General features: G+C 50.2%; 5 protein-coding genes across 7 annotated transcripts; all 5 read right to left on the bottom strand.

Moving 5' to 3' along the window:
• Positions 1–284: 284 nt before the first annotated feature.
• Krt84 (keratin 84) lies at positions 285–8,407 on the bottom strand. 3 transcript variants are annotated; one of them, XM_040752788.1, is made up of 10 exons: positions 8,205–8,407; positions 7,859–8,054; positions 6,540–6,748; positions 5,926–5,986; positions 4,600–4,695; positions 3,629–3,793; positions 3,384–3,509; positions 2,737–2,957; positions 2,299–2,330; positions 285–1,250 (listed from the first exon to the last, which is right to left on the bottom strand). In XM_040752788.1, the coding sequence occupies exons 1-10, from the start codon at positions 8,405–8,407 to the stop codon at positions 913–915; spliced, it is 1,647 nt and encodes a 548-aa protein (XP_040608722.1). In that variant the 3' UTR covers positions 285–912. The 3 variants fall into 3 exon arrangements, with proteins under 3 accessions (XP_040608722.1, XP_040608721.1, XP_040608720.1); XM_040752787.1 differs by having other exon boundaries at positions 7,859–8,088; positions 8,206–8,407; XM_040752786.1 differs by having other exon boundaries at positions 7,859–8,407.
• Positions 8,408–16,506: 8,099 nt separating this feature from the next.
• On the bottom strand, positions 16,507–25,964 carry Krt82 (keratin 82). The gene is made up of 9 exons (XM_040752785.1): positions 25,560–25,964; positions 23,522–23,730; positions 21,305–21,365; positions 20,459–20,554; positions 19,973–20,137; positions 18,188–18,313; positions 17,434–17,654; positions 17,223–17,254; positions 16,507–16,742 (listed from the first exon to the last, which is right to left on the bottom strand). Exons 1-9 carry the CDS (start codon positions 25,962–25,964, stop codon positions 16,507–16,509), a joined length of 1,551 nt encoding a protein of 516 aa, XP_040608719.1.
• Positions 25,965–28,265: 2,301 nt separating this feature from the next.
• Positions 28,266–37,982, bottom strand: LOC101833730 (keratin, type II cytoskeletal cochleal-like). The gene is made up of 9 exons (XM_005067273.3): positions 37,503–37,982; positions 35,603–35,811; positions 34,388–34,448; positions 33,536–33,631; positions 32,260–32,424; positions 31,305–31,430; positions 30,334–30,554; positions 29,761–29,795; positions 28,266–28,597 (listed from the first exon to the last, which is right to left on the bottom strand). Exons 1-9 carry the CDS (start codon positions 37,980–37,982, stop codon positions 28,374–28,376), a joined length of 1,617 nt encoding a protein of 538 aa, XP_005067330.1. The 3' UTR covers positions 28,266–28,373.
• Positions 37,983–39,726: 1,744 nt separating this feature from the next.
• LOC101833988 (keratin, type II cytoskeletal 75) lies at positions 39,727–49,033 on the bottom strand. The gene is made up of 9 exons (XM_005067274.4): positions 48,435–49,033; positions 47,724–47,938; positions 46,793–46,853; positions 46,218–46,313; positions 45,339–45,503; positions 43,653–43,778; positions 43,303–43,523; positions 41,560–41,594; positions 39,727–40,391 (listed from the first exon to the last, which is right to left on the bottom strand). Exons 1-9 carry the CDS (start codon positions 48,933–48,935, stop codon positions 40,153–40,155), a joined length of 1,659 nt encoding a protein of 552 aa, XP_005067331.1. The 5' UTR covers positions 48,936–49,033; the 3' UTR covers positions 39,727–40,152.
• An 11,997-nt stretch (positions 49,034–61,030) lies between these two features.
• Positions 61,031–61,719, bottom strand: LOC121142649 (keratin, type II cytoskeletal 6A-like). Its single transcript, XM_040752783.1, has 3 exons — positions 61,616–61,719; positions 61,371–61,405; positions 61,031–61,268 (listed from the first exon to the last, which is right to left on the bottom strand). The coding sequence occupies exons 1-3, from the start codon at positions 61,717–61,719 to the stop codon at positions 61,036–61,038; spliced, it is 372 nt and encodes a 123-aa protein (XP_040608717.1). The 3' UTR covers positions 61,031–61,035.
• Between the last annotated feature and the right edge of the window lie 6,411 nt (positions 61,720–68,130).

Here is a 68,130-nt window from a genome sequence, read left to right as displayed (position 1 = left end):
TCAGAGCCCTGGCTCCTTGTCACCTCTTCCTTACAGAACTGTGAGGCCCTCCCCAGAAAGGCTTGTACCCTTTCTTTTCATGGGTCCAGGACACCAGCCCCTGCTCTGGTCACACTCTCATTAAGGTGAACTAGTGGGGTCTAGTAGGCCACCTCCTTAGAGTGATCAGGATGGACAGGCAGAGTCCTTGTGAAGTTAGCTTGGCAAGTTTATTGAAAACCCAGGAACACGAAGAGTAATACAAACAGACACCCACCCACCCCTCCACCACCCCTCCTGGGGTTTGCGGACACAGGCCTGCTGCAGCAACAGGGCACAGAGTTGGGCCTCATGTCATTACAGGACAAGGCACACACAGCTGAAAAGGCCACCTCTCCATGTGCAGTCCACCTACTCGGCAGACTCATCTATCACAGATAAACCAACAACCATGAGAGAGACGGCGAGGGTTGGGCACTGGCAGGAGAACCATCACAGGGACCTAGGAATCCCTGTGGTCGCCGAGGACTGTGTCCTTTGGGGGCAGGAGAGGGAGAAAGAAACCTCTTCTGCCAGGGAAAGGGAGGGGGAGGAGCAAGGATGCCTGCAGGCCCCAGGGGTCTGTGCTCACACTGCTCAGGATGGTCCCCTTCTCCCCAGGTACAGTGCGGTCTGTAGCAAATGCTGACTGAAGGCTGAGGGCCATCCCCAGGGGAAACTGGGACTTAGGGAGAAGCGAGTGCCCCTGGGGCTGTGGATGGATGGTGTGTCTACACAATGGAATGTCCTTCAAGAGGACATAGGCCAGGGCTGTGTGCTGGCAGGAAGAGTGACTGGAGGTTCCTCAGGACCAGAGTCTGTGCACCTCAGGGGACAGAAGCAAGGAATGCTTGGCTGGTTCTTCTCCAGCGATGGCCATCACGGGGTAGGTGCTCAGTACCTGGTCCTGTGAGAGGTGGTGGTGGATGAGAAGCGGACACTGGAGCTGCGGTTGCCACGGCCACCACTGTAGCTGCTGACGCCGCCCTCAGTGGGAAGTGGGCAGGGGATGCTAGGGGCGCAGGCACCCCCCACCAGCACTGCGCCTCCTCTGGCCCCAGAGCTCAGCAGGTCCCCACCAGCCCTTAGGCCTGAGGAAGTCAGAACCCCTCCAGTGGTACGGATGCTGCTGCTGCTGGAGAAGGTGACCCCTCCGCCGTTGCGGGAAAGGCTGGATCCCGAGGCCAGGGACTCCGGGCCACACAGCACACCTCCCCGAGAACTGCTCACAGCTGTGGAGAAGAGAGGAAAGGAATGTTGACTCCAGGACTCACTAGTCGCTTGCCGGAGTGGCTCACAGACTGAGACTGTGTGAAAAGCAGCCATCTAGGTGAAGTGGGAGGGCTCTGTCTGGACCCCTGGGCATTTGCCCATACCCATAGATCGGCTCCCATTTACGTCTACAAACTACCATTTGTCTGTGCCCCATGCCAGGTAGATTTGAGAGGCCAAGGGAGATGTGCCATCCAGGGAGCAGTGACCGTCACAGAACCACAGGGCGGTTTCTCTGATTATATTGTACTTTTTGCTTGTTCCCATGTATCTATCAGATAAGACATTCTGCCAGCACCATTTCCTGGCCAGCCATCTCTGCCTCACTGATGACTCTGCTGTGTAGCCCTGCTGGGCTTTACTGGACGTGGCCAATCCCTCAGGGCTTAAATCCTTCCTTAAAGCGGCCCTGCCTGTAAGCTTGACATCTCTGTTTTTGCACCAGTGTCCGTGCTGCCTCGGTGACCTCTGGGCTTGACTTTCTGCAGAAGAGCTTTGCCGTCTCTTTGCCTTTCAGCAGATCAGGGCTCTTCTCTGGGAGTACAGCTGGTGTGCTCTGCCCACCCTCACCGGGCAGTGTCCTTCCGGGATTAGCATGGTACTGGCTAATACTCCCCTTCCCAAGAAGACTGGAGTTCTACAGAGCAGGGGCGCAGTGACAGCACGGTAGCACACTTGCTTGGGGCAACAGCCCATACTCTAGAAGCAGCAGGAAGCTGCTTAGCATTGTCCCATCCCTGCAATGCAGATATGAGTCACCTCTTTGCCTTTCCACTCCTTCCAAGTCTCTGTGATAGTGGCCTGTATGGCCACTGAAAGCCAAAAGTCTCTTTCCAGGAACCTTCTCCCACTTCGAAGGCTCCATAAACCACTGTCTACTCTTTGTTTCCGAGCCTCTGCTGAGGACACGCTCCCAGTCCAGGCCTGCTCCCCTGACTGTCTTGGCCAGACCAGCTAATCTCAGAAGCTTCCTTAAGAAATGGTCTGAAAAAAAGGCTATATACTTACATATGTTTACTGGCCCAACACCTTCACAGATCCTGGAGAGAGAAAGAAACAAACATTTTTGCTTGCTTTATGGACCTGCTTGCTGTCAGAGGGTTTCTTGTCTGGGTAGACCAGCATCCCCAACTGTTAAGCACTTTTTGAAGTATACCATGTTTCTAGAGATTGCCTCTAAATTGTTGACCTAAACTATTTGATGACCTATTATCATTTTAACCAATGAATCAGCCAGGCAAAATGCCTATGACCTGGTGCAGCTCACTTGTAAACAGAGTTGATGGCACAGCACCTCCTAAGCCTGTGCCAAGGGCAACCGACTAATATTTTTGGAAAATGTATTGTTCTCTCTAGAGACTGCTCATTCCAGGTTTCTTCATCTGGCTCCCTCCCTTGTTTTGATAGCCTTTCTGGATGTCTGACCTCATTTCTTCCTGTTCTCACCGGATTTCCTCGCCCTCCAGCAGCTGCCTGTAGGTGGCGATCTCGATGTCCAGGCCCAGCTTGGCGTTCATGAGCTCCTGGTACTCCCGCAGCTGCCGCGCCATGTCCTGCTTGGCCTGCTGCAGGGCACCCTCCAGATCTGCCAGCTTGCACTTGGCATCATTGAGGGCCGCTTCACCCTGCTGCTCTGCCTCAGCCACGGCGGCCTCCAGCTTGGCACACTGCAGGGAAGGGAGTTTGCACGTGTGCTTTGCTAGAGACACAGGGTTCCCCCAGTGGGGTTGGCAACACTGCCCTTACTGACAGGGGTGAAACCTAGTGCCGGGCCTAGATGGGAGCTCTGGGTGGCTGCTTTCCCAGGGATGGTGGTTGTGGTGGGGTATTGCTTTTTCCCACTCTCTACCCCTACTGGGTTTCCATTGCCTTGAGGCAGATCTAAGGATTCCAGAGTCTTCTATTGTTTATGGCCCTCCTACCCAGGCCTTCCTCCTGGCCCATATTTCTCTTCTCCCGGAAGTTTTTCTGGACAGCCCTCTGGTTTGTGTCCAGGTCCTGGTGGGTCCTTTACCTCACCAGACTTGGGGCTTCTCAAAGCCAGGCACCCGGCCTCTCCTCCCTCTGAGGTTTTCTCTCCTTTTCTTTCCCACCTGGGCCTTGGAATGCTCGATCTCTGTTTTCAGCCTCTGGATCAGCCGGGTCAGCTCGTTGATCTCATCCCGTGTGTTTCGTAGATTGTCACAGTGTTGGCCAGCCGTCACCTGCATCTCCTCATACTGGTGACAGAATGCAGTGTTTTGACCATATGCAGTCTGAGTTGAAGACCTCAGACCAAAGTCATCACCCCAGGGCACCTGTTCCCCTCTCCCAGTCTCCTGTTGCCTTGGTCTAGTACCTTGGTCTGGTACCAGGCCTCGACATCAGCACGGCTGCGCCTTGCCACCTCCTCATACTGGGTCTTGACTTCAGCTATGATCCCATCCAGGTTCAGGTCCCTGCTGTTGTCCATCTTCACAATGACAGATGTCTCTGAGATGTGTGACTGCAGCAACTGGATTTCCTGTAATGGAGAAACAACAAGGCAGAGGGACTCAGGGGTCCACCAGCAGCTGGGACTCTGTCACAGGGTTCCCTGTGAGTCAGACACAGGGGCATTGCTTCTTGCTTTATGACATTGCTAGACCCCTCTCCCATCCAGTCTGGAGCTCAGAAGAAAAGCATGAGTCTGACTTTAGAGCCCTTGCTGCATGCTTAGTGCATACCTCCAGTTGCTTACTCTGGCTTAGGTGACTGTCAAAACCATGTACCTCAGGTGACTGGTGATAGCTATGTAAGTTCACGCTGGTCTACCCACAAAGTGACTGGGCTGGTCATGGTCCATTGAGAGGTAACAATACTTTAAAACATAGTAGAGCCTAGAGATTCCTAGATCTGGATGCTTCAGAGAATCAGGGTCTCCAACCTGGTGAGACCATCCCCTACAGCCCTGACTGACCGCTCTTCAGCCTACACAGGCTGTTTGGAAGCAAATGACATCAGTTTGGCTAGTTAAATCAGATACACTTCTTTTCTTCTGGCAAATCGTTAGCCAGGCATTCCAGAACTCAGCCTGTAGCTTGGCCAATGTAGGTTTGGATCTCACATGATGGGAGTTCACTGTCAGGCCTAACATGGCTGTGGAGATGCTCTGTGAAGTCCCTGGCCTTCCTCACCCCCAGACACACTGGCAGAGAGCACACAGGTCTGAGTGGGGGTGGAACTAGATGTATGAAACCAGCACCTGGAAACCCAAAGGCCTGACTCAGCCCCCAGGGCGTGCAGGCTGAGCAGTGTCATCCTTAAAGGCCTAGAGAAGAAGAGCCTCACCTCCAGGTACAGAGCCTTCAGGAATTCAACCTCCTGGGCCAAGGCATCCACATTAGCTTCCAGATCCGATTTATTCAGGAAAGCTGTGTCAACATCCTGCATAAAAAGGAGGGATGAATCCCGAGTATACACACGGACTTTGGACTCCCATCCAACAATGTGAGGTGCAGTCTTGGGGGAGGGTCTAGGCCCTGCCCTATATGAAATGACAGACTATGGACACCCCCATGGAGGGCCTCACCCTCCCTGGGGAAATGAGGGGATAATGGGGGGGTTGGGGGAGGGCATGGGAGGAGGGGAGGAAAAGGGAGAGGGACCTGGAACTGACTTGTGAAGCAACCTTGTTTCTTATCTAAACTTAAACTGAAAAATAAAAAAAAATTGCACTTGGGACTTAGCAGCCAAGGCACTTAGTTACCAAGGTCTAGTGTATGAAAACTGATGCTCCTGGGGGAGAAAAAAGAATTGACACCTGGATTAGACAAGATGAGCGATGGAAACTTGTGATGGTAGAGAGCTAGAATGTCATATATCCAGAGTCAAAATTATCTCACAAAGCCTATGAAATCCAGATTTCTCACAGCTCTGGCCTCTTAAGCCCAACTTCATTAGAAAATATATCATGTTATTATTTGATTTTATTCTATAATGTGATTGTCCATTTAATTCCTCAGGTTGGAATCTGGTATAATGTCAAAATAATAAACCAAATGAAATCACTAAAAAAAAAAAAAGGAGGGATGAGCTCACTGCCTATGGCGCTCACCATTCCTACCTAGGGGTTGGGAGATGGGCAGGAGGAGTCATCAGCTCCCACTGTGATTGCCCTTCTTCCCATTGCAATGTGGAAACACATGGGCTGGACCTTATCCCACGCTTATTTAAAAGCAAAGAAGGGGGCCATAGGCATGACTCAGGAGGTGGGAGATTGCCTTGGAGACTGAAGACCTGAGTTCAATCCTTGGGTCCCATATGATGGAAGGAGAGAACTGACTCTCAAGTTGTTCACACATGCACCATGGTATACATGCGCCCATCCTGTGACACCAAATACCAAATATTCTTACAGGTAAAAGTAAAGAAACCCTTGGTACTTCAAGAAACTCAAGAGTTCATCTTTTTCAAACTCACAGCACCCAAACTTGAATAATCTGTGGTCCAATCAGAACTTTGAAGGGAACCGGACATGATCTTTTGAGTTCTGCTGTTTGCGTGAGCATTCAGTCATCACAGGGCTGCCTGGGAAGTTTCTGGGCCTGAGGCTGGGGTTCTGGGGAACACGGCGCCTCCACATAGACCTTCCCTTGGCTATCTGCTGCGTCTTACCTTCTTCAGAGCTACAAACTCATTCTCAGCGATAGCTCGGCATCCCACCTCCTCCTCATACCTGGGAGCATGGAGATGAAGAGGGTAAGCACTCACTCATGATGCTCCCAAGCCCTCACTAATCCCTCAACAGGATCCTGGTTTATTGAGGCCCATGGTTCTCCATTGCTACTCACAGATTAGCCTACCTTAGCCTCCTCTTTTTCTAACCTAGTGGCGCTCCTAACCCTTCATTTTTTCTCAACTTGGATTTAGGGTTTGAAAATCTGGACCATTCCTACACTTCTCTGTGGGAAACATCTCAGGGGCATTACAAATAAGCACAGAGGAAGTAGGGCCTGACACAATGCTGAGTGTGGGAACTCCTTTTAAAACTTAAGACTTCTCTCCTAGAGCCAATTTATTCATCCCTGTGGGCAGTGCTAAGGACAAGCCCCTCCCCATCCCAAAATTTCTTTTTCCCCACAGCGAGCTTCCTTATCCCACTTCTCACTTCACTGTCCCCCACGCATCTGGAGCTGGGTTTCACAGCCAATAACAATCCTATCTCATCTGCATTGGCCTGCTGCTTCTGGAAATACAGGGCCCAGGTGTGGGCAGCCCAATATACTCACTTCTTCTTGAAGCCCTCAAGGACATCCTGCATATGGTTTCTCTCAGCCTGCAGCCGAGCCTGGTCACCGACTAGTACATCCAGCTGCCTCCTCAGGCTGGTGATATAGTTATCAAAGAGAGGGTCCAGGTTGCTCCGAGCACATTTCTGATCTTGGAGGAAGCTCCACTTAGTCTCAAGGAGTTTATTCTGTTGCTCCAGGAACCTTACCTACATCCAAGAAGCAAAACAACACATAAAGGGCTTGGCAGTGCACCGTGTAGGCCAGTTTTTCAGATGGCCAGTGGAGGCTCTATCATGTTTTATGGCTGTTCTTTCTGCGGGCTTTCATTGTGCCTCTAACTCATCAGAAGGGGGAGCAGGTCTGTGACCCTCTCTGCACACCCAGCTAGACTTTGCCACTAACAAAGACGTTTCAGTATCATTTCTCCCCTCCACACCTAAGCAAATGTCAGCCAGTCATGAAGAAGTTTGAAGGATGCGGCTTCTGCTGGTCTTGCCTGTATCTGAGAGTAGATATGGGCTATTCCCAGCAGAGTACACAGGACAGTGACAGCACATTGGGGGTCATTGTGGCACTAGGAGGTGGCTACCTGGGACTGTACACCATCAACAGCATCTACAATATTCTATCAGCCAAGCTCCTTGGCTCCACAACAAAAATGAGCTTAGGGGTTCTTTTCCCTCTCCAGAGACCAAACCTCATCTCTGTGCAGACATGGCCAACCCGGACTTTTGGAAAATTTACACTATTATTTCTCTATGTCAGCTTTGGTGGCATTCTGTATTTCTCTCAATCTTAACCAGATCTTGGTAGCCTATGTTGGTTTGTCTTTTACATGAAAATCACTCCACTCCATTCTCCACTCTCCTGAGACTGAATGGATGAGACCATTTGCCCCAGGAACTATGATAATCTCCTTTGGAACACTGTGAACTTAAAGAATGAAATATTTTAAGCATGAGCCAATTGAACACATGGCTGAAGCCTCAACCTGTGTAGGGGACATTTCTAAGTAACCAAGAAATATGGCTTGGTTTGCCCATATGCCCATAGATTTGGCTGGATCACCTTTCTTTTCTCCAGAAACTGTGACCAGCGTCTTAGTCTGTCTCACCTTACAGCAGTTCCTCTGGTTTGTCTACTCTCCATGCAGAACAACTTACAACCTATCCATCCCTCAATGCCTTTGTCATATGCCTTAAGTACTTGGGTCAAAACCAGTGGCTCAGACCCAGGCCAGCTCCTTTTGAAGGGGAAGAGCATCCCAGCACCACTTAACTCTCAGTGCCTATCCCAAGGGGCAGTCAGTGAGGTACCTTGTCAATGAAGGAGGCAAACTTGTTGTTGAGGGTCTTGATCTGTTCCTTCTCATCTTTCTTCACCCTCTGGGCATTGGGGTCGATCTCCAGGTTAAGAGGAGTCAGCAGGCTCTGGTTAACAGTCACAGCTGTGATAGAGGGGGCTGATGGACCTCCAATTCCTCCAATTCTGTAGCCAAAGCCAGGGCCGCCGAAACCATAGCCAAGGCCACTGCCAGCTCCAAACCCTAGGCCAACACCACTAATGGCCCTAAATCCCAGACCAACTCCACACCCGTCACCAGAGCCAAAGGCCATTCCATTGCCAGCTCCAAAGCCAACTCCATAGCGGATAGGACGAGAGCATCCAACCGCTATCCGAGGTGAGGGTGATCCAAAGTTGACACTCCGACTACCAAAGCCACCCAAGCCACGGAAGCCAGACCCACTCTTGCAGGAGACAGAGCTGGCCCGGAAGCGGTTCAGATTCTGAGGGGTCATTGCTGAGCAAGAACTGAAACTGCCCACCCGATGACCAGAGCTGACTCGGTAGGAGCGGCAAGACATGGTGGCTTTGTGGGGACAGCTGAGGAGCAGTATGAAGTGGGTGAGATGGAGCTGGGAGTCTCTGTGAGACTAGTGGATCCTCTCATCCTTTTATGTGTGTGTGGACATGAGGATTGGCCTCATAAAAACAAAAAAGCCATCTAAAGGCGTTTATGAGCTTGGGTAGTTAGCAGAAACTCTTGTCTCTAACGTCCTTCACAGTGAACTAATTCAGGCAACACCTATTCTCATCAGGATGCGGGCTGGAGCAGGCAACCAATAAACATTAAAAACATATAAACACATAAACATTAAAGTCTCATTTTCGCTATAAGTTCACCACAATTGCCATTATGGGGACATTAATTTGCTTTGCTCATAAATCCAAAGGCTCCCCCCCCCACTCTAAGTGTGGCTAACCACCAGAGAGTTAGAATGCTAACAGTTCCAGCCAGAGGCTGTAGAGGAATGTGGATATCCACAGTTAATTCTCTCAAGGCCGGAGGGGGTGTGCACAGGGGACAGGGTATGCACAGCTCCAAGGAAGAAATCCTGCAGAGAGAAACAGCTCGATGCATCTCTGCAGATAGAGTCAATACTCAGAAGGCCCTTTGCTGGGTCCTGTCCACCCTTCATGGTCTGGCTGTTTACAAGGGCTGATGTGGACACATTTCTGATTCGAGACTGTCAAAGGACATTTATTCTCCAGTCTCTACTCCTCATGACTTGGGGCCTCTACCTTCAAGCTCCAGGCATACCCTGGATCTGAGTTACCCCAGATCCTCACAGGTTCCTCAAACCTGTTCATAATTCTTAGGCTGAGTTACAGAATCAAAGCAGTAAAGACCTGAATACAAAATGAAAAGTCCTAAGCCAGTGGAGATGATCGCAGTTAGCAATATTACAGGTATTCAGGGCTCCAAGTGGCTGGTTCCCTTTTACTTTCTAGTGCCTAATGCATGACCTAGTTTTATGCTTGGGGAAACATGTGCTTGCTTGAATGCTTGGTTAATATTTGTTATAGATATATATTGATATATGCATGACACACAGTTAGATCAGTGCTTTTTCTATGAGAAACCTACTCAGGTGAGCATTATTTTTTTCTGTCAGCTGTCTGTCTAAAAAGGGAGAAGGAAAATAAACAGCAGGAGAGCACGTCCAGTAAAGATAACCAGAGACCTCTGTGGCTGACCTCCATGCTCTCCTCAGCTCTCAGTCCTCCTGACCAATCAGCAGTGTTTGACACAATCCACACACCTTCATCTTCCAAATACGGCCTTCTTTTCATTCCAGACACTGTATTCTCCCAATTCCTTTTGAATCTTCTTAGCCAGTCATGTCTCCGAGCTCTACATACCCAGTGTCTGTGGGCCAGCCCTCTGACTGTTTATCATTTTTGCCTATCATCATTCCTTGGTAACTTTAAACGCAGGGATTTAAAGACCCTGCCTGCCAGTGAGCACCAATGCATAGTTGTACCCGAGACTTCCCTTGCACTCTATTCTATTTTTAATATGTACCTGTGTGTGTATCTCTGTGTGGAAGGTATGTGCATGAGAGTTCAGGTACCCCCAAACCAGAAGATGACGTTGTACCCCTTGGAGCTGGAGTGACAGTGTGTTTTGAGCTCCGTGTAGGTGCTAAGAGTGGAACTTGGGCCCTCTGGAAGAACAGTCATACTCTTAACCACTGCACCATCTCTCCAGATCCCCAAGCATAAGATCCGACAGGCACCTCAGGCAATGCGTCTTCCCCTAATTCTTCCTACTTCATATTTCTCATTTGCCAGTCTCACTGTCTGTGTGACAGCTCATGCGGTAGTCTTGGAATCATTCTTTTCTCTGGGTTTCAGTGTTTCACTCCATCCACCACAATACACCCACCATCACCGCATCTGAACCCCACATGCTTCTTGTAGTATTCCCTGCTGCTGGGCCAGCTGGAGCCCATTGCTTGCTCCTCATTGGGTCTACTGACTCATGCTCCTGGGACGACTCTGACTTTTGTCCCTGTTCCTTCAGGCCATTCTCAACACCATGGTCAAGGGGTCCTTCAGAGACCTGTTAAACCATGCCATATCTTTGCGGAGGCCCTTCAGAGCCAATGGCTCTCTGCAGTGACTCTGCATTCCCTTTGCTGACTGCACTTCCCTCCACCGCTCCATTGCTCACTCTGCCCCAGCCCCTCCTTCCTGTCTACCACTCAGGAGGGACTCTCCTGCTGCATTTATTGCTTGCTGTTTTGTTTGTTTGTTTGTTTGTTTGTTTGTTTGTGTTTTTAAGACATTCGTTCATTCAACAGAACCCAACCCTAACCATACCCTCCCAGCATCCAGTTCAGAAACTCATGAATGCATTTCAAGGGTTAAAAGCAGAGAGACAAAGCAGAGAAAGGAGAGAGGGGTGTTTGGGCATTTGGTTGTTGTGCAGGTATTTTTAGGAACAGGAGCCTCAGGGTGTCAGCATAGACAGATGTGGCCCTGGAGACCGTGGGGTCACAGAAATACAAGAACTCTCAGGATGGAGCCACATCTTTCTCCTGCTTTGATTCTTGGAGAAAGAGATCTGTATGACTCTAAGGCCAGGCAAAAAGTCACAGGGGAATAGGGAAGGGACAGGAGAACCCCACTGGAGGTGGGCAGCGGAGGAGTCAGAGGGCAGCAGGAAGGACACCAGAGAGGGAGGAAGGCTTGAGTCAGATGATGGAGTTGGGTGGACTGGGTTAATCCCACTTTTACCTCTCTGTAGCCGTGTGGCCTTGCACAGTGTGTTCTGGGCAGGTAGGTATGGTAATAGAAGTGTTTGTGTGCAGAGAACTTAAACAATAACACTATCAATTAACGACCCCTCCATGCTTCAACGCTATCACACTCTGGCCATCCTAAATAGCAGCAGTAGTCGAACATCACCCTGTTTGCCAGTGACCTTCAGGGGCCTCATAAGCCTGTTTGAGTTCAATTTCCTCATACCTGTCCTTGATGTCAGCCCTCTGGCCCAATCCTCCCTCCACTTCTGAGCAGGCCCCCTTCCTGGTTCTGTACTGTACCCCGCAGGCCGATGGCAAGATGCTCATTGCCCCATTAGGCATTCCTGGGCTGTGTCCGTCTGGGCTTTCCTTGCACCCTGAGCAGGAAAGGTGGGAGGGAGTGGCTGACGCCAGTCAAGTGTAACCCTGTCACCATCAGCACTTTATAGCTCTGAGACATTATTTCGCCAGATGATGCACCTGAGCAGTGTTCTCAGGGGGTGGTGGGTGGAGGCAGGAGGAGGAGGAGTCGCCCTGACAACTCTCGACTGGAAGTTTTGCTGCTGCGACAGTTTCTTTTGTCAGGAAGCCTGGGTGTAATCCCAGAGACCTGCCTCTCCTCAGTGGTGTGACTGAGTCTGGATTGCTGGGTCATCATGATACTATCTGTGGCATGGGAGGAGAGGGGAACCCCCGCCTAGCTAGCCAAGCAAGGTCCAGGAACCCTGGGTAGGCCTGACTGGGTCTGTGGGTGTGTGTGGGAAGGGCAGCAGGGGAAAGCCCAGATGCTGAGGAGACTTTGCTGAACTCCACCTTCTTCAAAGTGTTTCCTTTTCGCCTGGGCATGTGTTTGCGCTGCCGCCAGGCTCTGGCCAGGAGGTTCTCATGTTGAGACCTGTTCCTGCCCGGAAAGCAAGTTCTGAAGGCTCCTTCTCCCCCAAAAGTGGCTGGGTGGCTTGGAGGTGGAAGCCCATTGCCGAGCACCTTCTTGTCTGTGCCCTCTCAGACTGAGGGCCTGGAGGTCTCCCTAGAGGAGGTAAAGTGTCCCTCTTTTATTGGGCAACATCCCCTACCCACTAGAGGGATACATTTTTCAGGTTGTGTACAAATTCCTTGCCTACTCAGCATAACCTGCCCAGAGTGAAAATGTTGCCCCTGGCAGGTGTGGCGCTCAGATGGCTTCCACACAGCTGCACTGTTTTCAGTGTGTGCCGACAACCGTGGTACTGGCATGGCACCTGCTCTCAGTTCTGGTGACCCAGCTTCCCTTCCTCTGCTCAGTGTCCTCTTCTCCTCTCCTCTCCTCTCCTCTCCTCTCCTCTCCTCTCCTCTCCTCTCCTCTCCTCTCCTCTCCTCTCCTCTCCTCTCCTTTCTTCTCTTCTCACCCCCACTCTGTACTGGGGTTGAACATAAGGCCTTGTGCATATTAGGCAAATGCTCTACCACTGAGCTATAGTCCCACTCCCCATTCCATACTAAGTTACCCAGGCTGGCCTAGAACTATTTGTACTCCATGCAGGCCTTGACTTTGTAATCCTTCTGACCCAGCCTCCAGAGTCACAGTGACATTTTAGAAGCCACTGTCCCAGTCAAAGCTCCCGGGTTTCCTTCTGAATCCCTGGTAGCCCTAGCTGGGTCAGCAGTGAGTGAGCCTGGGGCCACAGAGGTGATGGCATGAGGACGGGCCACTGAGGCAGGAGTCGAGGATTCTGGGAACAAGATCATGGAGCAGGAAGCATTTGACAGCCAGGGCAGGGAGAGGAACACAGGCTTGTGAGACACTCAGGAAGGCAGACACAGGAATGTAGAACTCACTTCCAGGTCCTCCCACCCTCCACACGGCTCTGCAGATTGTCCCCACCTGTCTTTATTGGGACTTTGAATAAGGAACTAGGACTAGAGATTCCTGCCACCCAGCAGGACTGGCAATTCCTCTTGTTTCCCAGCACCCAGTGGGGCTGCACAGACAGGAGGCGGTTCCAAGCAGAGAGGAAGAACCCTGGGTCACCACCAGGGGGCACTTGTTACCTGCCTTGAGTCACCGCCCATACTGTGGAAGGGAGACCCGGCTGCTGTGAGACAACATGAAGTGTAGAATCGCTGGACTCTGGAGCAGCTACTCTGAGCCACCGAGATGCCACCAGGCCTGAGCCGGGGTGTCCACAGCTGGTGAGGGTCATACAGGCTGGGGACCTCAGTTTCCCAGCAAACACTCTTAGGAGCCCCATTGGCCTGGAACCAAAGTCTCAAAGGGGCTGGTTGCTGACTCCAGACCACCACACTCCTGTTTCCAGAGCCCTGGCTTCCTAGTCAGCAGAGAGCTTGGCAGGCACAAGGACTGGGGCAGAGATGGAGGCTGTCTCAGTAAGTGAAGGGAGAGCCCCAAACCCCAGCTGCCAAGCCTCCCACTAGGGGCTTCTCTCCCCTCACAGGCCTGCAGGCCTTCGAGGGCTGGGCTTGCCTGCCACCTGCTCCTCTTCCTGGGGAGCTTTGGGTACTGTTGACTAAAGAGAGACCGTCAGTTCTGTCTGTCATGCCCCCCACCATCCCAGCTCAGCCACCCCAGCTATAATCAGTGCTCCAGGTCTGTGCTCCCACGAAGCTGCCCTTAAGAGCACCAGAGGTCATCGCACAGCACCACATGCCTGCTTATTTATCGGGACTTGGTAAAATTCCTATCTATTCACAGATTTTGCAGCTGTCATTGCTACTATGGAATACTTCCATCACACCAGAGAAAGCCTGTTAGCTGTTTCCCTGGGTCCTAGTCTCCTCTCTGGCTGGTCCTGAGCAGCTACCCTTCACCTTTTATCACCATAGATCTCCGTATTTCGTTGTCCTCAGAGGAGTCAAGTCACATGATTATCAGCCTTTTGTGCCCAGTTTCTGTCCCTTTGCATGTGCCATGATTTGCCCATGTTGTAGCATGCATTAGCACCCCATTCCTTTTCAAGAATAAAGCAATATTACACTGTTTGGCTGTGTCATACTGTTGGTGCAGTTTTGCTTTTCTGTGGATGGATGTTTGAGTTGCTTCCAAATGTTGGTTTTTATGAACTTTGTAGCAGTGTGTGTGTGTGTGTGTGTGTGTGTGTGAGTGAGTGTGTGCATGCATGCGTGCACATGAGTGTGTGTGGACACAGGTTTTCACTTCTCTTGAGTATGTACCTAGGACTGGACTGGCTAGGTAACTCTATGTGTGACATTTTCAGAAACCAACAGCTGTGGTTGTGTTTTGGTTTTCTGCTGTGGATGTGCCGTTTAGCATCTTGTGAGCAGCCCTTAGTATTGGTACTAATAGGGAGTGCTGTCTTCTTCACCTCTGCACTGTCAGTACCTGGTAGCCTGACTCAGGAAGGTTCTTAACGTCTGTTGTTGGCTGGGTGTGGTGGCACACACCTTTAATGCCAGCCTCAGGAGACAGAGGCAGAAGAATCTCTCTGAGTTTGAGGACAGCCTGACATACATAGCAAGTTCCAGGACATCCAGGACCACATAGGGAGACCCTCTCTCTAAAACCAAAACCAAAATCAAAATCTATTAACTGAATGAAAAGTGAATGAAGGCTTCTTCTAGACATGCTGCCCAGAGTCTGCAACTCTTGGCTTCTCATCACATCTGGTCCTGCTGTCCCCATAAGCCTCTCTACCTGGCTCTCAGCTCAGTCATTGGCTTGTCTTGAGCATTATTTAGGGCTCCATAATTTGGTCCAGAGTTCTCGGGGACGGACAGGGCCTCTTTACCATCTCAGTAACATACACGGTCCTCTAGCCCTGTGCATGACTGGGAAGGAGGAGGCTCACTCTGACTCCAGCAGGGGATGCCACAAGGGACAGAAAGCTCTTGGGGGTGAACTCTGGGATCAACACGGCCAGCAGGGAAGGGTGCTAGTGCCTCATGGAGCATGGAACTGCTAGTGTACAGTCTGGTCTCCAGGTCCTGGGCTTCTCTAAGCCGGGAGAGGTTGGGGAAGTGTTTTGATCCCTCCCCAGTCCAGCTGTCCCTCATTTACAATGTTTTCCCCAGGTGGGAACCACCAAGGGAATGGTGTAGAGGGAAAAGAGCCAAGGGCTTGGGTGATGCTGAGTCTTGGCGTGATGGGGGTCGCCTCTAGATTGTGTGTAGTGGTTCATGGAATGGGAAGGCCTATGTGCAATGCATGTGCTGCTCATAACATGGAGAGGCTTTAGGTATGAATTGTATGGTGTCATATACATTCCACGGGCCACTTGCATGTCATGTGTACAGGGTTTTCCCATGAGTGCAACTCCTTCATTTCTATCCCTAAACTGTCCTTGAAGGCTGCTCATGAGTCCCCTTTGCCTTACTTATCATAACCCATACACTGAGAAGGGTGAGACATTTTGATTCCTAGTGTAAGCAGAGTCAGTTTATTGGAAACAGCTCAGAGGTTCCTCAAAGAGTGAACTCTAGGTGGGCAGGTTTTGTAGGTCAGCCTAGCATCTTCTCTACCTCTTAGACCCTAAACAAGCTGCTTCTTGACTGGGGCAGCCACACTCCACTGTATGGGTGAACCACGTTCCTATTTGACCCAAGGTCCAAAGCTAGAGGGACTAAATAGGAGGGAGCAGGAAGCAGTGACTATGGACAGAGGGGGACAGAGCTGGGGCTCAGGTGCACTAACGAAGGCCAGCTCTTCACTGTCTGTCTGAGCAGCAGCTCGGCCATGGGCTATCACCTTTGTTTTGAGCATGTCTCTCCATCAGCTGCCATATTTTTCAGCTATACATAGTTTTCAGTCTGAGTCCAGTGATCCTCGGTACTAGGAAGACACCAGCAATGCCCAGTGACCCAGGAGCTCTAATTCTGGACTTTGGTTTTGGAATGCAGAATGAGATTTAGGGAATCTCCTTTTATTATTTTTTATATAGTAGTGCATGCTTCAGGTGGGTCCTGTAAGTTCAGCTTTCTTAGGTCTTTGAGAGCCAGAGGGGGTGGAGGTAGGAAGGCTTGGGTAGGGGGTGCACAGGGTGGGGCTGACTGAATGAGGAAAGTGGCATGGAGTCTTCTACAAAGTAGAACTCTACTGTGCCCAACTGGAAGTCTAGCCTGGGAGAAAAGTGGTTAGACTATTGACTGCCCTTCTCTTGACTGTACTAGAGTTGACTGTTGCTACTCCAGGTGACAGGAGCACTGCATACTCTCTCTCTGTACCCCACCCACTCTGGGTCCAGCTTGGGGTCTGCATCCAGATACGTGAAGGGCGACTTAGAAGATTAGATTGGGGGTGAGAGTAGTTCAGCTCTCAGGAGGACCCTAGGGCAATGTGAAGTTGGGAAGGGAGAGATTTGGGATATCCTAGTCTTGAGCCTTGTGGAGATGCTATCCATGGTTCTGAGGCGGTGTTAACACTAACGACTGCATGAGTTGCCACCTGCCCCCATCTTCACGCTGGAGCTCCTCCCGCTTCCACAGCCCATGAGCCCTTGGGGCTCACAGGGGATGTAGAGTTCACCGGTGCCCACCACGCTGCAGCCCCCGCTGTTCCTGAGGACACCCGTAGTCCCCGTGCAGTATTCGGTCCTCAGCAGGGGCGTGCCTACTACACACGGCTCGTAGAGAACAGCACCTTTGGAGCTGCTGACCGCTGTGGGCAGAGGAAGACGTGTTCAGGTCCCCACCATGCCAGCTGGAACTCTGAATCTCCCAGCACTGCTACCTGACTCCAAGGACAGCCATTTCGGCAGCTGACTTCCCTATCTCCCTTATCCAGTGCCATCCAGTGCTTAGAAGCTTCCCCTATATTCACCCCCTCTTTCCTGGAGCCTTTGGAGCCAGGCCTGATGCCCGATTCCCCCTCTCAGATTCTCCTCGTCCCTTGCACCTCTCTCCTGACCCTGCTGCTAACCCTCCAGCAAAGCATCCTCTTTGTGTAGGTGGAGACCTGGGTGTGGCCCCTGGACAGTCCTGCTGGATTTTTCTCCACCTGCACAGGATACACAGCAGGCAAGCTCTTCCCGTTGGGGCGAGAGATGTTCCAGAGGGCTGGGTGGGATGTGATGGGCTTCTACCTCACTTAATCAAATACTAAGACCCAGAGTTCACGATATATGACTCAGCTACTTACAGATATTCACAGGCCCGATGCCTTCACACAACCTAGACAGAGAAGGGAAAAGAAATCAGGCATGCGCCTTGAAGAGATTCCCTCACTGTGTTGAGTAAATGCGATGGCAGACCGAGCTTTGTTTCCCTGGACGGTGGGACGGCAACAGCAGCCACCGCCCTGGGGAGTCAGGATGACAGCCACCCCGTTTCCCATCCTCCATTCAGCTCACCTGTGCTCCTCGCCCTCCAGCAGGCGCCTGTAGGTGGCGATCTCGATGTCCAGCCCCAGCTTTGAGTTCATCACCTCCTGGTACTCCTTGAGCAGGCAGGCCATGTCCTGCTTGGCCTTCTGTAGGGCTTCCTCCAGCCCTGCCAGCTTGCACTTGGCATCACTGAGAGCTGCCTCACCCTGCTGCTCTGCCTGGGTGATGGCCCCCTCGAGTTTGCAGCGCTGCGGAGAGGGCACAGGAAGGTGTCACTGGGCCTAGACCAGCAGAGGAACACATGGCTGTTCCTGCAGGCCCTAAGATGGTACACCTGGCTCATTCCGGGAAAAGGGCTCTCCCTCTGGGGAGAGCTGAGGTTATCTACTTAGACATGTTTAGTAACTGCAGCTGGGGGTGGGTAGGGGCAGGGTTGTGGCTAGTAGATTTTAGTGCCTGTCTGTTTCTCACTAGCCTAGGAGAATTGAGTCGGTCTAATTTTATGAACAACTTAGTCATGTTCGAGGTTAGGATCCCAGGGTTAGAGCCTGGGTTTGAAGTCTACTACCATACTACTTCTTCTCTCGAAGCAGGCCACCTGAATTTGTGGGGCTGCCCATGCTGTTGGTAGGCAGCTTATAGAGAAGGGCTTACTTCTTATGAAACAAGGTGGCCTGGGCTTGTGTCTCTTCAACCCTGCTCACCAACAAGGTTTGCCCTGGCCTGCATGGCCCAGCAGGACCTCTGGAGGGTTCTCCCGCCTCTCAGGGGGTTGGTTCACCTGGCCTTTGACTGTCTCAATGTCTTGCTGCAGTCGCTGGATCAGCTTATTCATTTCCAGGATCTCGTTCTTCCGGTTGCGTAAATTGTCACAGTGGTCCCCAGCAGTCAACCTCAGCTCCTCATACTGCTGGGACAGAGGGTGAGACCCAGACCCTCATCATGGCTTCTCTTCCTCACTGTCCCCAGCTTCTCCCCAGGGCTTCCTCACTGCCCCCAGCTTCTCCCCAGGGCTTCCTCACTGCCCCCAGCTTCTCCCCAGGGCTTCCTCACTGCCCCCAGCTTCTCCCCAGGGCTTCCTCACTGCCCCAGCTTCTCCCCAGGGCTTCCTCACTGCCCTTGGCTTCTCTCCAGGGCTTCCTCACTGCCCCCAGCTTCTCCCCAGGGCTTCCTCACTGCCTCCAGCTTCTCCCCAGGGCTTCCCAGCTCCATGCTCACACCCATCCTGCTTTCCATTCCTTCTCTACCTCTCACAACGTCAGGGGCTTTGCGTGGCTGCTCCTTTCCTATGTCATGCAGCCCAGAGTCTCTGTCCCCTAAGCTTCCAGATCCCTTCTTTAGCATCTGGTCCCTTTTTCTCTGCCCAGAGCCTGAGCTCTCCTGAGGGCTCTTTCCATCTTCCATGTCCCTCTGGACAGTAGAATTGTATGTTCAGTCTGGGGTTGACCAGTCAAAAAAATGTGCTATCTTGTTTTGGCTAACAACAAGCACAAAAAACCCAGAAATCAGATTCAAAGTGAAAAACATTTTTTTAAGTTAGCCACCCTTCCCCTGCTCTCTGCTTATGGGTGTCACATGTCCTTTGAGAGAAGGTCAAATGCCCGTGCTCCTTCTTTTCTAGATGCTGTGTCCTGCCCCCTCATCAGCTATGGAAACCTGCTGCTTATCCTTAGAAATGGCCGTGTTCCCATGGAGCTGGGTGTGGCTGGACCCATGTCTTTCCCAACAGGACCTTAGACACCTATAGACAGGGACAGCCTGGTGTCACCTCCTCCTTCCCCCACTACCGTATTTAAAGCCACATTCTACAGCCCCCCTCCATGTGTCACTCTCCCTATCCACTCAGGGCTATGCTGTGTGTCACCACCTGACACACACTCTGGCACTCTGTCCTTTTTATTGTCTGCCCTTGGCTCTGCCCCTGAGGAGGAAAATGACAGAAAGGCAGGTCTGATGGCTGTCCCAGCCCCTGTTGCAGCCGTAGCTTGGTGCTCTGTGCTTAGCACATGAGATATGCTCAATGAGCAGCCGCTGAACGTGGGAGACAGTACGTGAACACACACACACTGCATTACAGACAAGGCATCGAGGGTGAGATGACAGGATTGTTAAATCCAGCTACCCAAGAGCTCTCCTTGCCCTCCCAGCAAGCCCCTAATTACTAAGTCTGGGACACCTTTAATCACCGTTTCTGCTCCATCACCAGTAACACCCAGGCCAGCGGCCTCCGCCTACACTGTGAAGCTTAGAACCCTCTTTGCCATCAACACCAATTATGCTGATTGCATGCTGCTTAGAGGGTCACTCTTGTGAGTGTATGGATAAACAGAGTTGGGGACCCTGGTGACAGGGCTGGCCTGTCTGTGGCATCACTCTGCTCTGTAGAGACCTAACCTGGCAGAGACAGAGCTTGGGTTTATGGGATGGCTCAGACTTGCTAAGTCTTTGGCTACTCTTGGGCACAGAGCACTGGGACCCTCTCTTCTGCTTCTCCTTGCTCCCTACTTTTGTCCCCTCTGATGTCTCTCCCCAGCCCCAGCCCTGCCCCTCTGTATCCCAGCCTTACCCGGCTCTGGTACCAGGCCTCTGCCTCTGCCTTGCTGCGGCTGGCAATGTCGTCGTACTGGGCCTTGATCTCAGCTATGATGCCGTCCACGTTCAGGTCCCTGCTGTTGTCCATCTTCACAATGACTGAGGTCTCAGAGATCTGGGACTGCAGCAGGCTGATCTCCTGAGGAGGGAGGCCAGGCGCAAGTGAGCACTGAGGGTCCAGCCTTAAGAGGAGCCTTCTCGGGTCTCCTGAGACCTGTTCCTGCTTTTCCTGGCCCACAGTTCCCAGTTTGCTTCTTGTCTTGTCCCTTGTCCCTGTGGTGACCCAGAATTCTTCTAGGGGAGAGCTGACAACCACCAATGGAGATAATATGACTTTGGGGAGTTTCGATCCCTGAATGCATGAGACGTACTTTTAGCACTTGCCTTGGTGTTCCTGCCCACCCTGTCCCTCTGTAACTGGCCTGATAGGCCACCCAGAAAACCGAGAGACCAAAAGTACCTCCTCAAACAGGGCTTTCAGGAACTCAATCTCATGTTCGAGAGCCTCCAAGTTGGTTTCCAGGTCAGCCTTCACTAGGAAGGCTGTGTCTACATCCTGTAACACAGTGACAAATCCATGACCTGGAGCAGCCATCACCAGCCATGCCCATCACCAGCCAGGCAAGCTGATGGCATCGGCAGCCATGGTCTCAGGGCCCTTCTCCAAGGCCAGATGGAGGCAAAGGGAGTTGGGGCCAAGGTAGGAAGGAGCAAAGGCCTGGGCCTGACCCCCAGGGAGGATATGTGTAGACCAGGTCAATCCCTGCTTCTATGCAGTGTAGGGCTGAATGGGTGTCAGGCTGGCTTTCTTCCCAGGATCAACAGGGCCAACACAAGAGATCAGGAGAGGATCTGATTTGGGAAGTGGGCTTGGGAGGGATGTGGCAGGAGCAGGGCTCGAGGCTCCCCAGGGCTCGAGGCTCCCCAGGGCTCCTGTGCAGAGGCGTCTGGAGCCCTTGAGTGCCCAGCTGAAGAAACCCGGCAGTTGTCTCTCTACCGGGTTAGGATCGGTGTTTGTCTTGTTTCTGACTCGGCATTAGCCACATGGGAGACAGTTGCTTGGGCAGGTGGATTCACTGCCACTCCAGCTCTGACCGTGTGAACTCAGGAGGATGTGTGGACACCAGACCAATCCCTGTTCCTACACACGTTTGAACTGAATGAGTGTCAGACTTTCTTGTTTTCTGGGGTCAACAGGGCCAACACAAGGGATCAAGGAGAGGAAGTTATTTCTGGCAGAGGGATTGGGACATGGATGGGTGCCAGTCTGGGGCTGGTATCGAGGACCCACTGTGTGCCATCTCACCTTCTTCAAGGTGACAAACTCATTCTCAGCACAGGGGCGCAGGGACAGTTCCTCTTCATACCTATAGGAAAGTGGAGCATTGCTTTGGTTAAGGTATAGAGTTTGGAAGAAGCCTCTTAGGGTGTGGGGGCTCTGGCTGTATCATTAGGCCCATGCTTCAACCTTCTCTCTAGACCCTTATAGCTCCTGTCCCCTCTGGGGACACACTCGTCACCAGAGTATCTCAAAGTGACCAGTTAGCCTACCCTGCCCACTGCCTGGGATTCTCAAGGTGTCTTCATTCTCTTGCTGTGGAGGAAGCTCCCTCATGGAACCATTTCCTCTGGAAATGGGAGAAAGGTCATGTCGCTGGCATGCCACCTTTCCCAAGCTGTTCTGAAATGGCTGTTGTTCTAGGGAGATTCCCAGTTGACCCTGTGCCTCTTCCTTGCCTGCAGGGTAAGACTGGCCCCCACTGAAGCCCAGTGGTAGAGGTAGCAATTACCTACTCAACAGAGCACAGAAACAACCTAGGTACACCCCTCCCACTTCCTGGGGGCTCCTCATCCCACACACTCTACCCATGGCAGGGGGGAGGCGAGTTGGGGTTGGTATGGCTAGAATGACTGTTTGATGGACAGTACCAATCCATGGAAACGTCCCTGTGCTCTGAAGCCCATCTCTCTTTGTTCCAGCGAGCTCTGGAGCTACTGCCCAAGTTCAAGTCCCCACTCTGTCTCACACTAGGCATAACCAAACAGGGCGGGTGATGGCTTCTGTGGGCCTCATTGTTTACCGGGTATCTCCAGGAGAACAGGGGCAGCCCAGGCCTGCCTCAAAGGGTTCTTGTGAGTTAGTGACACCTGTAATGTCTCATGACGAAGCACTGGCTAGGACGAGTGTTGCATACAAGTTTTCCATGGGTTTGTGTGCCAGAAGGACCTCATATTTAAAACTCCAAAATCTCGTTTTGAGCTGCAAACCAGACTAACCTTGCCTGGCTACGTACTTCTCCTCTATGCTTCTATGCCTGGCTTCTGCCCGCTCCCACAATCTGCCTGACTGTCACCCGCTCCCCCCTCCCTTCAGTGTTTGAAGTCACTCTGGCTTTTACTTTAATTAATTAAAAAGATTTTTTTTCTTGAGACGATCTTACTCTGTAACCCTTGAACTCACTATGTAGCTCAAGCTGGCCTAGAACTCACCATCCTCCTGCCCCAGCCTCCTGAGTGTTGGCATTATAAGATATGTACCATTATACCAGACTTTGGGTCTCTTTTAGAAGAAGGAGTCTGCTGGAAGAAAGCTTATCTGTCAAGGTCATAGTCTAATGGTACCTCCTCCAAGCACATCCCACACCCTTGCCCCCTGTCCCTTCTGTCTTCTACTGTTCTTCATGCACCTACTCACAAGTGAGTTTAAAGGATTTTGGTGCTGTGGGGTAGGAGTGGGGCATTACTTCCTGGCACAGAGCCCATCACCAAGAAGACCAATGGTTGACACTTAACAGTCATGGCTCCACTCCAGTGACACATCCCATATCCAGTCTTCTTGTGTCATTTCTCCTCAATGGAAACACGTTCTCCCATCCCAAGCCCCATACATTCCCATGAGGCTCTGAGCAGACCCACCCATAACCTTCCAGGTGACAAGTTCTCTGGTGCTCCTACAAGCTGGGGATCTTCCTGCCTGCCAGCCTTTTCATTAACACCAGCCACCTACTCCACGCTGAAGGGCAGGCTCAGGCTCAGAGCCTGTCCTGTGGAGAGTGAGCGGGACGGGACAGACAACAGAAACCCGCAGTCCATGGGGAGGACAGGGAAGCCAGACATCAGAGAAGAGGAGATACGGACTGCGATGGCTGGATGTGAGTGGGAGGAATCCTGAGAGAAGGCTCACCAAATGGAGGGAAGAGAAGCCACAAAATCCTGGGGGAAAGAGCCCTGGGGATGGCTAGTTCTCAGTCTGCAGAGGGATTGGTGAATGGAATGGCAAACAGGGATGTAACTGAAGCAGAGACTTGAGGCTCCGTAAGTGGCAGGAGGCGCCAATTCAAGGGTGGAGTGAAGGGAGGTGGAACAGACACACGTCTCAGGGCGTCCGCTGCCAACAATAATACAGATACTCTGTGATACTCAATTGCTTTGCCATCGAGTTCCTGTTTTGTAGCTGGGGAAACTGAGGTCTAGGTTGCTTCTGCTGTAGTCCCTTTGTAGGGGGAAGGCAGAGGCCACTTACTTTTTCTTATAACCCTCCAGTGCGTCCTGGAGGCTGCAGAGCTCAGCCTCCAGTCTCCCGTGGTCCCCTGACACACAGTCCAGCTGTCGTCGCAGGGCACAGATGTAGCCCTCGAAGAGGGGCTCCATGTTGCTCTGGCAACTCCTCTGCTGCTGCATGAAGTTCCACTTGGTCTCCAGCAGCTTGTTCTTCTGCTCCAGGAAGCGCACCTGCCCCAAGAATAGGTGTCACCATGCAGAAGAGACTGGAAGGCCATGCTTTGTAATCACCAGGTCTCTGTAGAGGCTGACACCTAGAGGGATGCAGCTGTGTGCCTCCTTTACCTTAGGGTCCTTAGAGGACTCTCACCTTCCCCGCAGTGGTCCATGTTGGTGTGGAAAGAGTGCTGTCCCAAAGGCCTGGGCACATTCGGCTCGCTGACTGGCCGCTTGGTAGCCCTGTGACCTGCACCATGCCTCCTCTCTGTGAGCCTCTCCTTGCCATAAGTACACCCACACACAGATGCCTGAGTTCAAGGTCCCTCAGCCCCGGCCAAGGGTTGTGACCTAGCACTGCTGACTCTGTCTGTCTCTGCTGCATCTGAAGGAAGCTGTGGGCCACCTCTTCCGTTTTTGTGCGTTTGAATCAAGATTGGAAGCAGCAGGGAACTGATCTGGTCACTGGCCAGTCATAAGCACACAGAGCATAGTCTGCAGTTATGTTATGGGGTTTCCCACACCAGGCCTCTCTTAAGACAGCTGCAGAAGGGCGTCATCAAGGGTCACAGCAGCAGGAGGCTGGCAGTGATGCACCCTCCATAGGATGTTTACAACCAGAACTTAATAGGCTTTAAGAGTAAAACAGGGTTAGTGGACCAGCTCCTTTCATTCGTGTGTGTGTGTGTGTGTGTGTGTGTGCGTGCGCGTGCACACAGGACAACTTGTGGGAGTCAGTTCTCCTTCCAACATGTGGTTTGTGGGGATCTAGCTCAGGTTTTCAGGCTTGGAGCAATCGACTTTACCCTTTGATCCATCACTGGCCTGTGTTTTCTTGATGGCAGCAGGGGTAGGGATTGATTCAAGGTCTCGTGTAGTTCAGGCTGGCCTTATAGTCATTATGAAGCTGAGGCTGGCCTTGAACTCTGATCCTCTTGCTTTTACCTTCCAAGTGCTGATGCAGGCATGTGCTGCCATGCTTGGCATCAGACACAGTTTTGCACAGATCACTTCCTTTGCGTCTCCCACTGTATCATCTGTCTGTTTCTCAGCCAGGCAGCTGAGGCTGAGCTGTGAATGGCTACCTAGGGATCCAGGGTAAGAGGAGTGGCCCTGCCAGGACCTAGGGCTTCTGGCTTCACTCAGACATGCTTGCCCTAATCCCTGGGGTCTCCAGAAACAACAGCCTGGCCCTTGGCATAGATCCTGACTCCCTAGGGTGTGGGGACAAATGCAGGTGGCCTGGGGGATGACAGGCCAGCTCAGTGCTTCTTAGCATGTCACTCTGCCTCGTAGCTTTTCAAAGCTTTGGTTTTGGGGCTGCCAAATGCAGGACTCGGGTCATAGCCGGCTTGTGCCCTTAGCTCTGTTCCACTTTTGCCTTGCCTCAGTCCTAAATAGATGGGAAACTTGAGGTTCACGGTGTTTATCTCTGCCTTCAGCGTAGACACACAGGAGGCAGTTTTATTCCTCACATGGAAGGTCACTCGCTACTGAGTCCTTCATCCCTTTCATATGACCTTGGAAGTCCCTCTGACAGTCTTGATAATTTGTCAGATGTTATCCAAGAAAGACTATATTCTTAAGTGGCCAGGGTGGGGTGGGGTGGCAGTGTGTGTGGGGAGCTTGGATCGGAGGTGGCTGTGCATGCCTGTAATCTCAAGTACTCGGGAGACAGGTGGGAGGAGTGCTGCAAGTTTGGAGCTAGTCTGGACTGGGAACCAGGATTGCTAACGACAAGTGGCCACAGAGTGCTCAAGTGGCCTTTTTCTGACCCCCCAGGATGCACAGCTCCAGGGCGTGCTCCCCAGCAGCCTGTCCCATCCCTCCCTTGCTGCCCCTACCTTGTTGATGAAGGATGCGAATCGGTTATTGAGGCACTTGATCTGCTCCTTCTCGTCCCTCTTCACCCTCTGCACTGTTGGGTCGATCTCCAGCTCCAGGGGGACCAGCAGGCTCTCGTTGATGGTGACAGGGGTGATGCAGGTGGGAGGTCCACAGGCGGCTCCAGCTCGGTACCCAAAGCCCGGCATGCCACATCTGGAGGCCACACGGGGCCTCCCGAAGCCCACATTGCACAGGCTCCGAGAGCCAAGGCAGCCCAGGGCTCGGAGGCCTCCGGCACCCCCGGGCCGACAGGGCACCTTGCTCACTTCACAATGGGTGACCATCCGGGGCATGATGGCCGAGCATGAGCTGAAACTCCTGCTGCCACATCTGGAGCTCAGCTGGAAGTTCCGGCATGACATGGCTTGAGTGGCAGAGATGGATCCCTGGAGAGGAGAACAGCGGTGGGACTCACCAAACCGTGTCTCAGCTCGCCCCCTTTTATATGGTGGGGGCTGGGGGACTGGACTGGCTCAAACCCCTAATCACTACTAAATCAGGTTTATGAGCTTGGGATATTGGCAGCTGCTAGGATCACGGTGCATAATTAGGGTGGCAAAGAGCAAGAAGGATCCAGTGGTCAATGCTGGGGGGGGGTCTCATAAAAATCCCATTTGTCCTTCTTCCTTGTTTATGGAGATGATGACAGGGGCCAACCAGGCACTTATGGATGTCTATCCAGTGGCTCAGCCTCCAGGTAAAGAAGAGAAGGACTTGCGGCTGTTCACAGAAGGGGACTTCCTGAGATGGAACAGGCCTGATGCTCTGAAGAAGTCTGCCACAGCATTTTATCTGGATCCTCCACTACTCTGTGGGCCCCCAGACACCCCTAGACATACCCATGGAGGAAGAAGGAAGAAGCTCCCTGTGGCTGGCTATATCTTGCCCCTGCTCAGGACTGGTAGCCCCCTTGCTCCTGCACAGCTGTGTTACAGGGTCCTTCAGGCACAGACACTGACCCCACACTATTCATCCACACAGCCCGCAGGGGACTCAGGAGGGGACACCTGAGAATGAAGACAGGGGAGGAAACTTACACTTTGTGCCCCAAGCAGGGCAGTGTGGTGTCTGCCCTGAAACCAGCACCCCCCCCCCCATGGTGATGTAGCCTTCTCTGGCCTGGGGATTCCTGTGCAGACGGGGTTGTCCTTGAGAATGTCTCAGATTGGTCCAAGTCTTTTTCCAGCATGGGGCTACAGATGCAGCACTCTGGAGATGCTCAAAGCCTTCTCAACCTCTTCACTCATTTCTATCTACCTCCACAGAGCGGCCCCTGATGTGCTAAATGTCCTTCCCTTTCTTACTGAGATTGTGTCCAGGTCACAAGCCCACAATCAGGCAATGCTGATTGTTGGGGCTTTACTGCAAGTCAGGGCCTTTTGTATCTAAGATCTCACAAAGTAAGGAGCAGAGTAATTGAGGGGGTGATGAGGATGAGATTGGAGCCCATTATCTCTGTCCTCCCCAAGCTCTATAGCTCCGGAGGAAGAAGTCTGGGTTCAGAGCCCCAACCTAGCATACTTTGTGTTTCTTGTCTTGTAACCTATAGACAGCAGACTGGAATGTAAAACTGTCTTGGGCCTTGGGAATTCTTATCTAATTGGGCTGTTTCATGCTGTCCCCTTAGCTTTGGGTCTAAGAGCGATGGGTGTAATTAGAAGTCAGGTGGCAGTTGGGAGGCAGGTAGTAGAGCGTTCTGGGGGTGTGACACGGAGTGGAGAGTAATATTTTTGTTCTGCCAAAGGCCCAGGAAATGGTGTGAGGAGTGGTGGTGCTGAGAGGACAGACTGCTCTGGGCATGGGTAGTGGGCTGAGCCATGAGGGCAGGACTTGCTGGAGCCATGTAGATGGTACAAGGCCACAGCCCTCCCATTGTGTCCAGGACAGATGGTTATCTCAGTAGCCATGCTCAGCCCCTGGAACACCGTGTCTCAGGAGCAGAGGGCAGGATCGATCATCGCAGTTGTGTGTGGAAGGTTGCCTCTTGGTGTACGATGCAGCACACTCAATGAAGGCCTAGGGTACTCAGTGACATTTTATTGAAGCAGTTCTAGGAAACAGGCGTGCAGAAGAGGAGTGGGCAGCTCGGGAGGTTTGGTTGCTACTCCGAAGCTGTTAACTTCCTTTACACACAGCACAGCAGTGGTCAGCCTAATAGCCTTTGGGAAATATTTGTCTTGAACTCATAGCAGATATTTGAGGGCTCACAATTCTCCAGATGAAACCACTGTGAAGATCAGCTCCCGAAACCCTCCACGCAGCTCCCTCTGCTAGCGGTGTCCCTGTGCCTTGGGGCAAGAGAAAGCAACAAAGATCTGCCTTTCTCCTCCAGCTTCCTGTCTGGCTCTGACCTGAGTGCTGAGAAAGCCAGGGCAAGGGGCGGACGATCCTCCCAGCTCAGAGTCACTTCAGAGGCTGGGAAGCACACAAAGAAAGCTGACTTTGGGCCACCAAGGTCAAGTTCCCATGGAGTGTAGAGCCCAAGCAGGTTGAGGAGGCCTTCCTATAACTGGAGGAGGACTTCTGCAACCCCTACTGCTTAGGACAAGGTTGAGTCAGTGTGGGTAAGGGGGGCTTTGAGATGGGCATCAGGTGGGGTATCTCTGTGGAAGTCTGCCTGGAGGCAGAGGATGGACAAGGTAACCTTAAAACTCAAAGGCCGCTTGGTGTCAGGGTTTCTTGCTGGGGATTGTGAGCACGGGCTAAGCATCAGGCCTTAGTGCTGGGGAGTTGGGGGCCTGGCTGGGGACGGTGCCAAGGCGGGTAGCATTTTAGCTCCTGTAACTCTTCTTGCTGGATGATGTCTTGGAGACAATTCTCATGCTCGAGCTACTGCCACTCATACTGCGACCGCTGGTGGAGCTGAAACTGCCGCTCCCCCCGCCACCGTAGCAGAGGCCACTCCCACTGTAGCCACCTCCACTGTAACTGCCGCCACTCATGCAGAGGCCACCGCCTCCACTGTAGCCGGTGCCCCCGGAGGAAGAGACCACGGCTGAGAAAAGAAGGCACAGGATACACCGTCAGTTGTCAGTCACCCCCAGGCTGCCTCTCTCCCCAAGGAAGCTCAGGTGACAGATAGCTATCTCTGGAGGCAGGGTGAGCCCCATCAGGGACTCTATGACTTCCAAAGCTCCTGCAGTTGGGATGGTACTGGTCCCTCAAACAGATGTCACTCTGGCAGTGACCTCCAGTGCAGAGATGAAAAGATGGAGCTGCAAAGTGCCAAGCAACACGCAAGGTCACTCCTGTCTGAGACCGCGACTTAGGCTCCTAGGCTGCACTGCCCCTTTTTCTGTCCGGGTCCCATACTGATTGGGATACACGGCCTCGCATTTGGGAAGGGGATTTTAGACTTCCTTATCAGGACAGATCCAAAGGCCACCTGGATGAGTCTCCCTGTGAAGTATTGGAATCTTTGTTACTAGACCTGTCGTGTCTGCCCTAATACTTAGGCAACAATGAGTTCAGTCCCACAAGGAAGACCGTGTTTCCAGCCAGTCATACCATTGAAGCTGTGGCCGACCTTCCTTTGGGTGTCTACTCTTCCTGTGAGACTCCTGAACTTCTCTCTAAAGACCACAGGCTCTGGCTTCCCTGATGTTCTCTGACCTAGCCGAGGCCCAGGGGCTTTCATCTCCATGACCAGGACTCAGTGCCGCCATATCACCATCTAATGTACCAAGACATCACCCCTTCTGGTCTCCCCCTGGATGTCCAGGCAAAGTTGAGATGTCTATTTTACTTGTTCAGCCGATTTGCTTCAATTCTACGTATAGGTCTTTAAGCTGTTCCCTATTTCTGCCTGAGTAGCTGAGGGCTGGGAACCCCGGCTGCATGAATGCTCCTGTCCTAAGCAGGATCCTCTAAGGTTAGACTGGACATGTGACCACATTGCAACTACCGCAGGGTAAAGGGTCCCATGCAGTATCTGAGGACTCTTTCCTAGAATGAGAAAAAGTCGCTGGACTTCATCCGCAGGGACAGGGGATGCTCTTGATGTCAGCACTCTTGACACCAATGGGGGAAGAAACCAAAGGAAGGAGAGGGACTTGGTGAGATATTTGCCTCTGTTGTTCATTTTCAAATCTCAGTGATGTTAGGGGCTCCCATGTTGCCTTTCCTTTCCCACCACATTTTTTCCAAACTTTTACTCACAGATGTTCACGGCGCCAACACCTTCTCCGGTGAGCCTGTGGCATGTGGGAAGAGAAGGTGTGTCATTGCCGAGGACTTAGAGAGTTCTCAGTCCCCTGCATGTGAAGCCATCAGTGCTGAGCACACTTTGTGAACCTGCCCTGTGTTTAACAAGCTTGGCATCTGTCTCACAAGCTCTAGAAGCTAACAGAAATACAGGGGGGAACGCTAGAGGGGAATACAGATAGAAGCAGGAAGTGAGACCCCATGACGATGAGACAGAATGGAGTGTTTAAAGTGAAGGACATCTGGGGTCACATACTGTCCCTGAGGTTGATGCCAAGGGCCCTTGTGTGTGTTATAAAGCTCAAGTCACAATGTCCCTTCTTAGGGTCGTCCAGGAGTTTGTGGCCGCCTTTGCCTCACAGATTTGACCCTGGCCCAGGCCCAGAAGAAGCTATAAGAGCTAATTTCTACATCTACATCTGACCTTGGTTTTTCTATGTAGTGACATGGTGGTAAGTGGCTCACGTGGCCTCTGTAGCATACTATCCTGTTCTGGTAGCATCTGTCTGGGCCATGGCTGGAGCTCACCTGCACTCCTCTCCCTCTAGCAGCTTGCGGTAGGTGGCGATCTCGATGTCCAGAGCCAGCTTGACGTTCATGAGCTCCTGGTACTCACGCAGCTGCCGGGCCATGTCCTGCTTGGCCTTCTGCAGGGCCTCCTCTAGCTCTGCCAGCTTGTGCTTGGCATCTTTGAGAGCCAACTCTCCACGCTGCTCAGCATCAGCGATGGAAGCCTGGAGTGTGGCGCACTGCCCACAGGAGAAAGGAGGAGTTTGTGGCACGGAGCACATGTGGGTTAGGTTAACTTCCCGGAAGTGTGTCAATGCCATGGAAGTTAGGGCACTGAGTGTGAGGATAAGACTGTTCTCAGTCCCCATGGGTAGAGTTTTCTGGGTGAGAAGATGACTTTCTGAGATCCTTCTCTGGGTGGTGGGTACGTGCATAAAGCAAAACAAAGCTTAACCATGTTGTGGCTCCAGAGGACAGGGTCTGTCCCAGGAGACTGCATCTCCATTCCTTATCTGAGAGGTTTCTGTCTATGCCAACTGAGTTAAGCCCAAGTGCTGGATAGTTTTATGTCAACTTCGCAAAAGCTAGAGTTACCTTAAAGGAGGTAACCTCAATTGAGAGAATGCCTCCATAAGATCTGGCTGTGATTGGTGGGGGAGGGGCCAACCCACTGTGGTTGGGTGGTGGTGCTGGGTTCTATAAGAAAACAGGCTGAGCAAGCCATGAGGAGCAAGCCAGTTAGCAGCACCCTCTGGTTTTTCCGTCAGTTCCTGTATCCAGGTTCCTGCCCTGTCTGAGCTCCTGTCTTGACTTCCTTTCATGATGAGCTGTATTATGGAAAGGTAAGCCAGATAGACCCCTCCCTCCCTAAGGTGCTTTGTTATTGGTGTTTCATTACAACAATAGAAACACTAACTAGGACAGCCCAGATCCAAGTCTTCCTGGATGCAGGGGTTTGGATGAAATGGCCTTTGAGATATCAGTCCTACCTGCTTCTTTAGGTTATCAATCTCAGAACGCAGTCTCTGCATGGCCCTGTTGAGCTCAGAGATCTCCATCTTAGTGGTGCGGAGGTCATCCCCATGCTGGCCAGCAGACCGCTGCAGTTCCTCATACTGGGAGGAAGAAGAGGCTTCAGGTGAGGGATAGTCAGGCCCAAGGAGGGAGAGTTGTAGCTCCCCAGTGCCCTCCAGGTTCAGTGCACTGCTCAGAGGGTCCTGGATTGTCTCGCCCGGCCCATTGTGCCCACTGGCATCATCTCCTGCTCTGGACTTGCTCTCCCTAGCCTCCACACACTTCAGCAACAGCCAGACAACTATGGCCATGCTGCTTCCCCCCCCCTTTTTTTATGCTCCTGGACTTTTCCCTCCCCATCCACTCCATGCATTTGACCCTCCCAGATCAGCATCACACACACACACACACACACACACACACACACACACACACACACACACACTTTCCAATAGAGATCCTCCTTCACATATATTTGTCATGATACTAGAGTGTACTGTTTTCCTGACTCCCAGCTGAGAGTATCTGCTCCAACTTGGGAAATGTCATTCTGTGATCTATATCAAGTCTTTGTCACCAGAGTTGGCCCCAACCAGCTCCAGTTCTCTCCTTTGCATCCTCTGGCCTCATCTAGAAGGTACTAGACCTTCCTCTCAACACCACTCCCCATTGGCATGGTAGTGGCAACTGACCACTTACATCCATTTCTATGATATACAGTTTTGGAATTTCTGCCTGTGTCTGACTATTCCCTTGCTCCTGATGGTATTGGCCCTGGGTGATGCTCAGAACACAGGAAGCTCTAAGTGGAACTCAGACACTTTGGACCTCGTTAGCCTGGGACACTGGAGAGGATAGTCTCCTATTTTATTTACTCATGAAGCTTTCAATCCCTGTGCCTGTTTAATTGGTTGGATCTTGGCACCTCACCTTGGTCTGGTACCAGGATTCAGCCTCTGCCCGGCTGCGGTTGGCAATGTCCTCATATTGGGCCTTGACTTCGGCAATGATGCTGTTTAGGTCCAGGCTGCGGTTGTTGTCCATGGAGAGGACCACAGACGTCTCGGAGATCTGAGCCTGAAGCTGAGCCAGCTCCTGTGATTGAGCCCAAAAAGGAGAGATGAGACAGGGTGTTCATGTATGCACATGTGTGTGTGCACATGTGTGCAGGTGTGCATGTGAGAGGATACATATGATTTGGGGGTGGCAACCCTCTGGTACAGATTCTGACATGGAGGGTTTGCACTGTGGAGTGCAGCCCCCTCTCCGCTCTGAAGGGATAGGAAGGATGCTTGGGAGGCCACTGAGATTACAACTGTTCTTCAGCTCAGTGCATGTGCACCTGGGCACAGCACAGGTAATTCCAGCTAGAATTCCCCAGAAGCCACTCCCATTGTCAGGGGAGCCCACTGACTGTCAGAGTGTGATGTATCACTCTCTGAAGAGGGCAGCCCTTCACACCCAACAGAGACCTCACCTAGGGCAAGAAGCCTGAGTCAGAAGGGACCAGGTCTTGCTGAGTCCCGTCTTGTTCCCAACTGTCCTGTGCTATGCTCCTTAAGGGATGGAGCATGAGGATTAGCTAGAAATATCAGAAGGGGCCCCGGAGGAAAGTCCAAGAACTGAGGGTCTTGATTATGTCTGCAGTGCTGTCCCTGCAACCCACAGAAAAGGATCTTGGTGCTCCACAAAAAAAATGTCTTCAGGAGGGTCAGGCAATTGTCACACCTGGATAGAAAGCACCTGCAGGCTGTGTGACTGCTGCTTGTTGATTTGTGTAACTGCATCAGTTTGAGGTGTTTCAAGAATTGTGGGACTGGGCTGGGCTAGGCTAGGCTGGGCTGGGCTGGGCTGGGCTGGGCTGGGCCGGGCCGGGGAGTGAGCCATACATAGGGGCTTGGACAGTTCTGCAGGAATCCCCTGAATTTGGTGACAAACAGATATTCTGTCTGCTCAACAGAACGTGTTTATTCTAATTAGCCAAGGTAGAGTTTTTTAACTTTGGAAACTTCTTGTTACCCCCAGGAACCTCACTTCCCCCCTCAATGTGCAGGGCCTGCCCCATGAATCACAATCCACAGGTGGGATGAGGAGTGGGGAAGAAGGAGACCAGTAAAGGGATGGCAGCTGTGTGCCGGGGTGGGTGGTGGGGTGGGGGGGGTGTCCCAGCCTCCAGCCCTGCAGACAGGACACCAGGGTCTCTCACCGCCTCATAGAAAGCTCTCAGGAAGTTGATCTCATCCATCAGGGCATCCACCTTGGCCTCTAACTCCACTTTGTTCATGTAGGCAGCATCCACATCCTGGGCACAGAACATGAGTTCATTCTGGGTACTACCCTCCTGTGTGGACTAGCAGCCTCCGGAGATTATCTCTGGAGTTAATGGGACAGCTTCAACTCCCCGGGGAGCACATGTTGCTGCTGCATGCTGTCCAGTGTAACTGGAGAGATGGGGAGGTCCACATAGTATGACCTTCAGGAGTGCCTGTCTGCTGCTCATCAGCTAGTGAGTATGCAAGGGTCTCATGTCACCTTCCATGGTCACCCAACCTGGGTCATGTGGCTCCCATTGCCTATGAGCTCTTGAAGCCTCTCCCCAAAGACTACACAGGCTCCCATCCCCACAGCTCTGCCCATTTCGCTTCCTTTCCTTTATTCTCCAAGCTGCTACTCCATTTTTCCTTCAATTTAATCCTTGGTGGTTTTTTTTTTCAGTTCCCTCTGCTAGTCTCAAAGCCAGATAGCCGGACTGCTTGATCCTCCTACGGCCTTTTCTAAAGACTGGCTCTGGATTCTGGATTCTGAGCTGAGGACCAGGCCCATTTGGCTTCCCCTCACCTACATTGCATCGTGCAAAGAGAGGGGTTGGTGCTCACACAGCTTGGAGCTAGGAGTCCTGGATCTTGACCTGCTTCTAATTGCCTCTGCACAACAAACTGAACAGCCCTGGACCTCAGTGTCCCCATGTTTAAAGTCAAATATGTCTCCAAGCAGACTTCAGGGAAAGTTCTGCCTCCCCCAGGAACCTGCAGTCATTGCAAGTGCCTTTGCCACTTACTTTTTTGAGAACTACAAACTCATTCTCTGCAGCTGTGCGCCTGTGGATTTCCTCTTCGTACCTGTGGAAAGGAGTAGGAGGGTGGGTGTTGGGTGGAGGGCTTGAGAGTGAGGTTGGAACCACTCTATCTGGTCTAGTTCTTGAAGTCCTCCAGCACACCCTGCATATATTTCAGCTCAAGGTTATGGCAGGTGGGCGCACTTGGAAAACATTCTGTTGTGGTGTGGCTCCCTTACACACATGTGGCTCCGAATCCCAAATCAAATACCCCTACTTCTGCCTAAAGAAAACTCAAACTGAAAACGGCAGAATAGAATGCCCCCTCTTCCTGTGACACACTTCTTCACATCGTGGAACTCTAAAGAAGTGTGTCCCTCCCCCAGTCCCTCCTCCTCCTCTTCTCCTTCTTGAGTGGCAGCCCCTGACCTCTAGCCTGGCTCCTGTCACCCTGAGCTGCTGCCATGCCCCTCAGTGTCTCAGCCACACCGAACCCTATCTTGAGAGGTGGAATCTTCATGCTTAAGACCCCCCTCCCAGGCCCAGCTGTCTCGTTCCTCAGTTTGACTGTACTCCCTCTGGCACCCATGGCATGCTACAGGACTCCCTGCCCACCTTGAGAAGGGAGCTTCCCCTCCATTGCGGTGACCCACTCCCCACCCAGGCTGCCTCAGCATCAGGATATCCCACGCTCCTTCATGGAGTTATTAATTGTGGCTGGGAAACCACATGGGGGTCCCGGGAGAATCTTTTTCTTCTCTATTCCTCCAGCCTCCTATAAATGAACACTTAGTTGAATAAATGGGAGGGGCTTTAATTCTTAACTCTTGAGTTGTCCTTTGTGTAAACCTGGGTGAGTGAGTGGCCATCTCAGAGCCTGTATTTTCTGTCTGCAGAGGTTAAAGGTTGTTACATGTGGACAAGTCTTTGGACTCATGTGGTCATTACCTTGTTAACTCCAGCCCTTCCCTCCTCAAGCCCCAATATTCTGGACCAAAGACTTTTGTTCTTTTTTTTTTAAACCTTTGTATCTATTTGATTCCATCTCATGTCCCAAGTGCATGTCCTATTCATGTCAGATGGGGCAGTTTTGGAGAACAGTGCACCTCTTCCTTTTGCCTGACCTCCCCGGGAGCCCCAGGGCCTCCTCAGCCAGCCTCCTCCCTGGCTGTCGGCCTGGTTTCAGCTCTGGGCCAGGCAGACTGGGTGCCCACTCACTTGTTCTTGAAGTCCTCCACCACATCCTGCATACTCTTCAGCTCTGTCTCCAGCCTGCCCCGCTCTCCTCCCAGACACTCCAGCTGGCGCCTCAGGTTGGTGATGTAGGCTTCAAACATGGGCTCTAGGTTGGTCCTGGTTGTTTTGTGCTCTTGCAGGAGGCTCCATTTGGTCTCTAGGACTTTGTTCTGCTGCTCCAGGAACCGCACCTGTCCCAGTTAAAGGTAGGAGATTGTGGGGGCTTCCTTGCTTTAGCCTTCCACGTGGTCTTCAGTGTAGGACCTCCCAATAGTGCAGGAACCCTGCAGGACCTCAAAACCCAGGTGGCGGCTTCCCCTTCTGCCCCTGAGCTGCAAGAAGTCTGGAGCATGCAGAGCGCCATGCCAATGTTGGTACAATGGGCTTGGGAGGCAAGGGCTAAGTCCGGAGGGACTGGAGGCCATCTGATACACCAACCATGCTGACATGCGTTATCTTGGGAAAATAACACTATAGCTGACTGAGCCCAAACTTATTCTTATTACATGGGTGGGAGGTTGTGACAGAAAATTCTATCCATCCTTTTCCTTTCTGGGAGGATTTCTCAGGATATGGAACATGGACTCAGCTGCCTGTTTGCTTTAGAAATGTTAGTGTGGGTCACTCTGGAACTACACTAAGGGGACCTGGGCACAGTCCCAGCCATGTCTCTCACTAGTCATGTGGGCTTGAGCAATCACCTCCCTTGAGTTGCTTGTTGAGTCCCTTGTGGTCTTGAGCCGTTATTTGGATTTCTGGACTTAGCTCTATCAGATCCTGAATCTGGGAATCATGCAGAACTTTCCCTCATCCTGAAGTCCTTCTACTGAGAGGGACTGGAATGTCACTTAGTCTCCAAGAAAGAAAGAACAATATCTCCAGGACTTCAGAGACAGCAGTGTGCCTAGAGAGATCTTTAACAAGTGTGTCTTTCCTTGTCTCCCACTGTGGGAAAGAGCATACCCTGGTCCCCAGTACCTTCCCAGTTCCATCCACTTTCCCCACATCCCTTCTAGACAAACCAGGAAAAATCAAAAGACCTGGATCGCCCCTTCTCAGTCAGGCTCCTGGAAATCACACTCCTCTTGGGGTAGCTGGTGTCTGAGCAGGGTCTGTGGTTGGATCTCTCCCACTCAGTGATCAGCTCCCCATGAGGAGGCACTCAGAATGTAACAAAGCCAGAAAGGGACCCGAGAGTCTCTCTGTTCCACCCCACTGGGGCTTGAGAGGAGTGGAAACTCTCCCCTCAGTAGAGTCCAGTCTGGGGCCTGAACTGGACATCTCTGGGCTCCACACTCTTCTTCATCCCAGAGATGTAGCCTGAGTGGCCCAGGGCTGTGACCACACTCTTTCCCAGCTGAGGCATGAGATGGTGCACAATGGCATTCTATCCCAAGAGGCTCTGTCCCAGAACTGGGGACTTCTAGGATCCCAAGTCACACAGCTATTAGGACTCAGGCCGAAGTCACACATGTCATCTCAATGCCCTTTCACTACCCACTCAGATTCCTAGACATACCCTACCACCAACGTGTGTCAACAGAGAAATACCTCTACCTTGGGAGGACACTAGTGTTAATTAGCTGGGAGAAAGAAAAGGACCCAATACATTTCCACATGCTTTAAGCCTTTGTTCCTTTATTGCCTTCCCTTTAAACTATCTGGCTGACCCATGATCACTGACCACCAGAGTAGCAATGTCCTCGTTGCGGGTCTGAGAAGTCTAAGGCTGGATGGAGATGGGCACTTTTCTGCTCCTGCCCTATCAGCAGACTGCCTAGGCAACAGATGCATGGGTCCTGGGAAGCCCCAGGTGACCTCAAGAAAACCCAGATTCCAGACAACAGTGACTTTAGTAGTGGAGACCCCACTTGCCCCTCACCTTGTCTATGAAGGATGCGAACTTGTTGTTGAGGCTCTTGATCTGCTCCTTCTCCTCCTTTCGAACCTTCTGTAGAGATGGATCAATCTCCAGGTGCAAGGGTGTGAGGAGACTCTGGTTGACAGTGACTTCATGGATACCTCCGGCTCCAGAGGCCATCCCACCTCCAAATCCATACCCACCATAGGCTCCCCCAGCTCTGTACCCTATGCTGCTGACACCTAGTCCACAGGCAGCACCTCCAAAGCTGGCCCGGCTGGATCGGTAACCCCCACTGATGGAGATTCTCTTGTTACCCCCAAAACTGTGTAGGCTTCTTGTCCCAAAACCACCCCCCAAGCCACCACCAAAACTCTTCCCACTCTGGGACACAGAGACAGAGCTGAAACCAGGCCGACAGCCAGGGAGGAGGCTGGCTGAGGAGGCACTGAAGTTCCGCGTGCCCCCAGACTTGATGGTCACAGAAGAGCGCTGGGTCATGGTGGAAGCTGGTGTCCAACGGCAGCAAAGCAAAGGCGAGAGTGAAGAGCCTTTAGATTCTGGCTTGCCTGGACTCACCTTGAGTTTTATCCCTTTCAAGAACTGGGCTTGGCCAGAGTAGATCAAAGACCACTCTTGTGTTCACCTCGATGGCATGTCTGGCCACAGTCCATCTTCCTGCCCGCTAATCACCACAGGGAACACCCTACCCTGGGCAGGACCAGGCCTGGGGAGTCCAGCCTGAGGCAAACCTGGGCTCAAAGCTCCCCACCTGCCAAGGTGGGACACACACTCTGGACAGTCCCCCCGCCCCCTCACTCACTTCCATCTGCAGCTCTCTCCTCCACGCCTAGCTCCCAGACTCTGGATCCAAACATTTAACTATACCCCCTCTCTCTCTGTCTCTGTCTCTCTCTATGTCTGTCTGTCTCTCTCTGTCTGTCTCTCTCTGTCTCTCTGTCTGTCTCTGTCTGTCTCTGTCTCTCTGTCTGTCTCTGTCTCTGTCTCTCTCTCTCTGTCTCTCTCTCTCTCACACACACACACACACACATGCACATTAAAAACCCATTTACCGAGGGTTGAGTTTGTGCCACACTATGTGATAGGTCTACCATACATTATTGCATTTTATTTTTCTAACTTTGTGAAAATGGATGATAAGTTGTTGCTGATGTTTTCTGATCAGTATCATGGGAGTTGAACTCCTCCTGTTCACCTTGCGACATTGGCTGTTCTTGCCCTTGGTTTCTACCTGCAGCCGTTGGCACATAGGTCACATAGCTAGGGATGCTGGAATGATGCTAGAACCCAGTGGCTGGCTGGGCTACATGCTCAGAATCCCTGACCTTCTTAGGGCTGGGGAAAATGGGTTGTCTTGTCCTTCCTAAGAAGCGGTCAGAGGTCACCCCAAATTGCTGTGCTCTGCTGTTGTCCTTCATGGTCTTAGAGAATTTAACAATCGTCTTTTCTCTCTAGTCTGAAATCTTTACCCTCTTAACCATTCTAGATGGTGGTCCCCTACTTCACACTCTTCTCTCCTGACTCATATGTCATTGAACTCCTTCCCTAGTATGAATGGTTTTCACAGCTCTGGTTGGCAGCTTCTATCAGTTCTGAAATGAATCCCTGCAGGTCAAGCCCACCTTTTCCAAACACACCTGAGCCCCACTCAGGATTAGTGCCGTCATCCCCCTGAGGTCCTGAGGGGAGGGGTGCAGGAGATTGTAAACTCAGGAATGTACAGCTGCTTCCTGGGTGTCTCCTCACTGCCTGCAATTATGGGCTCTTTGGCTTCTTGGCTTGGCCCCGGGGCTGACTTTTAACTCCTCTCCTGCCCTGTCATTTCTCTGCTCAGGGCTGCAAGTTTGAAGCTGTCGGGGAACAATCAGCTCCTTTGCTGGCCAGTGCCTTGTCCACCCATCCTACGTCAGTGCTGTCCCAGGAACAGGCTGATATGGGGAGGGGACGGCCTCTCCCTGCATGACATACTGAGTAGGAGGCTGGGCAGGGCTTCTGCCCAGGGGTTGGGACTTCCCAAACAAGCATCCCAAAGAGAAGTGAGAGGAAGTAGGGGCCCCTTAAGGAGGGCGATTGTTGATCTGCTGTCCTCCCCATACTTTCCTCTTAGCTCCTCAGGAAGGGGCAACAGCTATTGCACCCTGAATACTGCTTGTGTGGAACCCTGTCTGGGGGTTGCCTGAGAGTCAGAATTGCTGTGGGCTCACCACCACTGAACACAGAGGGCTGAGCCAAACCCATGACACATGCATTTAATAGGCACATTCCAGGAGGAGACAGAGGAGCACTGACTCTGGCTGGCAGTTTATAAGCAGCCAGAGGGGCACAGGACAGCCCTCACAGACTTCACCATCACTGCAGCTGGAGGGAAGGGACAGGTGCACTGAGGGGTCATTTGCAGATCCATTGACTGTGAACTTGGGAAGAAAGTAGGGTCTGGGTTTGTGTGTCTGGCACAAAGAAATGCCAGGAGCAGGCTGGGGATTGTCGGGAGGTTGTCATAAGCCAGGGGATAGTTTTAGCCAGGATGCCAGGATCCGTGGCAGCACAGGGGAACTCCTGTGAAGAGGATATGGGAGAAAGGCCCAGGCATCCAGCCGCAACTGCCAGGAGGCTGTGTGGTAGCGGCAAGAGAGACTGCAGGCTGGCCGCTTTAGTGCTTGTAGCTCTTCCTGCTGGATGATGTAGTGGAAACAAACTTGACGCTGGAGCCACTGCCCACAGGGCCCCGGCTGCTACTGGTGGTGAAGCCCGAGCCTCCCAGACCCGAACCCAGGCTGTGCCCACCGCTGGTGGTGAAGGAGTAGACACTGTTCCCACCAAGACCCAGGCTTCCGCCTCCAATGTTGCTGCCACCACCGTAGCCACTGGAAACGGTTGAAGTGACCACCGCTGTGGGAAGAGGGGACAGAATCAGAATTGCAGGCAGGAGAGAAGGCCCCGGACATCAGAGCCTGTGCCCTGGAGCGTCTGCGCTTGAGATGGGCGATCTCACAGACAGATGCTGGCTTCCCATCTCCTGCTTGCTCTGTGAGATGCTGCCTTAGACTTCCGCCTCTGCTGTCTGTGCTGCCTTCTTTCTCCAGGCTCTCTGCTTCTCTTCCAGAACCTACTGGACACTGCTCCAGGAAGGCACTCTCCTCTACTGTGCTACCACTGTTGCTGTCTGATCCCATCTCTCTCTTTGGGTTTGTCTCTGGCATCTCCTGCCTGCTGGAAGCTCACAGGAATACATGTCTTTCCCCTGGTGTCCCCCTGGCGTGACGCTCTCACAGATAGTGGGTGTCCTGTAAAGCCCAGGGCCTTCCTGAGGCAATGCTCTACAGAACCGAGGCAAGCCGCAGGCTCTCCACAGACTGCTCAGAGAGGGCAGGGCTGCCTCACTGGCCATGGTTTGGCATCTAATGTAAAGGGTTCTCTTCAAAGGGCTCAGGCAAAACCAGGAGCCTTCCTATGTCCCGTCTATGTCAAACACTCATCTCTGAGCTTTTGAAACGGGGATACTGGGAGCTGGGGCTTTTTAACCTGCTGTAAGGCAACTTCAGGATCCACCCACACATGTGTGGTGGTTTGCACTCTCCCTCCAAGGGAAGAACCATGAATCTAAAGACTCTTCTAACTTGGGAACTAGAGGCAGGAGGGGCAGGAATTGAGGTCAGCTTGGGTTCATGAAATCTGTCTCAGAAAACAAAAATCCCTCTAGAGCTGTATCCACACTCACACAGGTGGCTCAGGTTAAACTCAGTGGGAAACAAGCAAAACACAAAGATATGCCAGGGGCAGGGATTGGGGGGAGCTTGTTGGTATGAGGTTGGGTTAGTATCCAGAACAGGATAAGGCAGGGTGGGACTACGTGAGAGTGGTTAGAATACACTAAGGCCCCAGGTTCAACTCCCAATACTACAGTAAATAAGTAAATCACACATGTTCCTCTAAACCACTATGGCTTTGTCACTAACTCAAGTCCTCAAACCGTCTCAAACTGAACTCTGCCTTCAGGGTTCTCTGGGTGCCCCTTCTCTAGACCACATGAGCTCCAAGCCACAGGGGTCATACTCACAGATGTTCACTGGGGAAACTCCCTCTCCGCTCAGCCTGGTCGGGAGGAGAGGAAGAAATGTTACTTACTGTCCAGGTTTTCACCTGGCAGGTATTTGCAATGACAAATTTTGTGATAGCTTTAAGTGCATTGAAAACCCCTTTATCATTTTTGTTGTAGAAGCCATGCCAGTTAAAACTCTAAAATTACGTGAAGCACTAAAAATAGTAAGGGTCTAATGAATGCAGTTTTGTGGAGCCTGAGGTTTGGAGGTGTGGTACCTGTAACCTCAGAGGCACAGTTTGGGTTTAAACCGTGCCCCACCCAGGAAGTGAAAACCAGTCAGATTAGAGTCCATCAGAAAGTCAGGATGGTCCATAACATAACCAGATTTTCCTTTCAATAAGAGACTCTTGTCATGCACTGAGGCTATTATAGGTGTGGAGAGGCATCCAAATCGCAAAAATAACAGTAGTCACAATCAGTCTATTATTGTCTTAGCAAGTGGCATTCATTCCTAAAGGCTCACTCAGAGCTAACATTAACATTTATTGAAAATCTGCTACACTAATCATGTCATTTAGTTCGCTCAACAACCCTATTAGGTAGGCATTATTATGTCAGTTTTACAGTGGGAAATTGGAGATCAGAGAGACTAATTAACTTGCTCATGGTCACAAGGTTCGAAACAGGATACCTCTGCCTTCAAAGTCCATTCCTTTGACCACTAACTTGAAGGAGAGCAAGATTTTTTTAATTAAAGTAAAAACATTTTTAGGGGTGTGGTGAGATAGCCTGTGGCTAAGAACACTTGTTGTTCCTACAGAGGACCCAGGTTTCCATGACCCACGTGGTGGCTCACAATCATTTGTAACTCCAGCACCAGACTTCCACAGGTACCAGGCATGTGCTCGGTGTACAAGCAGGCAAAACACTCAGACATGTAAAATAAATAAACAAATCTTTAAATTACTATTTTGTAAATTGCATGTATATGTGTGCATGTGCACATAAGTGTAAGTGCAGGAGGGGCTGCAGTTACAGACGGTTGCTAGGCACCCTATATGGGATCCCCAGGAGCTGGAGTTACAGACGGTTGCCAGGCACCCTATAAGGGATTCCCAGGAGCTGGAGTTACAGATGGTTGCCAGACACCCTATATGGGTGCTAAAAATCAAGCTCAGGTCCTCTGAAAGAGCAGATTATTATTTTTTTTTTGCCACTGAGCCATCTCTACAGCTCCATGAGCTACTTGAAAGAACAAAACGAGTTGTTGCATGGCCTGAGCTGTTCTGAGATTCATGATATTACCTTATTTTAAGTCTTTTAGCAATTAGCAACATCAGAACTATCATTAACACCCCCCTCCATTTTACAGATAGGAACACTGAGATGGGAAGGTTTAGTGACTTGCCCTTAGTGGTAACTGGAGGAATACCAAAATCTTATGAGCTTCAGGGATCACAGAATCTGGTTCCTTTATTCTGCCCAAAGATATTGAGGCCTAAGGGGAGATCAACTTTTTGTAATGAGTGGGGACCCATAAACCCAAATCTAGGACAGTTTCTTCTTAGTCCAGAGTCTTTTACCCCGCATTTTCAGGCCTACTATGGAACCAGCCTTCTCCCTTAACAGAACATGACTGCTTAGACTCACTGAGGCCTTAGATTTCTATGGGGTGACTTAGCACCTGCATTCCTTGACATCACTCACTGGCCACAGCTCAGGCTGCTGGCTTAAGTTCTGTTTGCCCTGAGAACAGACCTGCACTCCTCGCCCTCCAACAGCTTCCTATAGGTGGCAATCTCCACGTCCAGTGCCAGCTTGACATTCATGAGCTCCTGGTACTCGCGCAGCAGCCGGGCCATGTCCTGCTTGGCCTTCTGCAGGGCGTCTTCAAGGTCCACCAGCTTGGCCCGGGCATCCTTGAGGGCTAGCTCTCCACGTTGCTCAGCGTCAGAGATAGCAGTTTGCAGACTAGTGCACTAAAAAGAGAGGAGGTGTCACAAGCCTGTGAACAGACCCCAGAGGTGCCTTTATCTGTGGAAGGAGTCCTTGGAGTTGGTGGGCTAATGCAAAAAGAAATGGGAATTCTTGTACTGACTGAACTGTACCTGCTTCTTGACAGCATCGATCTCAGATCTCAGTCTTTGGATCATCCGGTTCATCTCCGAGATCTCTTGCTTGGTGTTTCGGAGGTCATCACCGTGCCGGCCTGCTGTCACCTGAAGCTCTTCATACTGGTAAGAGCAGACACGGCCACTTAATCAAATGCCTGTGTGCCAAGCAGCCCATTCACGCTCCAGTCACTCACCCCTTGCCTCATTCATCTTTCCAGGTGGTTTTTCTTGGGCCGGTCTGCCCCTGCAGGCTCTGCGAACCGCACACAAACACAAGCTGATCCTGGTTCCCAGGTGCTTACATTATTGTTCGATTTGTATTCAAAAGATAAGTAGCCTGGTAGTAGGGTCCTCCAGAGTGCCACAAAGGAGTCCAACTTAGGTTGGAAAGCGTGTGCAGTGGGGTGTGAGGGTGGGAAGGGTGGCCTATTACACAGCTTAGAGAGTGAACGTTCCAGATTGGAAAAAGGGACTTAGGAGATAACACTGTGTCAGGGAGAATAGTGGCAAGTTGTGAGAGTGAGGAAGTAGCTTGCTCAGTGTCGCTGTGGGATAGGGGCTCTTGGTCTGACTTGTATCAGGGTCGGCTATAATAAGCCCATGAATTCAGGTAGCCCTGCAGACAGCAGCGTTGGGAATCAGAGAGGAAGGGCAGGAAAGGATGGTGCAGAGGCTCCAGGAGGCACACTGTCGACCCAGCAGAGGCCCTGATCTCTGTGCTCATGCTAGATGTGTGCAGGGCATGCGTGCTTAGGAGGGTTTGCATCACCCTGCCTCCTGCAGCTCATTAGAAGAGCTATGTGAATCAAGATCCATTCTGTTTGGAAAGTGTTGGACAGCTCAGTTTCCTCTGCTGCCAGATACTAGAAGGAACAACACCCCAACAACACAGGGTTTTGTGTTGGGGCTAAGCGGAGCCTGCCTTCTGTTCACTGCCAAGGAGCTGTACTGTGGACCCCTGATATCAGACAACTCCTTGTCTGCTGCGCTACCTACCAGAAGGAACTAATGCAGTGCTTAGGGCAGGACAAGGTGTGTGGGGAGTCGGACAGTAGCAGGCAGATGCCCCTGCGAGGGCCCTGGGTTTGACAAGGGAACAAGTTGGGGTTTGCTACAAACCTGCCCCCCCGGGCTCTCAGCTATAGCTCTCTAAGGTCCTTCCAGCCTCTCTTGCTGCACACGTGTGGTGTCCTTGCCTTCCAGCCTCTCATTCAGCCTTAAAATCCCTCTCGTTCTTTCACAGTCACTGCTGGACTAAAGACCTAGATCCTGCCGGGAGCTCTCTGATGCTCTTCTCCCGTCTGCCCATCCACTTTCTGGCCTTCTAGATTTTGGGTTCTCTGGTTGCAGCTTCGATATTCACAATTCTAAAGCCCCATTTGGCAGAGTGGAGGATCCAGAGCTTGTAGAAAGAATGCATAGGCTCTTTAGGAGTATTATGAATGCTTCTTGGTCATTTTGCAATCTCACCCATCCATTCCATCGAGAGAAATGTGGGAACCATGCTTGCCCTTCTGAGCACCCAACACCATCTGGATAACACACTAGTATATGGTTAGATCTCTGTAAATATTTTAATCTGGATTTCCTAATACCAGAGCTCCACTTTCCAAGTGAAGAAGCAAGAGAGACATAATGCAGGACATACCCAGAGCACTCACCCGAGCGTTATCACCTCACCTTGGTCTGGTACCAGGACTCAGCTTCTGCCCGGCTGCGGTTGGCAATCTCCTCGTACTGGGCCTTGACTTCAGCGATGATGCTGTCCAGGTCCAGGCTGCGGTTGTTGTCCATGGAGAGGACCACAGAGGTGTCACTCACCTGGTTCTGCATCTGAGACAGCTCCTGCAGGGTACCAACTCAGAATCAATATGGACAAGAGGAAGGGACCTTGAACTTCTGAAGTGACTAACTGCTCAGGCTAGGAATCTCTTCTCTGGTGTCTCTGGCAGAAATCCTTCCAGGTACCCCCTTCCCAGTACTTCTAGTCATGTCATCACGTCAGGGATCCCAATCCTGTCCCTGGAAGTTTCTAGACAACTGGTCAAACCAAACCAACTGGTGAAACCATTCTCTCTGCATTGCCTCTCAAGGCTCCCATAGATGTTTTCCACAGAGGAATGCAATTACAACTTGTGGGTCTCCCGTGCCGCATAGAGGCATTCTTCAGGATCAGGCAATCCTGCCAGCCCACCTCCGCAGTGTGACTCCATCACTAGCTCCCTCTGTCTCTCCATAGACCCAGGTATCTGCCTTCTACATAGTAGAGCCCCAAATGAGGCATCTTAAGGAGCCATCTGGCCAGTAAGTTGAGTTATAGCAGAGGGTCGGGAGCAGGTGCAGTATTCATTCCTAGAACATGGGAGCCAGCATCCCTCCTCACTAGGGCTGTCTTGCCATTTGTGGGGAAAGAGGCCTTAGAGTTGGAATGTGTCAAAGTTCCCAGCATTCCTCTCTGGCACCATGCCAGCTCGACTCACTAAGTGAATGAGACCCTGAGCTTCCTTTTCTCTCTAGGCTCTGGTACCAGGAGCAACAGAAACACATGCAGATTCTTACTGCCTCATAGATCATCCGGTAGAAGTTGATCTGGTCTGTCAGAGAGTCCACCTTAGCCTCCAGCTCCACCTTGCTCATGTAGGCTCCATCCACATCCTGAAATGACCCCAGAACCAAACAGCAAGTCAGAAGAAACCAAGCAGAATCTAGTCTGGATTTCAGGGATTGGGATAGGTGTTCCGAGACCAGGGCTTAAGTTTCAATACAGGAGTGTATTCTGGGAGGTTTGAGCTCATCATAGGATCTCATCACCAATGTGATATTTCTCAGGTGAGCCCAGGACCAAACTGTCTCGTACTTCAAGATTTAATGTGAAATCTCAATCTCTTTCTCTCTCCTCCCCTCTCCCCTCATCCTCACATCCTCCTTCTCTTCGAAGCTCCTTCTCTCCACCTCTCAATGCTGGATAGTAACTAAAGGGCTTGGAGTAGGCTGGACAAGCCCTGCTCCCGATCTGTATGCCCAGCCCTTCTTTCTTTGAGGCATGGTATCACTATGTAGCCTAGACACAGCTCTCAGAGTGCTGGGATGACAGGCTCAGAACTCAGTCTCATTTAACAGACATCCCTGCTCACCTTTTTCAGGCCCACAAACTCGTTCTCAGCAGCGGCGCGCTTGTTAATTTCATCTTCATACCTGCAAGGATGAGGGCAAGGGGGTGTGAGATTGAGCAAGGCTTCCACTTAACTCTTCCCGCTGCTGTAGCAACAGTTGAAGACCTTCCTTCCTCTCCAGCTCTTTGGTGACCTGCACATGACTTTGGATGATTCATTTAACTTCTATTTCCTCCTCTATAAAAGGTGGATAATTTCTTCTGCCAGTTTTAAATAAAACTTTTGTAAGATTAGAAGGTGACCATTGACTTATGGGAATAGAATCATGGGGCTTAGGCAACTCCATGTCTTTGTAGACACACAGTCCTAGTCACCGAAAACATAGGCTGCCTCAGTAGTGCCTGCTAAACCTGCAAAGAAAACTTTGTTCAGGACAGTCTCTCAGGTACATTTTGAAATATTTTTGCTGGGCCTTGGGGTGACCACCGAGCAGTGTACTTTGGTGATTAAGTAGAGCTCAAGCTGGCTAATGGACTTGCTAGGACCATGCCTTTCCACTGTAGCCCAGACGATAACGTGTTCACTTCCATGAGGAAGATCAGAGCCCTTCCTTCTGCCTTGTTACCTTCTTTCACCTGGGCTCATGCCGTCTAGGAAATGCAAGCCGTCTCAGTCCCTAGGCTCACATCCAGTGGAGGGGAAGCAATGCTGTTTTCCAGAATGAGCGCCAGTGTTTCTTTTGTCAGGTGATGCTGGTGCCCATTTTGGTTGTGTGGACAGATGAGGACAGCCGACTTGTGTTTGTTAGCAGCGGGGCTGAGACGGAGGTCCCTGAGTGTGCCCTCTTTGTCTTCTGCGCTCTGTGCTGCACACCCAACACTCCTGGTCATGTAGCATTCACCGCAGAGGCAGCCCTCGGGGATGGTTGTGTGTAGGCAGGTCTCCTACTCACCTGACTTTGAAGTCTTCTACGACCTCTTGCATGCTCCTCAGCTCAGCATCTAGCCTGCCTCTTTCCGCAGCGACGCCATCCAGCTGCCGGCGGAGGTCATTGAGGTATGCGTCAAAGAAGGGCTCCAGGTTCTGTCTGACAGTCCTGGAGCCCTGCTCCTGCAGGAGGTTCCACTTGGTCTCTAGGACCTTGTTCTGCTGTTCCAGGAAGCGCACCTACAGGGGAGCAGAGAGAATGAGCTTCACTTGAGAAACCAGGGAGGCAGAACCACGCACCCCAGCTAACAGTGGAGTCACCAACAAGGGACTTTTACTCCACGCTCAACCAGCAGTTGACAACTTCACTCCCAAATGAGATAGCCCACGGAGACATGCAAGGACTCTAGGATTTTCCTGGACCGGACAGGGGAAGAGCATAGCCTCTATGGTGAGAGTCGTGGAATCTGGGGTGAGTTCCTCAATGCTGCTTCTCTGGGTCAGGGTGAAAGCCCTCCTTCTTGAGGGGCACTCCCAGAGAGGACAAGCAGGGGAGCATCTCTACAAGGACCTGTGGGCCAGCTGGCCTGGATTGAAAATGTTTCTGCCGATGGCTGGTACTGGCTGATGAGTGTTCTTCTCCTGGGAACCCTGTATTTTGCTGTCTCCAGAGCTGAGCTGTCCCCACCTAGTCACTCCCTGCACTGGGAACTTGAGGGGTGAGCACACGTCTCACCTTGTCGATGAAGGAGGCGAACTTGTTGTTGAGGGTCTTGATCTGCTCACGCTCCTCTTTCCGCACCCTCTGGATGGTGGGGTCGATTTGCAGGTTGAGGGGAGTCAGGAGGCTCTGGTTAACGGTGACTTCTTGAATGCCTCCAGAGGGACAGACAGGGAAGCCAGGGCCACCAAAGGCCCCTCCAATGCCACCACCATAACCAAAGCCACTGCTGACCCCAAACCCACTGCTAGCCCGGCCACCAAAGCTGCTCCGGGAGCCACTGCCAGCACACCCACCAATGGAGACCCGCTTGGTCCCCCCAAGGTTGTAGAGGCTGCGGCTTCCAAAGCCAGCACCAGCACCGCCGATCCTGCCCAGTCCCCCACTGTTTCCTGAGGTGCGGGCCACAGAGACAGAGCTGAAGCGTGAGCGGCCAGCATTGGGGGTGGTGGCAGAGGCTGTGCTGAAACCTCTGCGGCTGCCAGAGTGAAAGGTGATGGTGGACTGCCGAGACATGGCGGGTGACGAAGGCAGGTGGAGGAGCTCCTGAGGTAGATGGAGAAGCCAGGCAGCTAGGGAGGTGTAGGCCCTTGGGCTTTTATGCCTCCATAAAGGGCGGGGCTTGATTAATGAAGGGGGGGCCCTGCTGATGGCATGCCCTAGGCATCTGCCAGCCCTGAGCTCACCCTGAGTACCCCCGCAGGAAATGACATTAAAAAAAATACCCACTGGTTGCTTTGCTGTGTCCCCTCCCCCACATGGAAACTTCTTTCTAGTTGTAACTTGATCAGCAGACCAGTGAGAAGCAACTTAATTGCTTTTCAGTCATGTCCTAATCATGCATCTCCTAATGGACTCAAAAACACTGCCTCATTTCTGAAACCGCTTTCTTAGGCCGGGGACCGACTCCCTTCAGTCCAAACATCTTGTGTCAACACTGCTCTGTATCTTACGCCTGAGTGTTTTCTCAGCACCATTGCCTGCCTTCTCCAACTCCATCAGGCTGGTTTTCCGGGTCTGAATTTGTCTTCCTTAAGCTTGCAACAGCATTGATTGCCCTTTGATTTTGCTTGAAACCATCCATGTTTGCCAGGTGTCACATGCAACTTTCTGGAGCATGTATGTTGGTATGCACATGCCTGTATGTTATGTTTGGGCCAATATTTGACTTCCAAGGCCATTTGGAATTCTGTCCTCTGTGCACAGGAGTGGGAACAGAAAGACTTGAGTTTGAATTCTAACCCCTGAGGTGGCCAGCCATGGGACCTTGGGCTTATCATACAACTTTTCTGAGCCTCATCATGTGTCTGCAAAATGGAGTTTATGGAGAGTATTCACGTATGGAAAAATGTTCATATTACCTCTACCATGTAATTTAGAGTAAATGTCCACTGTGTCATTCTCCTGCAGATAGCATGGGTATTCATGTAGGGCTGGTCACATGCCCATCCTAGAATGAGTCCTGTGAGGATTCAGAAGAAACACAACACACATTCTTGATTTTTAGCAATAATTTCATGGTCCTACTGGGAAGACAAGCATGCTGGGTAATTGGAAAGATGCTACACAATTGAACTATATTTGAGAATGCCTTCTTCCAGAAGTCTCCCAGGGTATCCCATCCTGAAGACCTGTATCCCAAAACTACACCCAGTGGATAAGTCCCCATTCTAATTCATCTTGTCTTATGAACTGAAAATTGTTATTATCATTATTGTATGTTTGTGTGCATGAGTGTGTATGAGAGAGAGAGAGAGAGGGAGGGAGAGAGAGAGAGAGAGAGAGAGAGGGAGGGAGAGAGAGAGAGAGAGGGAGGGAGGGAGAGAGAGAGAGAGAGAGAGAGAGAGAGAGAGAGAGAGAGAGAGAGAGAGAGAGAGAGAGCTGCTGCTGGCATACACATGACACAGCACGTGTGGACATCAGATGACAATTATTAAGAGTTGGTTCTCCCCTTCTATTAAGGATCCAGGGATCAACCTCAGGTCAGGTCATCAGACTTGCACACAGTGAGCTCATTCAGAGCCATGCTCCTGCCTCCTCACTCCCTTCTTGACTGTGCCTCCATTCTGAATTAGAGCATGGGTTGACAGGGGTTTCCAGTGTGCCTCAGCCTCTTTCTTCCCGAATCCCTCTCCCTATGTCTTCTGTGATGTTTCTGACAGATGGTCAGGTCCTCTTTGATCTTGCTGTCTGATTGCTTCTTGCTGTGATTTTGAAGGGTGGGCAAGTAGGAGAGGAGAGAACAGCGAGGTATTCAGGCCCTGTATGTGGATAAGGAAACAAGACTCGTAACAACTCATTTAGAGATAGGCTGATACAGCCTGGTAGACGGAAAACAGAGCCAGGTACCGTGGGACAGGTGTCCTTTGGGAGGCCCACAGTGCCTGGCTGATGTTCTCACCTGCCTGGAATGGCAGCTTGGCACTCAGAGGGCTGGGGGCCATCTTTTACCTGGGGCTCTGACGAAGGGCTGGGCCCCTCTTGTTGGGGTTGAGACTCCTTGTTTCCATGAGAGCCTGTGAATCACAGCTTTTGTTGATGCGGCCAAGCAGGGTTCAGGTCTTTATTCTGTTGCCAGTGTACCTAGGTCCTGGCTAGGTTGGTGTGTGCTTGTCTTTGCCCACAGAAAGAATAAACATCTTTGTGTTCTTTGCTCCTCTTTATGTGTTAATCCATCTCCCAGAGGAAGGGACGCGTGTTTGTTTCCTGAACACTGAGTAAACCGCAGAGCCCTCTGCAGATCAAAGGCTGGCTAAGGCTGGCTCGGGAGCCCAGCAGGGCACATGCCCATGGTGGGAATGCAGGCGGATGGCTCGGAGCTTTCCCTCTGAGCTGCCTATGGCAACTTGAGGTTGGCATCTTCCTGGCCACTCCCTCCTTTCCCACACATCCTCCTCCTGGCACCCCATTTTCTGTCACTGTTGCCTTATTGTTTCCTGCCCACAACCACCTCTTCTCCTGGGTAGTTATTCACTTTGCTCTTTCCTCTCTGATTTCCCACACAAAGGTGGTCATTGATCACACTGGGTGGTCTCACTCACTCACATTGCAAACTAAACTGAGGCAGATAAATCTTTGACATCTCTTCTTCCTCCACTGGTCTGTGCTTTTCACCTGCTCTGTGACCCTCACTTAAACAGATGGCAAGTACATAGGATAGCCTGCCTCCCAACACATGGGCCACTATTCTCTTTATTTGTATTCAATGTGTGTGTGTGTGTGTGTGTGTGTGTGTGTGAATGTATGTGTGCATGTGTCGGAGATCTTGTGCATGCTAGGCTTGCCCCTTTGAAATCTCAAAACATATTAACCCTTTTTGTAAAATAGTATTTTTATTTATTCTTTGAAAATTTCATTCATGCAAACAATGTATTTTGATCATACTCCATACACCTACTTACTTTTTTTTAATGGAGAACAAATTTTATTCTGAAAACAGATCTTAGTAATAATGAAGTACCAAAAGTTGGCCATTATAATAGAAGGAAAGGGTAACAGGAGTTTGCTTTAATGGTTTTCCTGAAGCACCTACCCTACTCTTAATACTTTTCTTCTTTGCTTTCTACCAGTAAAGTTTCTTTTGGTACTTGGTTTATTCATTTACTGGTGTGTGTATGTGTGGGTAACATGTACATTCACAGTGTGTGTGCAAGTGCATGCATGTGTGTGTGCATATGTTCATGTGGTGGTCACAGGCCAACTCTTGATGTTGTTCCTCAGGCACCAGCCACCTTATTTTTTCAGACAAGGTCTCTCACTGGGACCTGGTGCTCACCAATTAGGTGATTAGACAAGTCTTGTTGGGTGACAAACTCCAGGGAGTTCACTTGTCCCAATTTCCCCTGTTCTGGAATTTTAAGTGTGAGATTCCTTATTGTCTGTTTTTTTATGTGGGGTTCGAGATTAAGCTCAGGTCTTCATGTTTGTTCGACAACACACTTTACAGATGGCACTGTCTCCCAGGCCCTTGACTTTCTAACTTCCTTTGCAATGAACTAAAATCCAACCTTTAAGAAACCTTCCCAGTAAACCAGGGCCCAGTATTAACTCTGCTCTTCCGTCTGTTGAGCTTTAATGGTGTGTCTCTGGTGGATGGTGCTTCTCCCCCAGATGAGTCTCCTAAGATCCTCAGAGAGAATGGCAGCAAGAATTCATCTGACAGAAGGGGTCTGACAAAGGGAGAGACCTACAGACTCTTTTCTCCTCTCTGGCCATCTGGGCATATCTCTGGGGGCTTTCTTGTGGTCTGTAGGAGTGCTGGGCCTAAGGACACTGTGTTCTGGGATCCAGAGCTGAGACAGCTGGACCCTGTGACTTCCTTCATGCCTGCCCCTTGGGCTTAGGCTGATTGCTGTCATCCTCTGCAGAACTTAAGGTCTTTGGCAGTGTTGATTCCATTGACAGCCAGTGGGCTGACAACTGGGGAGGAGTTAGGGAGGAAGATACACTCATGGTCTGTTCCTTCCCACAGACCCTTCATGTGGTTCATGTATTGGGCAGTGCAAAGTCCTCGAGATCCTCCCAGAAAGTTTTAGCATCAAAATTGTGCACTCTTTCCACCTGAAATTGTGCTTCTAAAAAGCAAGATGTCCCTTCCTCCACCATGAAGAGCATCAGACACACCCAGAGTAGGTACCTATTTGAAATTTTACAAACACACACATCCTACCACTCACTGAACTACACTCTACATGGGAACACGATGGTGATGGGGGACAGCTGCAGGGAAAAAAATAAAACAAAGGAGCAGAATTTTAGAGCTGGGAGAAGCTGTGCAGGTGGAGAATCTTGGGGTCCCTGGAGAAGCTGTGCAGATGAGGAATCTTGGGGTCCCAGAAAAGACAAACATGAAAACAATCATCCTGTCACAACACCCAGCCACTCGGTAGCTAGGCTACTTATTTTTCTCTGTCTGTTGTCCCATATATTCCTTAGCCTCCCTTACCCTGTAGATCACAGAGGGACAAACTCTGTCATCTGTCACACACAGTTAGATCCCTTCCTGGGGGCAGGTGGTGGATAAGACGCCAGCATCTCACTAGGGGATTTAGGCAAGTCAAGATTTAAATGTATCGTGACCATACCACTTTAGTGGTCTTTTTTGTTTGTTTGTTTGTTCGTTCCCAGGAGGGGGCTGTTTCATCCACGTAGTCTCTGACTCCCATGGAGAGGCTGTGGGAAGGAGATGGTGAGGGAGAAAGGCGAGACAAATGATATGCCGCTCTGGCTCTTCCGTGGAGGTGGAAACCGGAAGTCCTCTGAACAAGCCAGGAGTACATTACCTACAAGCCTGGTGTGCTGAGCATTGGCACGGAGACACAGCCTGTGGGCACAGTCTGGGTGGGCTGGGCGATACTGGTGTACTGAGGGACGCTGTTGACACAACTTCATTGGCTTGCAACTGGTGTGGAGGTGGCTGCTGAGCCTGGTGTGTGTGTGTCACAGCTGGGGAGGGAGATCTAAAGACAGTCACCTCATCTCCATGGTCTGGCAGGTTCTGTCTTACTATTCGGGAATGTGGAGGTCCTGGAAACTGGTTGCCCCTTGCTTTCTAGTCCTCTCTGATCTCAGTTACCTTGGAGACACTTCAGATCTTGATCCTTCTAACAAACCGTATCCTTATTCGTTAACTATTTTTAATAAAATTTATTTTTTATTGAACTATATATTTTCTCCACTCCCTTTTTCTCCTCACATCTCCCCTCCCACCCCCCTCTACCCCTCATGCTCCCAATTTACTCAGGAGGTTTTGTCTTTTTTCCCTTTCTAGGTGGATCCATGTATGTCTTTCTTAGGGTCCTCTTTGTTACCTAGGTTCTCTGGGGTTGTAGCCTGTAGTCCGGTTATCCTTTGCCTTATGTCTAATATCCACTTATGAGTGAATACATATTATATTTGTTTTTCTGGGTCTAGGTTATTTCTAGTTTCATCCATTTACCTGCAAGTTTCAAGATGGCATAGCTTTTTTACAGCTGTGTAGTACTCCATTGTGTAAATGTACCACATTTTCCTTATCCATTCTTCGGTTGAGGGGCATCTAGGTTGCTTCCAGGTTCTGGCTATTACAAATAATGTTGTTATGAACAGAGCTGAGCAAATTTCCTTGTGGTGTGAGTGGGCATCCTTTGGGTATATGCCCAACATTGGTATTTCTGGGTCTTGAGGTAGATTGATTCCTAATTGTCTGAGGAACCACCATATTGAGGAGGCCTGTGGATACTGGGTACTGGGATACAATATTGAGGCAAGTCACCCCAGGGGACCACAGTAGGCTGTCATTTCAGGGGTAGGCCAGGATGTGCAGGGGAGCTTGCAGGTTCCTGGGAGAGCACCTTCTCCTTGGAAGCCCCATTCTTTATGAGTGAAGAGAGTGAGTTCCAATGTCCTGTAGGAAGCTGAGAGTAAGTTGGACCCAGTATTATTGTCTTCTGTCCCTCAGCACAGTGCTTTGCTTTCTGTGTTATAACCCTTTGCACCCAGAGGGAAAGTAATTGTTTTCTATGATTCCTACTCTCTTGTGGCTTTCTGGGCTATGAGGAAGACAAAAGGGACATATAGAAAACAATAGTCACATGCAATGGTATATGACACACTTCGAAAATTTAATATTTAGACAGTGAGTAGGTTGGCCTGTTCATGAACAGGCCTTGAGGACTTCAAATGAGCCTTGCTCTTCCTGGTGGCTCCATATGTCACATTTGGGGCTCACACAAAAAGACAGGAATCAGTGTCTGAGTGGAGGAGAAAGGCTTGAGGGGGGTTCAGCTGGCTGGGGTTAGGTAAAGGTATAACCACAGAGTTAACCCACCCAAGACACTGAGGATGGCACTGTGTTTACTTTCTGAGTGTTTATCCACCCTTCTTTCTGCGTCATACCTTTGTGGGGTATTGCCCACCTGAGTGTATCTGGATGTGGGGGTTGGGTTTTTCATGTTCTCCTGGAAGGTTTCTCTCATGAAACACTCGGAATTGTGCTGGGAATTGCTGTCCCTCTTCAGATTGCATGACACCCAGGTGAGCTGCTGGCACCAGCTCAGCAATACTGATCATGAAGACAATGATGACGATGGTGTTGGAAAACTGAGAGTCATTAAGCTGGGAATGAAAACCTGAAGGCTCGTGGAGAAGGGGAACCGGTTTCTATACTGCTTTTAGAGGGTATGAACTCAAAAGTCCGACGCAGAGCGATAGATTGTGACTCATCACTGCTGCAGAATTAGTGTCTTGGAAAAGGAACTCTGTTGTGGGCCCTTTTAGTCAGTCAGCTCTCTTGGTGTGTAATCCGCATGCAGTTGATTGACCTGCAGCTCCAGGGTGTGAAACAGACATGCCACTGGACTCAGAGGGGAGGGACCATGGCCACTGAGCAGAGCAGGCTACATTTGAGACACTAGGGCACTGGCCTCCTTCCTTCATGGGAAAGGGTAAAAGGGCAGGTGGCCTGTGGGCCAGGCTCTCATGCTCTCTGTGTGATTCTAACCCATGAATAATCTGGATGTGCTCCCACCAGGCCAACAAGAGACAAATTCCTCTTAAAGGAAACACCTGGGGGTGCCTCTCCTTCACCCTGAGCATCACCTTATTAAGCAAGACTTGGGCAACCTCTATGAGCTCAGAGACTAATGAAAAATGATGAACGGATTGGGAAATAACAGTCATGAAGAAAGGGGAGGTAGTTGTGACAGGGCCCAATGTGTTTCTTTGTTGTGGCTATGGCAACCAACCAGGGACTGTCTTAAGGATTCATTGAACTTCCAATGGGCTTCTGAGTTCTAGCACTAAATGGGGGAAGGCTCTCTCTCTAGAGAGGTTGTAGAGATTTCTGGAATGACTGAGAGAATGTGATTCTGCAATGGATGGGAGTGGGCTTTTGTTGTTGTTTGTTTTGTTTTTGTTTGTTCTACTTCTCCTTTCTACAAGATAATCACCTCCATTATCTGTCCTGATAACATTGTAAAAGCATCTTGGCATTCTCTATGTGTCCCATTGAAGACGCAAGCATGCACTCTGCCTCTCAGTAGTGGAACCTATCATTGTTCACACACTTACACACTTTTCATGCCCTTGTCATGGTCTATGCAGTGTGGTGGCAGTGGTGGTGGCAGCGGTGACACAGTGGTGTGTGTGTGTGTCCACAATTCTGGATTTCACAGGTTAGAATTTTTCAAAGATAGACACAAAAGTCAATTAAAGTCAGCATTCAGTATTTAGCAATGTGTTGAGCTTGTTTTAGATTATTCTTCAATGTCCAGAACCTTGCTGTGCCACAGGCAGCCTTAGCTGGGTATATGAGTGACCACTAGACCGATGAGCACCCAAAGTACAGAAAAGCAAACAATGAGGGTTTGAAGAGATTTTTGGAAGCAAAAAATATGGCAACAGAAGCTGATGACAGACACGTTTTACTTCTTATCTCCAAAGAGTAAAGACGAATCAGAGCAGGGAACATGGTTTCAGAGGCACAAAAGAACTCTTGGAAAATAATGGACAGAAAAATAAAGCTTGTCTAGAGTCCAGAGCTGAGGGAACAGAGAGTGGTAATAGAGCTAACTTGAGAAAAAACCCCCATTCATCTTCCTCCCGGGGCAGGCTGGAATTACCAAGCTATAGAGTAAGCATTGCTTAGCCTTTGCCCTCAGTGTAGGTGTATATGTCACCAGCTGACATCATCACCCAGCATGGCCTTCTCAGGTGAGGATCCTACTCCCTAATTCCTCCCTTAGTATCCTAGGGCAGCTGGATGTCCACCAGAGGGCAAGCAAGGCACGGAAGGCTGAAGGGGAAAGACACTGGCCAGGTCCTCCCCATGGTCAGAGGTGACAGAGAGAGTGTGGTGAACCCAAGCCTTCCCATGGAAGGAAATTCCAGCATAGCTCCACAGTGATAGCCCTGGCATCCTACCCTGCCTGTGAGGCTTGGTTTTTCACTCTCATTTTTAAGATGGAATTGAACACAAGATCAAGGCACAGAAATCAGTACTTTTTTCCATGGGCAACCTTGAAGAAAAGAAAACAATATGAAAGTACTTGTATCTCACAACACAGAAGCGATTATATACCCAGGGATGGACAGCAGCAATGGCAATGAACACAGCCTGAACGCTGTAAATTAGCAAGGAGGGCTTGGGGTGTACGCAAAGCTTTGGCGGTGACCACGGTGACGTCAAAGGGAGAACCAAGGAGAAACAGGAGTGATGCTGGCAGATCACAGAGGTGGTGCTCCATTGAGAGGGAGGAGGCTCCTCTTCTCAGAGCAGCAAAGTACAAGGAGCAAAGTAGCAGGCACCCTGACTCCTGTTCCTGAGAATTTATCGCCCTACATACTGTGACCTATTTGCCTCTGTCCTGTTTTCTCTTGCTAAGATCATTGAACAATCTACAAGCAGAGTAAACACAATGAACTTTAAAACAACCCACGGTTACCAAAGTAGGCCACCAGCTGGTGTTGCTGTCTCCTTCCTGCAAGGTCAGGAGACATGGAAAAGTGTGTGTGTGTGTGTGTGTGTGTGTGTGTGTGTGTGTGTGTGTGTGTGTACAGCCCAGAAGAATCCATGGCTTGTGTCTCGCCAAGGCTGGGTTATCAGTGGCGGGAAAGTTCTCAGGTGTGATTGTTAGTCAGGGTTGGCAGCTTGACTGGATTGGTAAAACATACCTGTCCTGTGCCTGTGAGGGGCATATGAGACAGTGACTGGGGGAGAAAGACTCTGGCTGAATGGGGAGAAAGACAACATTCTCAAGCCTCTTTGCTTTCTGAATGACTGCTTTTTTGGTCATGGTCATCATATACCAGCATCTTCAGCCTTTCAATGTAGTCCAAATACCAGCTACTCTTCAGGGTGTTTCGGGGCATTAAGTAACAGACTGGAACTGCTAAGGGTCCAGATTCTTGCATCGTATAGCTACCATGGTTTCTGCCCTGTGGTATACAGAAAGCCATTCTTAGCCACCCAAGTCCTAAGGTGCCAAATGATCTAATATTCCCCCTTGTAAGTTATGCACATTTCCTATTGAGTCTGTTCTTCAAGCAAACATTGACCAACGCAGCAAGAAAGGGTCTTAGGTTTGGTCTGGACTCACTGTCTACCCTTCTGGTAGAATCCCAGAGCAGTAGCCGGACCAACCACCCTGTCTGCTGTGCAGCACACACAGGAACACACAGGAAACTCTCTTCCAATGAACAGACTTATTGCCAACATAATGATGTTGCATACAATACTTGAGGCACAGTAAATGCTTTTGTTGTTTATCTGAAATTCAAACTTAGTTGGACATCCTCTCCTTTGCCCAAATACCCCTTCTCACAGGTGGTGAGGACTGCTCTAAACATCAACCCACCTGTCGTCTAGTTGGCCTCTTTACAACCTGGTACTCATGGGGCCTTCAGTCAAGGCTGTTGCTTTAAGTTAGCCTCCCTTAGTTAGGTGGTTGTAGTCTTCGGGTAGAAGTCTCTCTTGCTGTACATTTTCTCATTCATATAGCCATTGTGAAGTATTTGACCAGAGGAACTTCAACATACTTGTGAAGCTGGAAGTTTTTCTCTGTCTCACTAGGTCCCACTGAACCTGTTTCTCTCTCCCCAGCCAGATCCCTGCAGCTGCTCATGAAATAATCACTCAGAAGCTAATATTAAATATAATTGTTTGGCCAATGGCTCAGGCATATTACTGGCTAGCTCTCTCCTATAAATTAACTCATTTCTATTAATCTATATATTGCCACGACACTGTAGCTTACCAGCAGTTCTCCAGCATGTTACTCCTTGGCAGCTACATGACATCTCCCCAACTCCACCTTCCTCCTTTCTGCATCTTTGTTTGGATTTCCTGCCTAGCTCTATTCTGCCTGGCCATTGGCTGAAACAGCTTTATTCATCAACCAATAAAAGCAACACATATTCACACCATACAGAAGGACATGCCATGTCAGATTTGGGTAAATTATTTCTGAATAGATCCGAACAAACTTCTTACATCTAGTTTTTCTTGCTAACCTTCTTCCTCAAAGCGAGTTGTCACAAACCTGACAGTCACCTGTCTGCAAAGAGCATCTTTTGGTGTCATCTCTGCTAACAGTGCTTCAAATGAAATCTACAGACAATACTGTTTGGGAATTTATTGAGTCATTTTACTGATTTGCTGACAGTATGCCCCTTTTTCTGTTACTTGGGTAGGAGGTACAGGCATGTAAATTTGTTTTCTGAAATGGGTTCCTGTTCTTGTTATTGTTTGCCCACCTGACAAAAATCTAGAATGACTAAAGGCCAAGACTTTGAGCACATCTGTGAGGGATTAGCTGTGAGATGGGAAAAGGTGGGTGGTGCCGTTTCATAAGCTGGGACCTTGGCTGAATAAAGAGGAGGAAGTGAAATGAGTGACAGCATCATTTCCCTCCACTTCCTGACTGTGAAGGCAAGGTGACCGGATGGTAGCTCCTCTTGTCTCCATGCCTTCTCCAGCCATTGCCACACTTCTCTGTTGTCATAGAATGGCAAATCAGAGCAAATGCTTCCTTCTTGAAGCTGCTGCTTGTCAGCTGTTCTCTCAAAGCAACAAGATGGCTAAGACACATCCCATGAGTTTAAAGGGAGTTCTTCATCTGGACCAAGTGTCTCTGGGTTGTGTGAGATCCACTCAGCAGTTAGTGCTCTGTGTCCTCAAGCCCACACACCAGGGATGGGGAGCTTTCTTACTGCACAGGCTGATTTGATGGATACATCTCAAAGCAACTCTCTCAAGACAAAGGTCTTGGTACCTGGAGAGTCAAAACGCTCTGGCTTCTTCCCAACTGCCTCTGCTCTGGAGGACCAGTGCCTTGATATGGGGAGTCTCTCAGGGAGCCCCAGACAGGGCAGAGACCAAACCACCAAAAGGTGGAACCAAAAAGAAAACAAGAAACTGCACTGATCTAGTTTTTAATATATAGTTTTCCCTTCTGTCCTTATGTACACTGAAGAAAAGCATTAAGTGCAGAGAGCTGAGTTAATGGTGACCATATCCCTAGAGAATTCCTACAGCATCAAATGAAGTTGTCTGATAAGTTTAGGAAGAGGGCATGGGGGCCAGTAAAAGGAAAAATCTGGTTGCCCAAAGACAATAAAAAGTATGTGGGATGAGACAGATCACACATGAACTAATGTAGAGCAAGAAATTTAACATTTTAATTTTGCTCGATGTATTTTGAAGGAAAAATAGATCAGAGAAGAAGAGTACAGAGACAGACTCTCTGTCAGGAGTGTGTATCACAGAGCATTCAGTCATAGAGAGGGAAGAGTAGGACCGCAAACTGTTGAACACAGCCTCGGTAAGCAGGATAGCTAGGGTTCTCAGGGAGGACTCCCCATTGCAGAGACAAGTTCTCACTCCTCCGGGGTATGAATGAACCATTCTCAGATCAAATCAGATTCATATGGATGGGAGTCACATTGTGTGACATTGGCTGCTGATGTTCTGAAGTTGAACACTGAGGAGAAGGATAAACAGAGAACTACTGAAGGCACATGATCTTCTCTGCCCCAAACTAGAGAGCAGAGGCAGGAGGCCACTGCAGGAAAAGTCCCTGAGCACAGGGCTCTGCAGGCAGGGGAGCAGGGATCAGGGACAGGCTCTAGTGGCAGGGACTCAGTGCCTGTAGCTCTTCCTGCTGGAGGAGGTGGTGGTGTACTTGATGGTGGAAGAGCTGCCACCAGAGGAGCTGAGGCCACCACTGATGCCTCTGCCACTGCCAGAACTGAAGCCACCTCCAAGGCCATGGCTGCTGCTGTAGGAGTAGCTGCTGCCTCCTCCCAGGCCCAAGCTGCCGCTGGCACCACTTGCACTGCCATAGCCGCTGGACACGGTGGACTGCACCACAGCTGTGAGGGAGGCAGAGGGGACAAGGGTCACGCTGAGCCCACGCTGTCCAGTGAGACAGGCACAAGGCAGGGGTCGGGCAAGTGGGCAAGCATAGTACTTACAGATGTTGACTGGTCCAACGCCTTCACCATTCAGCCTGGAAGAGGAACAGGGCAGGTAAGAACTCAGGAGACAAGACCTCAGTCCCCATGGTAATCCTCAGTCTGGTGACAGTTGACAGAGAACCCTCTGGTCTAGTGGTTCCTGAAGGTAACCATTGTGGCCACAGCTAGTGCTCCCTCATCTTGTGCTCAGTGCCTGGCATCAGAAGGTGTCTGCAGGGGCTGGAGGAGGGGTGAGCACTCACCTGCACTCCTCTCCTTCCAGCAGCTTCCTGTAGGTGGCGATCTCCACATCAAGGGCCAGCTTGACATTCATGAGCTCCTGGTACTCCTTCAGCAGCTTGGCCATGTCCTGTTTGGTCTTCTGCAGGGTGTCCTCCAGCCCTTCCAGCTTGTTCTGCCCTCAGAAGTCATGTGAAGCTGGGCACAGTGGCACTGCGATTACAAATGTGTACTACCGTGTCCAGCATCACATGGATTCTGGGTATTCAAGTCCTCGAGCTTATGTGACAAATTTGTTGTCCACTGTGCTCCAGTCCCCAAGGACTATTTTTGATGATCACACTGCCATAGCATGCCGATATGAAGAGAGCGATGGACACTCAGGCCGTGACTTCCTTCCATCCTCGAAACCCTCTGCTCCTGTTCTGCTCTCATTCCCCGGGAATCTCCATCAGGTTGGTGGCACGTTCCTCACCCGTGCTGGCCCAGTTCTTCTTTCCAATCAGTTACTGTGTGAAGCTGCAGTCCTTGAATCTCCCATTACAAAGTTCAACCTTATGATCCAACCACTCTTAGCAACTGGGTTTGGTTCTGTTTAGGTGACGAATCCTTTGATTAGGTTGGATCTGTCTTGCTCATTAGCTTGTTTCCTACATGTGGGGATCGCATGGCCTCATCTCTCTGTGCTTCTTTTATCCCAGCAAATATTTCCAAGACGGTGTTGACTCACCCTCAGGCCAAGCTGTGATATTTTCTCCCATACTGCCCATAGCACAGTGGCTTCTTGACCTAACTGAACAGATCTCATCTGCTATGTCGCATAGTCCTCAGAAATACCTTTCCTGATGGCATCAGGTCATCTCTGTGTCTGTTTCTGTGACCTGCAGAGGTACACGCTCTGATGCACAAGAGAGACAGTATGTGCATTTTCCTGTGGACGTGTTTTACTCCCGAATCCAGCACACACTGATCTATGGCTTCTTGGGACTTAGACAATTTGGTGTTTTGGATTCTTAACATTCTTAATTAGGAGATAGCAGATTGGGTAGCTCTCTTAGAAAATGTCTAATGTATGTCAGCATTGCATCAGGCTTAAAGTCTGCCCTGGTCCTCTGTGTATATTAAGGTTTCCAGTTCAGTGTTTTTATGGGATTCCTGAGTATATGAACGAGTGGGTCTCTGATTCTCATGCCTTTGCTTGAGCTCTTTTCCTTCTGTTGTTTGTCTTGTCCAACTCCGATGTAATAGTTTTTGTTTTATGTTGTATTTTGTTATAATATAATAGAACCCTGCTTGTTTTCTAATGAGAGACAGAAAGGGAGTGGATCTGGAAGGGAGGGGAGTAGGGAGGGACTAGAAGGAGTAGAGGGAGGGAAACTAATCAGGATATATTATACAAGAAGAAAGTTTATTTTCAATAAATTAAAAATATGCTGGGGAGACAGAAATATAGAGATAGAAAGATGGGTGGACAGATGATAGATAGATGACAGACAGACAGACAGACAGACAGACAGACAGACAGACAAGTGTGTCTAGGTTCTTTTCTGTTCCACTTTTCCTCCTGCTCTAGGTTCTTTACTTCTTAGAGCAGGGTCTAGCTCCGGGGTGCAAGGGCAGGGCGATTTGCTGTGAGAGGATCCAAGCTTCTTTTCAGAGCATTTCTAACTCCCAATGAAGCCTGAAGCCTTCTACAGTTCAGGAGATGGATCTAAACATGCTTCTGCCATTTTATATAAATAAACATTCAGCCACAATTTCATTTACGCCAAAATAAACAAGTGCATTCATCTCAGTATGCAAATTTGGTTTCTCTTTAATAAATGCTAAAACATTGTGCATGCCACTAGGAGCAAATTGCTAGAGAAGCACAGGCAGGTGTGGGTTAGGCTTAAGCTGAACACTGCTGCCAAAGAGGCTGTAGATGTGGGGATGAAAAGCTGAGAGTTATGAGGGGACGGCTCTGGGAACATTAACTGCCCCTGCGGGAGCCACTTCTGGAGACAGACCCTATAGTCCTTTCTCCTCACTTCCTTTGAACTAATGCCAACTCTCTTCTCCTCCTTCTTCAAAAAAGTGTCTATGTGTGTGTGTGTGTGTGTGTATGTGTGTGTGTGTGTGTGTCTGCACACGCCTGTGTGCCCTTGAAGGCCAGAGGTTTCAGATTCCCTGGGGCCAGAGTTACAGACAGCTATGAGCTGCCCAATGTGTTAAGGTGTTAGGATTCAAACTTGGGTCCTCTGAAGGAGCAGAAAATGTACTTACCTGAGGCACCATCTCTCCAGCCCAGTGCTGGCTCTTCTCAAGCCCAGCTACAAGGCTGAGTTACTTCTCAAGGAATCCCCAGGGTTCCTTGAGAATCTCCTGGGGTCAGGAGCAGCCTGCTCCCTTCTCTGACCCTGCTGCACCCCACTCCACCTCTGGGCTGGGTTCCCATGCATGTGGAGCTCCTGTATTTAGTCACTGGGACTGGAGTCCACAGACTCTATACTGAATTAAGGACCATTCAGGTTGAGTGGACAACTATAGTATGTCCTTGGGCTACTCCTTAGATTTAACAGTGTCACTAAAGCTCCTTCATTGTCGTTTCTGGTCTGAATGCCAGAAAAGGGGATTGTCTAGCCTCCTTTGGAGGGCAATGAAACATTCAGTCTTGCCACTGAGGCACCCTTCTGCACCTCACATGCATCTATGTCATTACAAAAGGACTCTGTTTCTTCCCGTGCAGTCCTCAACGGGTGGAGAGATGTACAATGTTTCCTCTCAATGGGCCTTAAATTCACAGTCTAGATCCTAAAGTCGTATCCCCTGGGTAGCAGAAAGAGTAACTAGATTTCCTCTCCAGATGGTCTACAATTACAGCATGGTCTGGAAACAATTTCTGATAGCCTTCTCTATGGAAAAACATTAAAAAAAGACAGGTTCCTATTGTGTAGCTGAAACTGACCTTGCATTCGTGGCAACTCCCCTGCCGTAGTCTCTTAAGTGCTGGGATCCAGACATGAGCCACCAAACCTGGCTCTTATACCTTTCTACTAAGCTCAATATTAAAAGTTTAAGAAAAGTCAGGCACGGTGGCACATACATTTAGTACCAGCCAGCACTCAGGAGGCAGAGGCTCTGTACATTGGAGGTCAACTTTGTGTACATACCTAGTTCTAAGATAATCAGGGCCACACAGTGAGTCTCAAAAACTATTTTAGACAGGACCCAAATTTTAAAATGTTACAAGTGAGTTAGAATTATGCCTACTTGAGATAATTGGTATTTTTGTATACACCTTAGATTTCTCCCTCTCTCCCTCTCCCTTTTTTCCTCCCTCCCTCTCATTTCTTCCTCTCTCTCTCTCTCTCTCTCTCTCTCTCTCCTTTTTTTCCTCCCTCCCTCTCTGCTCTCTTCCCTCCTTTCAGCACACCTCACTTTCTTGTGTGGCATTTTTGTAAGCCTGCTTACAAAATTAGTGTTAGATAAAAATACAGAAGCCACTCTGAGGCAGCCTCTGAGCTTGATTTTTTTAAACCTTAATTTGGAATCGGTCTTAGATACAAAAGACGGGAAAACAGTTCGGAGGGATGCTATGTAATCAAACTCAGCTTCCTTTAATATTGATATACTTCACATTGACATTTCTCATTCATTACAGTTAGTGAACAAATATAAATATGCTCTCAAGGGGTCCACACTTCTTAGTCTTGGGCCTTTGTTCAATGCAGGATGCCCTCCTCCACCTTCATCATATGTCCCTTGTCTCCTCTTGCTGGAGACAGTTTCCCAGGGTTTTGATGCTTTTATGGCCTTGAAAGTTTTGGGGAGCAGAAGCCCTGTGTTCCATAGACTCTTTTAGTTGTTATTTTGACATTTTCCCTGATGATTTCAGCAGGGGCTCTGGGATTCTTGGAGAAGACCTAGAGCTGAGGCTCCTTCTGATCATGTGATGGTGTCAACAGGTCACACTGCAGTGGATGGAGCTCTGAATCACCTGGGTAAGGCAGCTCCCCAACTTCTTTGCTGTACAGTTCCCCTTCACCTCCTTCCCACACCGCACCTTTGACAAGAAGTTCTTCAGCACAGCCCACACCTGGGGAGGAGCTGCAGCCCGCCTCGAGGAGGGAGGAATACTTACACAAACGGTTTGCAATCCTTTCATGTAAAAGTTGCCTATCTTGTGTCACTGACTTATTTCGTTAGCCATTTGTTTGTAATTATGTAGGCTCATGAGTATTTTCCTTATACTTTGGGTCATAATCCAATAGTTATTTATTTGACAAATGGCTTAAGTTATTCTAATTCAGCCACTGGGATCTCTGTTCACTGTGGGTTTGTTTTAGGCCTAACCGATATTATTTCTTCCTTACTTTCTGTCATGGTCTAATGCACTAGGAGCCTAAAACCAGTCATTTCTCTTAGAGGCCTTCCTTCCTGGTTGTATCAGGCAGGGTTGTTCAGAAATAAAAGCCAGCAGGACACTCATGCATGGAGACTTTGTCTTTAAGGAACTATCTTGCCTAATTACAGAGCAGGAAAAGTCTCAAATCTATAGAACTGAAATGTTGGTTTGAGTCTGAAGACCTGGAATCCTAGTTTAAAGGCCTTGGTTGGGAAGCCTCTCTTACTCAGAGGGGGTCAGCCTTTCATCCTACTCCAGCCTTCCTTCTGCTGATGGAATGAAGGCCACTCACAGTGTGGAGCAACGGGCTTTACTCAGCCTCCTCTCCAAATGCAAACCTCATCCTAAAGCAACCTCACAGACCAGAGCAATATTTGATCAAGTATCTAAGCACTCTGTAGTCCCTTCACACTGATGCATGAAACTCATTGTAATAGTGATATTAGGCCATAGCACTAAGAACAGAGATCTAGATACTAGATATGTTCAATACAACTGAAGTGTCACAGTTTCTAGACCCTGTCAGGTAACATAGATGTGTGTGTGTGTGTGTGTGTGTGTGTGTACATACACAAAAATACATATATACACATACTTACACAAAGAACCTTTTCCTGTAGTTTCACTCATTTCCAAAGCCCAGTACATCAGCCTTTGCTCTCCTTTCCCTTTAAGATATATAGATATATGTATGTATAAAATGTATATATATGGTATTCATTTACATATGACATTCATTTTATATGTGGTATTCATGCTTTATGGTATTCACTTACTTTTGCAGTACTGCAGATTGAAGCCAGAGCCACGCATGTGCTAAGCAAACACTCTACCACTGAGCTGCATCCCAGCTCTGTGTGTTTCCGTAAGCAACCATCCCATACCCAACTCCAAATCATTAGTATCGTGGTCCTTCTGGCCTCTTCCCTTGCTTTCCTACAGAAAGTGAAGAGAAATGTGGCCCAGACCACCTGTCACCTTTTTCTTAGATGTCCTATTTCACAATCTGCATTATAATGATTAATTTTATGTGCCAACTTAAATGGAACATAGGTGTCCAGGTATTGGGTGTGGCTGTGAATGTACTTCTTTGAGATTAACTCTGCAATGATAGAGTAAAGCAAACTGCCTCAATAATGAGAATAGGTCTTATCAAATTAGTTGAAGGAACTAACAGAACAAAGAGGCTGAGTCAGAGGGCATTCCCTTTGCCTGACTACCATTGATGGGACATTCCATCAAAGCAAATATTGGCTGTCCCGGGTCTCCAGCTTGGTAAGTGTAGATATTACAACTTGTCAGCCTCTGAAATTACACCAACCAAATATTTAATACTGTATCGACCTCTGTCTCCTTATATCCTTTTTTCCCTTAGATGAGACTGTCTGTTAGATACTGACTAATACACATATACAGTGTGTTCAGAATTCCCAAGTCATGTCCCCATGGGATCAACAGTACTCCAACAAAGAGCCTTGCCATGTAGTCTCCCTTGTTCCCAAAGCTCAGTACATCAGTCTTTGCTTTCCTTCCCTCTTCAGTGAGGTATGTAATAAAGTTGGATTATTTTAATCACATTGGGCATTCCCTTGTAGGTCACCTCAAACTCATAAGTCATTGTGGGGAGGAGGTTCTGGGGGAGACAGCTCAGTCAGTAAAGAGCTCATTGCACAATCTTGAGTTTGATCCCCCGCATTTGTGCACAAGCCAAGCCCTGCAGAACATGCCTTAGACATTGAGCTTGGCTGAATCAGTGAGCACCAGGTTGAGAAAGAGACTCTGAAGAAACAATGTTTTAAATTAACTAGTTGTAATTCCATACACATCTACGATGTATTTTGATCACATTCACTCTTGACTCTTCCTCCTACCAGATCCCGGCACTGCGGGCACTGCACGTTGTCTGTTTATCACTCTTTCCTTCTCTCGCCACAAAGTATAATTTGTACTTCCCAAATATGCATGGCTGTGGGGACCTCCACTGGAGCATGGTTGGCCTATCAGGAACCACATCCTCAAAGAAAACTGACTCTACCCATCTCAAACTTTTAAATCATCAAAAGGAGGGGCCCCTAGGGGATGGCTCCAGCAGTATAGTTCTTTTTGCACAGGCACCAGGTCTTGAGTTTGAGCCCTAGTACCAACTGCAGT

This window comes from Mesocricetus auratus, unplaced genomic scaffold, assembly GCF_017639785.1.
Source record: "Mesocricetus auratus isolate SY011 unplaced genomic scaffold, BCM_Maur_2.0 Super-Scaffold_100010, whole genome shotgun sequence".
Taxonomy (NCBI): Eukaryota; Metazoa; Chordata; class Mammalia; order Rodentia; family Cricetidae; genus Mesocricetus; species Mesocricetus auratus.
Note: the sequence above shows the minus strand (reverse complement) of the source record. Positions and strands in the feature narration are given on the sequence as shown.

Bases quoted from the DNA above. Each gene is read 5' to 3' on its own strand.
- Krt84 (XM_040752786.1), bottom strand. From the start codon at position 8,407: ATGTCTTGCCGCTCCTACCGAGTCAGCTCTGGTCATCGGGTGGGCAGT. The intron at 4,696-5,925 runs GTAAGACGCAGC...CTTTTTATGCAG, and splicing joins AGTTTGTAGCTCTGAAGAAG to GATGTTGACACAGCTTTCCT. The intron at 2,958-3,383 runs GTGGGAAAGAAA...CCTTCCCTGCAG, and splicing joins TCGAGCATTCCAAGGCCCAG to TGTGCCAAGCTGGAGGCCGC.
- Krt82 (XM_040752785.1), bottom strand. From the start codon at position 25,964: ATGTCATGCCGGAACTTCCAGCTGAGCTCCAGATGTGGCAGCAGGAGT. The intron at 20,555-21,304 runs GTGAGATGGCAC...ACTGTGTTACAG, and splicing joins AGTTTGTCACCTTGAAGAAG to GATGTAGACACAGCCTTCCT. The intron at 20,138-20,458 runs GTACTTTTGGTC...CTCCCTCCTCAG, and splicing joins TGAAAGCCCTGTTTGAGGAG to GAGATCAGCCTGCTGCAGTC.
- LOC101833730 (XM_005067273.3), bottom strand. From the start codon at position 37,982: ATGACCCAGCGCTCTTCTGTGACCATCAAGTCTGGGGGCACGCGGAAC. The intron at 30,555-31,304 runs GTAGGACTGATA...TCCTGTGGGCAG, and splicing joins TTGATAACCTAAAGAAGCAG to TGCGCCACACTCCAGGCTTC. The intron at 29,796-30,333 runs GTGAGCTCCAGC...CACATGCCACAG, and splicing joins CTAGAGGGAGAGGAGTGCAG to GCTCACCGGAGAAGGTGTTG.
- LOC101833988 (XM_005067274.4), bottom strand. From the start codon at position 48,935: ATGTCTCGGCAGTCCACCATCACCTTTCACTCTGGCAGCCGCAGAGGT. The intron at 43,524-43,652 runs GTACAGTTCAGT...CTCTCTTTTTAG, and splicing joins TCGATGCTGTCAAGAAGCAG to TGCACTAGTCTGCAAACTGC. The intron at 41,595-43,302 runs GTCTGTTCTCAG...CCTCCCGACCAG, and splicing joins TTGGAGGGCGAGGAGTGCAG to GCTGAGCGGAGAGGGAGTTT.
- LOC121142649 (XM_040752783.1), bottom strand. From the start codon at position 61,719: ATGGCCAAGCTGCTGAAGGAGTACCAGGAGCTCATGAATGTCAAGCTG. The intron at 61,406-61,615 runs GTGAGTGCTCAC...TTCCTCTTCCAG, and splicing joins CTGGAAGGAGAGGAGTGCAG to GCTGAATGGTGAAGGCGTTG. The intron at 61,269-61,370 runs GTAAGTACTATG...CCTCCCTCACAG, and splicing joins CGTTGGACCAGTCAACATCT to CTGTGGTGCAGTCCACCGTG.